The 64956-nt window shown below is 46.9% G+C and overlaps 2 protein-coding genes and 1 long non-coding RNA gene across 4 annotated transcripts; 2 read left to right on the top strand and 1 right to left on the bottom strand.

Moving 5' to 3' along the window:
• Window positions 1-4552: 4552 nt before the first annotated feature.
• On the top strand, window positions 4553-8590 carry LOC122373987 (NAD-dependent protein deacylase Sirt4-like). 2 transcript variants are annotated; one of them, XM_043352476.1, is made up of 3 exons: window positions 4553-4581; window positions 5917-6642; window positions 7376-8590. In XM_043352476.1, the coding sequence occupies exons 1-3, from the start codon at window positions 4564-4566 to the stop codon at window positions 7688-7690; spliced, it is 1059 nt and encodes a 352-aa protein (XP_043208411.1). In that variant the 5' UTR covers window positions 4553-4563; the 3' UTR covers window positions 7691-8590. The 2 variants fall into 2 exon arrangements, with proteins under 2 accessions (XP_043208411.1, XP_043208412.1); XM_043352477.1 differs by having other exon boundaries at window positions 4560-4592.
• A 7160-nt stretch (window positions 8591-15750) lies between these two features.
• On the bottom strand, window positions 15751-21990 carry LOC122373989. Its single transcript, XR_006255136.1, has 3 exons — window positions 21750-21990; window positions 20650-20782; window positions 15751-16423 (listed from the first exon to the last, which is right to left on the bottom strand). It is a non-coding gene; the product is annotated as an uncharacterized LOC122373989 (long non-coding RNA).
• Window positions 21991-24786: 2796 nt separating this feature from the next.
• Window positions 24787-29294, top strand: LOC122373990 (cytochrome c oxidase subunit 6A, mitochondrial-like). Its single transcript, XM_043352480.1, has 3 exons — window positions 24787-25028; window positions 28604-28746; window positions 29066-29294. Exons 1-3 carry the CDS (start codon window positions 24944-24946, stop codon window positions 29150-29152), a joined length of 315 nt encoding a protein of 104 aa, XP_043208415.1. The 5' UTR covers window positions 24787-24943; the 3' UTR covers window positions 29153-29294.
• Window positions 29295-64956: the final 35662 nt, after the last annotated feature.

The following is a 64956-nucleotide window of genomic DNA, read 5'->3' on the forward strand; positions in this document are numbered from 1 at the left end:
CAGTCAGGAGTCGAAAGTCGTCATTAGTGACTCGTGAATGCGACCGAGTTGCAGGCAGCTGGGAGTTAGGATAAGAGTGAATATTGTTACCGAGATACTGGAGACATGAATGCATCCAGGAGTCATAAGTTATAATATAAGTGTGACCGGTGGATGAGTCATGAGTATGATCGTGTTCAGTAGTCATTGTGAATGGACGGAGGGACATGGAAGTTGGGACTGGGGAGTAATGAATATGACCAGGTATCATGAGTCACGATTCGTGAATCGCGACTCGTGATTTATGGCTGTGGCCGGGACTCAGTCCTCGGAGTGACTGATGTGGCCGGGATTCAGAGCTCGGGAGCTCGGGGAGCCCTGAATGTGACTGACGCCGGGATCCCCGGACGACAGGCGGAGGGCACCCGGCCAACTGGGCCTAACGCGTAGACGGCAGATCTGAGTCGGCACGGCCCAAGGCCAACGCCATGGGGGCAGTGCGTGAGTGCGCCAACTCGCAACTTAGTAGTGGGACTGCCAAAACGCGACTGGTCGTGTGGCAACAGATGATCACTGGTGTGTCAAATATGTTCCAAATGCATAGCTCTTTCACAGAACCTTTCAAATGCATTAACCACAAAAGATTCAGCTTGATCTGGTCAAATGGCATTACCTCTTAGAATGGAAGATCTCTTTTTTCATAGATTCTTTTATGTGCCTTCAGGCTTGTTTCCTTGGCTCCACTCTGTTTATGAATGGGGCACTAATATTCCCCTCATATACTATGATGCTATTATGTTAAACAATGCATGAAACCAACACACCAGCAAATTTGCACAGTAGGTAGGTAATAGGTAGGTACTAGGTAGTAGGTAGTAGTTACCATGTAAGGATCCATTATTTCACACAGCATCTGCACCATCCAGGCACCCACATCAACAGCACTGGACACTGACACCAGTTGGGCAAACTGCAGGGAGGTAATCTAAATAAAGATTAATCAAAATTTAGATTATTTTATGCCCATATTTGGGCATTTGAGCAGCCCTTTGCAGAAACAGCTGTGTAGTGGCCCAGGAGTGACAGAATCACATCACTCTTTCACAAAGCAAAGTTGACATAACAAACTTCCTCTGAAACACCAAAACAGCTCTTAGAAAAATGTTGGGGTTCCTGAATTATGGTGGGAACATAATCTAAATTAAGATCAAAAAATCAGCCTCAATGGGGAAATAATCTATTGTTTGTTTGTTTATTGGGGCTTTATGTCGTCAGCTGACTAATCTGTATTTAGATTACACAATCAGCTGAATAATCTTAAATTAGATTACATTCAGCTGGCCTAATCTAAATTAAGATTATAATATTTAGCATCTGAGGGGATATAAACCCCAGTATTATGATACAACAATAAGAGACGCTGGAGTGCCACGTCGTGTGCAGGGAAATAGCCAGTCTAGCGCAGAAAAGAAAAATACAGCACATTACCAGGATTTCTGTAAGTATATTTAACTTATCTTAGAGAGTAAAACAACAGAAATTAGCAATAAATATTTGTTTTTTTAGGCTCAAAAGCCTTTTAAGGTATATAAGGCAGGGTGAATGTGGAATAACAACTTAATGTACAACCACCTGGCCTAATAATGATTTTGTCCCAGGTCGTTGCCAGCAGCACTTCCGTAATCACAGAGGTAACTCAGCTTTGGTCTCTCTTGGGACCTATCATGACCCTCAAAAATTATTGGAAGGGTAGGTACCTAGGTACCTTGTTTGATTCCCCAGCAGTGCCATATATTGCAGCCCTCTTGGGCACTGCCTTGGCCCCGGGCATGCAAATTTGAACAATTCATACGTACTGTTGAGTTTCGGGTTAAAATACCCATAAAACATTCAAAGCATTGCAACTATAAGTAAAAACTGCACCCCAAACTACACACATAGACTGACATTTCAAGAAAAATATTAACAATCTAAATACATGATTATATCTGGAAATATGACAGCATAATACAATGTTTACATTTTCAGGGAGGTGTCCGAGCAACTCATTTCTACTCACTCAGACAAAGGTATTTGATGAAATGGCACCAAAGATTCAGGATTTGTTTAATGATGTCTAAAGTTGTCAAAAATAACAAAAAATTGTCATGTCTTACAATATCTCGCAAAAAAACTAGGTTGAAATGACTGAGGGTAGAGCTGCGTCACTTTCGTATCAAACACACTCACCGGTTTTGTACGCTGATAGCGCGGCAACGCCACACTTCTACCTCACAAATTTAATTTTGTTGGGTGAATAGGATGTTACCATCATTTTGGTACCATTTAAGGACCATTCCATCGAAAAACACCGTCAGGAAAAAATTATTACCGAGGGGATACACCGCGCCACGGACATCGCTAGATCGCGGCCGTAAATCGCCGTAGCAAAATTGCAATAAATGCGTTGTATTTGGCAGATCTTTTCAGAGTGGGATTGAATAATTGAATATTTCTTATCTCAGATATGCCGAAAAAATATTCTGAACATTTAATGAGTACGATAAAACAGGAGTAAAAACAGATGAGTGCACTTGCCCATTCCTCGGTGACCTTGACTATTCATGTCCTAACTCCCAAAGTCCAATTTCAAATGTGCCGGTCCATTCGCAATCTGTAGAATCGAGTTTCGTCTGTACCTCAGCAAAAAATCTCACCGATATGAGCATTTCTTCGACCGATATGGAGGGTTTGAATGTGGACATGTCGGAAATATAATCTAAATATTGATTATCACTCCTTATATGGTCATCGCTCCGCCCATTTTCGTGACATCATAATCTGAAATTAGATTAAAGGGACCCTCCCACCTTAACATTAGATTTGAGTTGAGATAGCCAAAATGGGGTCCCTGGCTCACAATTACCGGTTTCGGCACTCACAACATCGAGAAATGCCTTAAATCGGAAATATTGAATTTCAAAATTGCAGCATTTTGACAGCAATGCTTAGGAATACCCCTCTGAATGTGTGACGTCAGCGCAAATATCTAACGATTTTGAAATGTTTGACTAAAACGGTTTGTAGCACGCGGTGATATATGCTATTTGCGCGCAACATCTGCCGCAAACGCCGCACTTCTAAAATAAAGTCGCTAGAAACAGCGGAGATCCCAAAAAAGTAAACAAAAGTAAAAGTCTAATATCTTGAAAACCGGTGAATATTTTTCGGTGAAATTTGGTAGATATTCGTTTTCGCTCTTCCTGAACCAAGCGACATCACTTTCATGCCAATTCATAAACTTTTTTGAAGGTGGGAGGGTCCCTTTAATCTTATTTTAGATTGCCTCCCTGCAGTTTGCCCGACTGACACTGGCTGAGTGCCTCTGCATGACAAGATCTTGCAAAAATTGCCCAAGATTGTTGTACTTTTAAGTCTGGTTTATCACTTATTCTGATACAGATATGATGTTTCATAATGGAAGGTAATGTCTCTCTTGAAAGTATCGCACATCAAGGTCAACTGAGGGCTGGCAAATACAAATCACTGAACCAGCTGACCTGGGGAATGGATGAGGATGTCAATTGGCTCGGTGCAAGCTCGGTGACTCAAATTTGGCAGCCCTTCCTCAATCAGGCTTGATTGATCTAGGGCACTAATGCCGGTTACTATCAAGAGACTACACATTGAATAAAAACACACCAGCATCACTGAATTGGAATAAGTGAATAAGTGATGTGGATGACAAATTTGAAGAAAAAAACTGAACTGTGGTGTGATGGGCCAGACTGCCACACAACAAACCAATGAAATAATTGACAGTTAAATCACCCAAATAATACTTAATTTTCATGTATTTCAATTACAAATAAAAAAAACAGGTACATATTAGTAGACTTTTCAGTAGACCTATATCAATAGACCCACCTGCAGAAGCAAACCAACTGATTGCAGATGATAACAATTAAATTGTATCAAGGCAAACCACACTGAAAAATGGATAAAATATATTTTGACAAGGCTTTGATGACATCACAAAACAAATGATTGATTGCCTTTTTCGTTTCTTAGGCCAGAAACAATTTAGCCAAATTTGGGCCAATATTTTCACAAAGCGTTGAAGGGTCAATTTTTAAGTACTTAGGACGCAAAAATTGTAAAACGAACTCATATTTGATTTCATGAACTAAATTCAATAAAATGTAAGGTTAGCAGTCTATGACATCATCGTAATGCATTTATTTTTATGTAGGATCAACATAAGGCAAACCTTGATATTTTCTAGCAGAAAATATTTGTGAAATGAAGGTTTATTTTACCCTGGAAAAGTTTCCCTAAAACAACAAGGAACAAATGCGAAGCTTTTAAGTTAAAAATATTATTTCCTGAAAGTTAAGAGTGAAGAAGACGAAGAATTGAAAAAATGAAAAAGAAAATTATAAATTGAGAGCGTTTTATCTTTTTTCACTATATTTTAGTTTGGCCATTTCTCTTTCTTACGAAAGTAATTTTGGGAGTTAGAGGATTTGGCAGTAGTGTTTCAAGATCTGACTGGCGCAGTAGCTTCAAAATAAATCCTCCATATTTTGTGTACACAAGTCGGTTATGCAAGCCCATGTCAATGTAACGGTTATATAAGTTTATATGGTTATTACTTATTAGTAAAAATCTGGGATAGATATTTTACATTTATCAATTGTCATTTGTCATATGAATGTTGATGCGTTCCGTCCTGACTTGACTCACGCTTCAGCAATAAGAACATCTAATTTTACGGGTCTTCGATGAAAAAAGCAGAGCTGCTTATGCTACAGCTAAGTAAAGAATACGGATGAAGAGTAACATGCGATTTAAGGCCTACTCGTACACTGATACTGAGCCAAAGCGGAAAGCCAGAACACTTCAATTTTCGAAATTTGGACATTTCCGTGACTTAAGTAGGTACCTTTCTATGGAAGGGTAGGATCATTTCCCTCTTTTTCGCTCTTTTAAAACTGAAGAAAAAAGAGGGATTTGAACAAGGGTAGGAATAGTCAAATATCCTTACATACGAAATTGGCAGTAATAGTATTGGTATATGAAAGCATTCCTCTTTGACGATGACAGAAAAGAGATGGAGCAGAACAAGGATGGACCATACCAGCTCTGGAGGCTGAGGAGAAAACTGGTGACAGAGGCGGATGATGAGGAAAGGGCTTAACCAACAACCTAAGCTTATCCTACTACATAATGCCCTCCCACCCAACCTGTGTTTATAGGGCTAGACCCGTGCAAAGGTGTCAGTGTGACCACGTCATCAGCATCAGCATCAGCATATCAATGTTTGACAGAAGTTGTAGGTATGTTTTGTAAATATTTAAGTCAGTATTCTTTTGAACTCTTTGCAAATTCATAGCTCTGTGATTCAGGCCCTCATTCAATCAGAGACAAATTATCAGACTTTTTGTGAATCAGAATCACTGTTCATTGGTGAAATATGAAACCATGCCATATGATTATTTAAATCAGTGTTAGCTGATCTAGAAATGTGAAAATTAATGCTGTCATGTCACTTGTCAGGCTTCTCCAAATTCTCTCTAAATCTTAAAAATGCTTTGAATATGAATTATGCTGTCTTATGCATGCAGTGCACCACACTAATGTCTCATAGTTTGTGTCACACAAACAGTATTTCAGTTGTCAAGCCATTGAACTTGAATTAGAATAACCTAACAAAAGCATTTATATCAGTCATGTAGTAACTAAGTGACTGAGCATTTCTGAAATCATTGACTAGGTATTATTCCCGGCCAGAACCCTATGTCTTACATAACTTTGCTACCTATATAAAGGAAAGCTGACAGAGGTGTCATCAGCCCAGGCTGTGATGTCAGAAATGAACTGTCACTTATGCAACATTTAAGCTCTCAAGGTGTTCTCGCCATCAGCTAATATGCCATGTTTGCCCTTGTTCTATAGGAGGGAAGAATAATGATGGCATGGAATAATTGTGGTATGATGTGTGCCAGTCTGAAAGGCATCCACTGGAGCACCAGAACTGGAAACTGCTTGAATATCCAGTTGCAGCATCTAAGAAACTACTGTGTCACATCTCTGCTCAGAAGGCATTCTGCTGCAACCAATGCTGCTGCAGCAGAAGCAATCACATTTGTACCGCGCCACCAGGACACCTCTACAACAGAGTTGGCGGAGTTTGAGCGTGTGCTGCGCCGCTTTCCGCGCCTAGCAGTGATCACAGGCGCCGGGATATCGACAGAGAGTGGCGTGCCCGATTACCGTTCCGCCGAGGTGGGGCTGTACGCGCGCCGCGGCCACCGACCCATCACCTACCAGGAGTTTGTCTCGTCGGAGCCGGTGCGGCGCCGCTACTGGGCGCGCAACTTCGCCGGCTGGCCGCGCTTCTCCTCCGTGCAGCCGAACGCCGCGCACCACGCTCTGGCCGAGTGGCAGCGGCGTGGCCGGTGCTCCTCCCTGGTCACGCAGAACGTGGACGGCCTGCACACGGCGGCGGCCGGCGGGGAGGTGACTGAGCTGCACGGCTCGTCACACCGGGTCCGCTGTCTGGGCTGCGACTTCACCCAGTCGCGCCATCAGCTGCAGCGGGTGCTGGAGCGCGCCAACCCCCAGTTCGCCGCCGAGGCGCCCGCCGCTCTCCGACCTGACGGTGACGTCGAACTGGACCAGGTGAGAATGTGGGACGTTGAACTAGACCAGGTGAGAATGTGGGACGTCGAACTAGACCGGGTGGGGATGCTGGACGTCGACCTAAGCCATGTAAGAATCTGGGATGTCGAACTGGACCAGATGAGAGTGTGAGACGTCGAACTAAGCCATGTGAGAATCTGGGACGTCGAAGTGAACCAGGTGAGAATCTGGGACGTCGAACTGAACAAGGTGAGAATCTGGGACGTCAAACTGGACCAGGTGAGAATGAGGGACTGGACCAGGTGAGAATGTGGGTCGTCTAACTGGACTGTGAATGAATGTGGGGCGTCGAACTGGACCAGGTGGGGATGTGAGATGTCGAACTGGACCGGGTGAGATTGTGGGAGGCTGGTCACTGGTCAGTGAGGTCGAACTGAGCCAGGTGAGTATGACTACATAGTCAGGCTGGGCCCGTTGTTAGTTTTAGCGGGACCGGATGGTGAGATATGGGATCGGAGTAATCGTGTAGAGCAACTAAAATCTACATTGTGTGAAGCCACTAGGCATTCTTGAGATATTTTGCGGAGATGATGAAAACGTGTTGGATCGATGGCATGTAAGAAAAGGTTTGAAAGTAATCAAACTCGTATGATATTCAAATGATAGCGTAATATGCCGTCATTTCTAATAACTTTTCTCTGACGAATCTGTCAGGCTAACCGGTGCGTCGATTGTGACTGACCCCTCCTTGATCCCCCCCCCGTGCCCACAGGACCAGGTGAGCCGGTTTGTCGTGCCGCCCTGCCCCGACTGCGGCGGACTCCTAATGCCCGACATCGTGTTCTTCGGTGACAGCGTGCCGCGGGCCCGTGTGGATTCAGTTCGTCAGGCGGTGGCTGACGCCGACGCGCTGCTGGTGGTCGGCTCGTCACTGCACGTCTACTCGGCATACCGACACGTGCTGCAGGCTGTCGAACTCGACAGGCCAGTGCTGATCCTCAATATTGGACCCACCAGGGGAGACAAGCACGCCTTTTATAAACTGGACGGCCGCGCTGGCCTGGTGCTGCCCCGGCTGCGTCTCTGACCGGGTGCGGTAATCGTGTGACGAGGGTTTAGTGTGGAGAACTGACTGTGACCCGACCATCGAAGTCTGCATGTGTGGTGCCTGCGACACAGTTTGTGACGTGTTGTGAGACACCGTGTGTCTTTTGTGAGGATTTGTTGGTGTATGGTTCGATCGGCCGATGTTTTCTTTTTCATTTTCCGATGAAAAGGTTCACCACCCGCTTTTGCTGGCCGTTGCAAGACCACTGTGCACGAGGAAAACTTGTACTATCTGAGCCGCCGGCTGGCGAGTAGAAGCCACTGTGGTTAGATGGTGTTAGACAAGGGACGGAATGTGTGGCCACCAGCGCCAAGATATCCGTATGTTTGGACAATGTTGGCTTTGATGACGAATTTCGATTAGTAGGCAGTGACATAAACAGGACACTTATGCCCATGGCGTTGTAAATGAGGACACCATTCTGTTAGTGCTAAACGGCGCTGGTGGTGGTTTTTATTGTTGTTTATATTTGAGAAGCGTACACGTTTTCGTTCTTTGTCATCTCACTTTACGTTTGTTTTTGCTTGCATGTGATAGATATTGAGAGAAAATGTGTTTTACGGGCTAGAGTAGGCACCATTCGTAAAGACCACGTTTTGGGTGGATTCTACCTCCTATTCATAAAGCCTACGTTGACTTGTGTGATACCATGTTATGTACAGGCTGCAGTGTCCCTAATGATGTAACTATTGATGTGCATGATGGTGATTGCCTAGAAATTTTAATCGTTGATATGAATGCTTAATGTCAAATGTGCAATATGCGCAATCCACGGTTGCCGAAATGTCATTGTTTAGGATGTTTTTATGTAAATTTGTGACTGATGAGTGATGAGTGCAAAATATGAATCCATGTCAATATAATAGGTACAACCTCGTAGTCGTGCGTCTTGTTCGACCGACGCTGGACGTCCAGTGTCGGTCCAGTCGGGTCGGGCTTTGAAGTGGATAAACAATTTGGCGAGCACTACTGTTGATGGCAGGGTGATTCAGTCATTGATGGCTCTTGTGCTAAGGCCGTCTTTCCGTGTCAGGGCATTCGCTGAGGGTTGTGCCAGTTTTCACTGGTGGCCTCTCGTTTGGTTGAAAGTGCTCTTGTTCAGGAACCGTACTGGCTCGACTGCCATCTCGCCGTGCAGCAGCTGGAAGACGGTGATCATATCGCCTAAGTGTCATCTGTAGTACAGGGAAGGGAGGCGGAGGAGGCGTAGTAGGTGGGGTACTGAAGATGTCTGATGTCGGTTAAATGACTTCATCGGAACCATATAGATTCTGGGTAATCTGGCGAGTCTAGTCTCTGTTGCCTGCGGGCTGGGCTTGTTCCAGTTTACTGTGGTCTCGCCTGGAATATTCTGCCAAAGGTTCCCATATTAAGCTCTCATTCTCAAGAAAAAGTCCGACCATGGTCTTGTATAGACGTATAGCAGGGAGAGGGTGGCATTCGATGGTAATGAAGCTGCAGCATCTGTTATGATTTCGCAACGGCAGTTGCTGTCCGCAGGCGTAACTTCGGGTAGATATTGATCAACATGACGACGCCGAGGTCCTTTTACTTTTTCAAGCCTTTCATGCCGTCAGTAACAGTGCTGCTCAGCAAGCTCAGACGATAGCAGGGGCTCCGCCACGGTTTTGGGATTGGGGGGGTCCGACTCAAAACACAAAACCTCGCTGGCGGATCCAGGGTGGGCATTTTGGGCGAATTCATCCTCCCCCGCCCTGCAGCTCCCGAAGATGATGAAAGCTTGCCGCTTTTCTAGAGCTCAAAGAAAACTTAGTATTTTTTTTTTCGGGATAATTTTGCTTTAAACTGAAAACCCAAGGTTCAATTTGCACAAGGAATCGAAAACCGAGAAGCGGAGCCCATTGACACCGACATGGCGGCCTCTCAAATCAACGTTTTTGAAGAATGGAGGCCACTGTTGCGCACTCCAAGGGCGGTGTAAGCCATCAGACAGAGCATTAGGCTCTCAGTGACTGGCATGCGCTTGGGAATTCAGGGACCTTCATAGGCGCTCAGATATCTACGTAGGCTCTTAGCAGTGGCGCACCCAAGGGGGGGCCTTGGGGCCCGCCCCCCCCCCCCCCGCTCGGTCATAATTAGGAGGCCCCCTGAGCACCGCTTAGGGTACTTTTACACTTGACTTTCCTGCCTAACCTACTATAATTCTGCACAAGATGCACTATCTGGGCAGAGGCCAGGAGGCCCCCTCTGGTAGGCGACCCTTGATGGGCAGGAGGCCCCTTCTGGATGTGAGGCACCTTCTCACAGGAGGCCCTATCTGGGCAGGAATCAAGAGGCCCCCTCTGGCAGGAGATCCTTCATGGGCAGGAGGCCCCCGAGGCTCCCTCTGCACAGGAGGCCCCCTCTGGTAAGCGACCCTTGATGGGCAGGAGGCCCCGTCTGGCAGGGGACCTTTTATGCACAGGAGGCCCCTTCTGGATTTGAGGCACCTCTCACAAGAGGCCCTATCTGGGCAGGAATCAAGAGGCCCCCTCTGGCAGGAGATCATTCATGAGCAGGAGGCCCCCGAGGCTCGCTCTTCACATGAGGCCCTTTCTGGACAGGAGCAGGAGGCCCCCTCTGGCAGGAAAGCCTTTATAGGCAGGAGGCCCCTCTGGCAGGACACCTTTTCTGCTTAGTAGGCCCCTTCTGCATGGGAGGCTCCCTTCTGCACAGATGGCCCTATCTGGGTGGGAGCCAGGAGGCCCCCTCTGGCAGGAAATCTTATACTGGGCAGGAGGCCCCCTCTGGCAGGAAATCTTATACTGGGCAGGAGGCCCAGAGGTTTCCTCTACTTAGGGGCCCTTTCTGGGCCGGAGTCAGGGGGCCCCTCTGGCCTCTTGCAGGAGACCCTTTCTGGGCAGGAGGCCCTCTCTGGATGGGAGTCTCTCTCTGCATAAGAGGACATATCTTGGCAGCAGTCAGGAGGCCCCCTCTGCACAAAATGTCCTATCTGGGTAGGAGCCAGGAGGCCCCCTCTGGCAGGAGATCCTATATGGGCAGGAGGCCCCGAGACTCCCTCTGCACAGGAGGCCCTTTGTGGGCAGGAGCCAGGAGGCCCCCTCTGGCAGGAGACCCTTTATGGGCAGGAGTCCCCTCTGGCAGAGGACCTTTTATGCTTAGGAGGCCCCTTCTGGATGGGACGCTCCCTTCTGCACAGAGGGCCCTATCTAGGCAGGAGCCAGGAGGCCCCATCTGGCAGGAGCTCCTTTATGGGCAGGAGACCCCGAGGCTTCCTCTGCACAGGGGCCCTTTCTGGGCAGGAGTCAGGAGGCCCCTCTGGCCTCTTGAACGAGACCCTTTATGCCCTCTCCTGATGGAAGGCTCCCTCTGCACAAGAGGCCCCTTCTGGCAGGACTCTCTCTGGATCCCCTCTGGAAGGAGACCGTCTCTGGGAAAGAGGCCATCTCTGGATAGGAGGCCCCTCTTCACAAGAGGTCCTATCCGGGCAGCGCCTCGCCCTGGCAGGGCATTTTTCATAACGCGGCCTGGCAGAGGGGGGGGGGTCGATGCGACCCCCCTCGCGATTGGATCCTATGGCACCTAGAAATACCAAATTTGGTAGGTAGGTGGCCCTCTTAAAATCCTCGTCCCTGTGCAAATTTGGTTGCTCTAGGTCAATATTTAGGGGTTTTTGGGAGGTATAATTGTAAAAAATTTGCTAAAACAGGTCAAAAGTTTTCGCTGATAACTTTTGATCTAATTAACCCGCGCCGGGCAGGTGCTCCGCGACTTCCGCGCCGGGCCGGGGGGGGTGTCTGAAAACCCCCCTTCTAACTCGGCTCCTGGGTCACGTAGCGACACGCGGTAAGCGGCATTCAAAAGAGCGTCCAAAATAAGTACGAAAACACTTCAGTCATTTTTTGGGTCAGGTCAAAGGTCAGGTTACCAGAGGTCACCAAAGGTAAAATGTTGGCTATTTCAACATTTTGGAAACTGCCAACGGCTAACTCGGGAACCGATAGAGCTACAGCGCCGCGGAAAAGCGCATTCGATAGCTCTTTTGACGCTCTTTCGCCAATATGTCCTCAGATTTGACCTCAGGTCAACGGTTTAGCCTCCAGAGGGCAAAAACTCCAAAAATAGCCGTTTTTTACGAACAGTGTTTTTCGGCAATAACTTCTGACTCAAAAAAGCCACGACATTACTTTTGCCAGAATCGTGTTCCTCTTGTCAAAACGCGTCGAATGAACTATAAGTTGACCTTGAAAAGTCAACTTAAAAATTTGACCTCAGGACCTGACCGGAAAAGGTCATGTTGCATATCAGTCGATCCGCATCGTCGAGCCGAACACATCTAAGGCGTTTTCATCGCTCTATCATGCCTCTATCAGAAGTTATTAGCAAAAAACTGTTAGATACTATTCGTGACCTGAGATGACCTCGGGGACATCTCAGAACGAGGGGTCACACTACGGGTCACAGGTGCAATTTTCGGGTTCAGTGTGTCCATTTTACCTACATCCCGATGTTTGAGAGTGTCTAGAATGGCGTTCGTGCAAAACAGACGCCTTTCAATTTTCTCCCATTGAATTATAATAGAGAGGCCGCAAAATTGACCTGACCTTAGGTCACCGATATCGAAATTCCGAGATACACGTTTAATAGGTTTTTATACACGCTTTTATAGGATACACGAGATACACTGTTACTCTCATCAATCGCTGAAAGTTTCAAGGCAATCGTGCGGTCGGTGTAGCCATGACGAACATTCTAATTTGTTTCTGACCTGACCTTGAGAGACCTGGGTCTGAAATTTTCACAGCATGTGCGGAAAAGATGCACGAACAGGTGTGTTAAAAACGGCGGCGCGGAGCTGCGAAAAGCCGCCGGGGGGGGGGTGTTCAAACACCCCCCGGCCCGGCGCGGGTTAAGATAGAGCAAAACAAAAGCACCAGTGAACTCAGCACGTCAAGGCGTGTCGAATGATATACTTTTTTTGTTTGCTTAAGTGTACTTAAAAGTGTAGGTATTAAAGTGTACTTAAGTGCACAACTTAAGTAAAACTTAAGTCTTAGGAATGGTTGAAATGCTTAATGTTGCATATCATTCGACTCAGCTGTTCAAGAGGAACAGAATGATACCATTTTGAAACCTGTTCTATTATGTGACAAGTTATCGGCACAAACGTCATTTGACCTGAGTTGACCTCATTTGACCTGAACCTTAGATAAGTACACCAAACAAAGAAACACCGAGTGACATTATGTTAAGTACTGTGGTATCAAAGAACAAAAGGGATACAACGAAGCGGACATCTCTATATTTTCCGAATAGGAGTTATTTGAATATTTTCCCATAGGCTTAACATTACGACGTAATGACCCCTAACTGACCTCAGGTCAGTGACATAAAAAACGAACTACATATTATACAGCTCGGTGAACTTAGCACATCCTGAAAGTTTGAAGGAAATCAGTCCAAAACTGTGCGTTGGACAGGTACATAAAAAATTAAATTTGACCATAACCTTGTACCCGTTTTTCTGACATGGTGGCCTGACCCAAGGTCGACCGGACCTGAAATTTGCAGATCACATGAAAAAAGGTTGCCCCATAGGTTGTGCCAAATTTAGCGGCGTTGCGCGCCGCCAATTTTACGCTATCTTTGAAAAACCTTAGGGGGGGTCGCATCGACCCCCTGCCAGGGTGAGGGTTAAGCTTTACTAATAACGCTAAGAACGTCACCAAACATACAGAGGCCGTCAAAAAGTAAGCCATTTGGAGGCCCCCTCGATAGAGAAAAGGCCCCCTGGCAAGCGGAACACGGAGGTCCCTTTGAGCCCGGGCCCCCTCCCCTGGAAAATCCTGGGTGCGCCCCTGGCTCTTAGGCCAGTGCCGGATCCTCCAAGGCCGTATTTAAGGAAAGCGCAGGGCTTTAGGAGTCGTTGAAGGGATTTGAAAGCCCTGCCCTCATACATATAGCAGTATGGAGTCCTTAGAGACTGACATTCAGTCTCTGTGATCAGAGAGTGACCTAGCTTGACCTGAAAATGGATATCAAAATGCTGCAATTGAATCAAAGGTCAGGTTATGCAGGGGATCCTGTAAGAGTTGTGATTTGTAGACGTATCTCTACCGACCTGCATTCAGAGTCCTGTGCAGATTATTGCAGATTACCTCAGAACGGTGTGAGGCTGCTTAGACTAGTACGGTGCTTGAAAGACCGGCTTAACCCCCTTCCCCCAACACTATCGGTTCACCTCACATGGAAAAAGGATTCTCAGATCGATTTGAAGCTCTTTTGGGGCGGGTATTGTGTCTATGGAGGTGTCCTGCAAGCTGGACCTCTCTCACGAAATTATAGCCGCGAATTCTAGCATGCTGAGCTAATCCTATAGCAATCTTAAACGCATTCATTTTAATAACAAAATGGTAGAATAATGACACTTCCGTACCTACATATAGGTCGGCGAGAGTTGAGTGCTTCGTGTGTCACATTTTAAGGGATCCCTACACTTCTAGATCTTAAATTCCTTAGCTTTGCGACTGCACTGAAAGAAAAGTACACCCAAAATTGGAATAATTTTACGGTGCCTAAATCTCCAACCCTAAGTGATCATTCTACTCCCCCGTGTAAACTGCTTTAACATGGGCGATTAGCGACTATTTTTACCACCGGGTGTTGTCAAATAACTCCCATGAGCTTAAAAATACACCCACTCTGGAGTAAAAGTACGGTGCCTAAAAGTCCAACCCTAAGGAATTATTTTACACCCCCGGTGTAGGGGAGTAAAGGCGAATAAAGCATGCGATTTACGAGAGTAATATTGCACTCCCAGTGTAATAATATCAAATCGGATTTCACCCCCTGCTTCTGAGTGTAAAAAAAGTAAATAGCATAAATACACCAGAGTAAAAAAAAGTTGAAGGAGTAAAAATAAATCACATTATAATTCACGTTGAAACAAAAACTCAAAAAGATAATTCTATGACTGAAAGGCTTGGAGTAAAATTACCCCGAGTTAAATATACGCTACTGTTTCAGTTTACCCTCTGGTGTATTTCTATGTCTAGGCTGCAATGTAATGGTATATCGTCTGCTTATACATACTTTGAACCAAAATTCATGATGAAGTCAAACGGATGGCATGCGATGACCATTTCGGATAGTATCGTGTAACCATGAGATGTCAGATACGCTATGGGCAGGATACGCATTGTGAACGCGCGGTACGAGGGATCCGAAATTATGTACAATAAATAAAACAGTGATGTCTGCCAGTCGGTGCAATAAAACGTGACTGCTAATAATGCAAATAGTAATTAAGAAATATCATGTTTAACACATATCATGTATTGATCATAGTTCAATCACAGTACAATCACTGGCTTCGATCTCGATGAGTTTGATTACGTTATATCACAGACACTTTGATCACAAACAAACCACCCAATCACTTTGTTCTATGTACATGGGGTTGCGCAGTGCGCACGTAAAATACCCGATTTGAAACTTGAATTGGCTAAGGGATAGTTAGCCCAGTTAGCTTCCAGCATAGTTAGCCAAATTGAATATTTTCATACAATGTGATACACGTTTGGGAAGACATTCTTCCAAGTTTTAGATAAATCCATTCACGTTCAGCTCAGTTGTGCTGTGCACCTCGACGTGACTCCTATCGTTTTTCAGTACTTTCTCGAGGCGCTCGCGGTACGCCAGCGCTGCTTTCTAGCGCATCTCGACGGTGATCTCTGCGAAGGCGGCTCTGAGCCGACCGTGTAACTTCGGAATGTTCGCCGTCTGCGTCAAGTATGCATACGACTTCACAGACCCCCACATGAAAAAATTCACGCGCGGGGTGAGGTTGGGCTTCGCCCAAACTGCCCTGGCCACCGCACTCGCCCAATTTGCCCTGGCCACTGCGCTAGCCCGACCTCACCCCGCGTGTGATTTTTTCATGTGGGGGTTTGTGAAGTCGTAGGCATACTTGACGCAGACAGCGAACATTCCGGAGTTACACGGTCGGCTCAGAGCCGCCTTCGCAGAGATCACCGTCGAGATGCGCTAGAAAGCAGCGCTGGCGTACCGCGAGCGCCTCGAGAAAGTACTGAAAAACGATAGTGGTCACGTTAAGGTGCACAACTCAGCTGAGCGTGAATGCATTTGTCTAAAACTTGGATGAATATCATCCCAAACGTGTATCTACGTATGTACATTGTGTGAAAATATCATCAAATTTGGTTAATAATCATGGAAGGTATTAAAGTTTCAATTCGGGGGTTTTCCGTGCGCCACCCTGTACTTTGTACTCTTGGCGCTTAAACATGAAAAACTTTGAAACATGAAACGCACGCAGACCACGCAGTATACAGTATACACTCTTCGTCTGTGGGTCTGTGCTAGATCTGAGCTGCCGACATGACAAGAGTGGCGTACCGCAATTGCCAGTACTCTCGCACGCGCATCTTGCACTCTACTCAGCCAGGGAGCACACTATCTTCTACGATGCTTTACTTAGTGAAATAGATGTTTAGGGCCTTCTTGTAGAGCACCTCGAAGAGGCACTTGCATGGTCAACAGAACGGAAGATAAAACACGGCATGAGTTGCAAGGATTGTGGCAACTTCACCGACCTTCGACTGTGGCAGCTCGAACTCGCTCTCTGAACGTTGAGGCGGGACGACTGAACACTCACGGAGCTCTGCTCGTTCTTCAGATCGTCCAGCGTCGCCCCGCGCCCGTAGGCGGGTAGCGCCACCAGTTCGTCACCTGTGAAGAGGAAAATAAATTAACAATGATTTCCCGACACAGCGGAGCCAGGAGAATAAACATTATTGTATGGTTACTCCCGTTGAAGCCTCAGCCCTTCGGGACCCGTCAGGAGCGCGGCTCGCTGCCCTTCCGTGGTGCAACTGAGTGAGATATAAATTGTCTGCATGTATTCACCGGTTCAGGATGCAATACGTAACATTACTTTTACTATTGAGTAAAGATACATCTCAGATATTTGTATACGGATAGAATCAAAATGATAAATCACATAAAGTTTTAATTATAATTACGCATCTTCAAGTCATGAATAAACATAGTGTACTAATTTCGCCGGGACCAGAGAAAGGCCACAATGCCAACGCTGGTAACTTGTCTGTAAAGAGGGACATAAAGTAACCAATGACCCCGCATTCCGCAACCACCGTTGACCGTTCCCCCATGTGCGTTATACGTAGGTAGGATGAGAAAGTAGGGGAGAGTGGGGCACATTCGTGCAAAAAATAGATAAATCCATATATCTTTTCTTTGGTTAGTGCAATGGCAAAATTGTTGATTATAGTATGGAAAGGAACTATTGCATGATATTTTTCCTCTTTAAAAGTTATCCTCTAAAATTATTGCTTCTATTAGAAAAAAATGACTTTTAGCTGAACGTTTGCACGAAACTGCCCCACCTATGGGGCACATTCGTGCAAGGGACGGGGCACTTCCGTGCATCCTGCAAGTGCAAAGTTCGAGAAATTACCGGGCATTACCAGAAATTTACCAAAGGAAATTGGCAGGGGGTCATTTCACTTGATTCCTTTCGACAAGAATGCATTGCACAACATATGTAGACAGAATGGGGTGGCCAACAAGAATGTGCCGGCCTCCGTGACCTCGCCAAGTTCGCGTGAACTACTCGTCACGACGTCGCAAGCAGCCGAGACTGAGTCAGGCGAGCGTCATTATAGTGAAACCTATTACAGATAAAGTCATAAATCGCAAAAACTAAAAAAATATGCACGAATGTGCCCCCAGGCAGTGCGTACACTAACCTGCCCCACAACGTTATTTGTAATATATTTCAAAACTTCTTGTTGAAAAAATGACACTTTTTCAACAAACAAGTTTGCAGCAGTTCCGTGAATAGAGTGAGCTTCTTCGCCCCCAATTTTGAAAAGCTGAACCCATTTCCGAGTCTGGATCACGAAAATGGATGATATGAGAAAAGTTTGGAAAGCTCACGAACATTACAAATTTTCCAGTTCCAGTTTGGTAAATTTTGACATTTTTCGATATGAAGGACGAGTGCGTTCGATCTATTGTGGTTCCGGACATCGCGTTTGTGTTCCTTCAATCGTGTGTCGAGTCACATTTTTCGATATGAAGGACGAGTGCGTTCGATCTATTGTGGTTCCGGACATCGCGTTTGTGTTCCTTCAGTCGTGTGTCGAGTCACAAACGCGATGTTCGGAACCACAATAGATCGAACGCACTCGTCCTTCATATCGAAAAATGTCAAAATTTACCAAACTGGAATAGTGCTCATGTCATTGAAAAAGGCATGTCAAAATCGGTGAGAAAAGCTCTGGAAGCAGCTCACATCTGTTTCCAAGATACAGTGAACGAAAAACCTGGATTCTTCACCTGGGCAAAAGCGGCTGCAATGTTGGCACTAGGAAAAAAATCTTAAACGATTTCTAAACGAAAGGTGATTGGCGAACTTTGAAAGACTCTGAGAAAAGGCGAGCGAATTAAACGTTCCGACATTGACATTGTGACCTGTAGGTACATTCATTATATAATTTAATTTTCAGCATATCAAAAGAACGCGACAAGAACAATAGCGTGATGAATGCCGTTCTCGGTTGAATCAAAGAATGCATTTCGAAACCTGTGCCCGATGTGTCGACTTCAAACGATTTATACCGATTGTTTTTGATACTGTGTTTTTAATTTAACCCTCGCCCGCACATGCCATTTTCCCATCCTAGAACGCACATGGGGGGTGGTTGCCACCCCCCCCCCCCGCGCCATTTCGTTCCTGTTGGAGATAGAGCTTAGCGGTAAAGACCAAAAAGATTCTTTGGGAAGAGACGAATCCAACGATACCCAGTTTTACCTTCTCAGGTCAGTCATTGACCTTCCAGGTCAGGTCAAACTAAAAAATGTTGCTGTTTTGGGTCACCGTTGGATATCAAGTGCGCTGCTTATCAAATGCCGATGACGATGGTGTTTTCTGGTGCCAAGCCAGCTAAAACCTCTTTGTCACACTACCCGACCAGAATTTTGCTGCTGAGGTCATTTCAGGTCAAGTTAGGTCAAGGTCAATTATATGTGTTTGTATGTCTGTGTGTGTCTGTGTGTATACTGATGTGTGCACCGATTGTTTTTGGGTCCATATTACATGAAATCATGATCTGAGAAGCTTTTACCAAAAATGCAGTCAAAAAAATTCACAAAAAGTAAATTCCGCTTGCCTAAAACGCAATTATCTTAGATGACCTAGGTTGACCTTGACCCTGACCTTGACCCCTGTACATCGTCGAACAACATGTTCCATGATAGGTGGGAGGTAATACTGGCAAAAAAGGCCGAAATCAGGGTGTCAAAAGCTCACAAGGCCCATGGCAAACGCAAGATGTTGAGAATTAGCCATTTGGGTCATGACATGACCTGAAAACAAGGTCATATCTCCGAAACCAAAAGTCACAGAAACTTCAAATTTTCAGTGGACATCAAGAAAGGATAGAGGAGCAGCCATACGAAAAATCAGCCCTCTACCTCTAAAAATGTTGAGTGCAGAGCAGAAAGACTACCTGGGGGGGTGGCAACCACACCCCCCCCCCCCCCCCATGTGCGGGCGAGGGTTAATTAATCACTAGTATCCACTGACGAAGGCACCCTGTGGCCGAAACGTCTGGTTTTAGGAATTTGACTTGTGTTGCCATCGATCGTGAATAAAACTCAATGATTATTTACAATAGACCTTATAGCTGTGGCTACCAGAAATCAAAGCCCACAGTTGTATAAACAGTCAACAGATATTCGTCGGTCCTCGGACATTCTGAGAAAAATCATCGATCAGATTGGCGCATGCCTTGCGGTCCGAGGAGCTATCAGCACAGATTACAAATTGGACGGGGGGGGGCGCGTAGATTGGCCTGCTACATCTGAAAATGTAAAAAAAAAAAATAGCGCCCTCTCACGATCACAATACCATAACCCGCGCACCGACGGGGGTCTGCGCCAACTTCGTACCGACGGGGGGGGGGGGCGGATGACTGCCCCCCCCCCTGAGATCTCGAGAACGAAGCAAGATAGCGACAAGAGGTAAGCGGCAAGGGATACGCACGGACAAGGTCTACAATTTTTACTAAGGTCATTTTCAGGTCAGGTCAAAGATGACGTCACAGGGGTCAAAAAAGTCAAAATAGCGGCGCTAGGTATAGAGAGAGTTTTTCTCGAATAACTTTCGAACTAGTCAATATAGGAACAAACTAAGGGCAGCATCGTGATCCTCTCGTCAATCCGCATCGAATGATATATATGTTGACCTCAAAAGGTCAAGGTCAAAGGTTGACCTCAGGTCACGTGAGCTCGAGGTCATCATGCATATCATTCGATGCGCCTTGACGAGCTGAGCACAATGAGACCATCCGCGCGGCTGTATCTTGTTCCTGTACGGAGTTATTGTCAAAAAACCGCTGGTGACCTTTGATGACGTCACATGACCTTACAGCTGCCCAACTGCAAAACAGACCTCAAGGTAGTGAAGGTTGATCGTATATGAGGTCATGTATGGTTTATGGGGCCATTCCGACCCGTTTTAGTGGTAAAAACAGGGAGTTGATTTTTCCCCCATTGACTAATAATGGGGAGGTCGAGAAATTGACCTTGACCTTAGGTCATCGATATCAAAATTATGAGATAAAAAAATTGTAGCTACTAATGACCTTATAACATCCTGCGACTTTCAAAGGCCTCCGACATCTACTGTAGCTCTGGCACGGTGACAAAATTGCAAAAAAGTGACTTGAGGCTGGGTCATTCAAAGTGACCTGGTGACCTGACCTTAAAAAAAGTTAGGAGGTTCAAACTTGCACACCATGTGTAAAATTGATGAGAGAATAGTCGTACCAAATTTCGCGTTCCCGCTATTTGCGAAAAACCTCAGGGGGGGGGGGGGGGGGGCAGAATCCGCCCCCCGTCGGTGCGCGTGATAAGTGATCGAAACTCACCGTCGGTGATTGGCGTATCAGGGAGGACGTTGGCCGCATACTGCTCACACACTTGCTGGATGTTCGTAACTTTTTCCTTTAGCTCTTCTGGCTCCTCACGAGTCCCCATAATCAGGGTCAGATCGTGCCACAACTGAAATGGAAGGAAAACAAATATTAGGCAAATATAGAGCGTGCAATCACCAGTAGCGTCGCTAAAATGGGATCTTATAGGAGCCGGGAAACTCTGGTGTCGCATCGAACGAGCTCAGGTGACCACCTGCTGAGCATGATTTTAACTTAATTCCTGTGTGGCTGGCTCCTACCTACAAAAGGCCTCCGATCTAGAGGGCATCATCTCTTTTGAGGAGTCAGAGGGCCGAGGGGCCCTAGTGGTCACTGGTCAGACACAGATACCATCGGCTATTCACAGGAGGCCCCAGGTGGTAAGAAAGACCCCAGCTGTCAGCGAAAAATAGAAGGAAAACTATTTATATCACATTTTTTGGCTGTAAATTGATAATGGTCAGTCTGACCAGCAAGTCACTTTCACTGTGACCAAAAATGGGTTAAAGGGACTATCCCACCTTCTAAAATGTTGTTAAAACCAGTTAAATTGTGCCCGACTTTATAGATTGGATGACCAGGAACACGGTTCTGGCATTTATTTTTCATTAAACATCTTAGGCTTCCCATATTCCAAACACAAACTTTCAAATATGTGACGTCACAGCCCAAAATTACCTCCTTCCCCAGGCCACATTACTGTCATAAATCTGATTCTTTTTACTCTGTAGGCACCACAACAAAGTTCAGACCAAGTTTTAAGCGATTTTTCAACGAACAAACCCATTTAAATCAGAATGACTAAACGAGGTGACGTCACACTAACGGTCGCTCTATGTTGAAGATAGGGCCTTGTACAAGCCCATTTTCAAATGAAGGGAACGAATTTCTTCAACACCAAGAGGTCGCGGGGGTTGCAACCTTAGATACCTAGATAGTGGTTTCTGAACCTCGCCGCAAACTTGGCTATCTCAACTCAAACCCCATGTTAAAGGTGGAATAGTCCCTTTAATATAAGGCAATATCCTGGCCAAAAGATACATTTTAAGTCTTACCTTTGTTGTTCACTGCTTGCCGCGGTCTTGGTCGTCCAGTAGACACTGCACGCTTCACCTGCACGCCACCCCACGCTTCACCATGTATCCATCCAGTTCAAAGTTTCGACACAAACGGTAAAATGGCGGTACAAAATGGCGGTATAAATTGGCCACGTGGAACACCATAGTAAAATAACGCCCCGAGCTGTAAAAATACAACACTGAAGACTGAAATAACCATGTAGCATAAAACCACACCTAAAAATCCCTCGCTTATCAAGTCCACAGTGTAAATTTACTCCATTTAGGTTTTGCGATAATCAGCTGAACCACGCAAGTGTAAATTTATGCTACCAACTAGCCATTTCCCAGCCAGCAATTTTGCTCCGGGCCCAAGCAGGCTCAAGTGCGGATTGCCCGAGATTTTAAGTCGGGCTAAAGTCGGCTAGGGCTTGGGCTTAAGTCGGCGTATGACACAAAAACGCCGACTAAAGCCCATGCTCTGCCGGAGGTATGCCCGCTCTGCGAGCTCCGGACAGCCGTAGCTTAGCCCTAGTTGAGCGACGATTGGCGTTAGCCCGATTTAAGCCTGAGCAGTGAATCCATTTATATAATGGAGATTACTCTGGGCCCGAGCGGGCTGAACTCCGGCAAGCCCACTCTGTGTGCCCTGTCTATCCCGACTTAAGCCATAGAAGTGAATGGGGTTTATACATTGCAAATTGCTGTGGCTTTGCTCGGGTTCGGCTCGAGTGACGGCTCCTGTTTTCTCAAGTCTCGACTTGACTTCATCTTGATTTTGCTTCACACTGGATCAAGTAGCAAGGAGCAGCCAATGCACTTTCAGCAGGTTGTGCGGTTACAATGCATATTCAAAATTGTTACGGTCACTCATATGCTCTGTTAACCGGTCATCGAGCATTGCGAAAGGAAAGTAGTGGTTGACTTTGATTGAATTATATTTCAAACGACTACAGACACGTCAAATGAAACACAAATGTATGAAACAGTGGACTGCAAACTGCAGCAATAATATGGCATAAGTCATGAAAAAGCGCCATCAAAACTATAAAACAATCACAAGGCCCGCTAGCCTCCCTACCCGTTCATAATACTTAGTTGAACACCCAACCGAAAGCATAAAGTAAGGACAGCAAGTACATAATCGCTCATAAGACATAAAGCAATTAGCAAACAATCGTTTATAAGGAACTTCATTCTGGTGAATGAGAGCTTTGTAGGCGTCTGGCTCCTCCACACACACACACACATCTGCAGTAGGTAGATGGTCGGTCAGCTTTCGGCGCAGTTTCCGTATATGTAGGTATACCTACTTAATTATAAGCAGGCAGTAATTCCGCTAAACCACTTGGCGAGGGCGACTGCGGCGTCCACCCGGTCCTGGTTTGTATAACTATTCTTTTTTTTTTGGAACCATTTGCTCTGATGGTACGTACCTGAAAAAGAGATTAATTGGTTTAATTTACATTGCATAGGCTTTAAAAATAACTTATTGTTGCATTAATACTGTAAAAGCACTTCTCATTGATCCGTATAAAATGCTCATTCGATTTTCAAGGCGGACAGAGAATGAGCGTGCTCGGTGATAAGTAGATAAATATTTGTGTTTTGCATTTCATTTTCCTGGTTCAGAAGTGCTGGTATTTCACAAAGATATAAAGGCACGGAATGCGGCTTTTCTGAGTGAGGGTATAAGTCGCCAGGCTGAACAGCTATTCAGCTTCATGTTTGATGACGTAAAACTCAGTCAAAATCATGACGTTTACATACGATCAAACGCACCATTCAATACACTTACCTACCGTAAAACTCCATGCCAGTCCACTTGATAAGAGCAGTGCAGAGCACTATCCCTTCTTCGCGCTGTCACACGTGCCCAAACATCAACCACCAAATGCCCCAACACCGGTGTGTCGTTTCGTCGCACAGCGCGCAGACTGTCACAAACGCTGCACATGATTGGCGCAGAACTGCGCATGCGCGAACAGCCGAACAAGTATGGCTAAGCTCCGGCTTTACTCCAGTTAGCCGAAGGACACAGCCAGCTTAATCAGCCCGCGCTCCGCCCAAGTTAAGCCTGTTTTGGATGCGTGGGCAGATGTCGGGCTGAGCTACTGCTATCCGCACGTGGGCATAGCTGCGGCATGCCCCAGCTTAGCCCTAGTAAAAAATACATTGGTTTTGATCAAAGTGGGCAAACCCAAGCTAAGCCCAGGCTGCCCGATGTTTGCCACAGTTCAGCCCAAGCGAATTGCTGGCTGGGTTATTATCCGCATGGGATTAAAAATGCACTTGGGTAATAATTTTACTACCAATAAGCTGAGGTGTAAAAAACATAAGAACTTGAAATTACACCATAGTTGCAAGAAAACCCTAAAGTACTGGATGGATTACACCTAAGTTGAGTAAAAAATGCACCTAGTCATCTTTTAACTCTGAATTTTCGGCTAAGGGTGGTACAAATAGTCTGGAAAGTGGTGTTAAGTGGTTACAAATATCACCCAAAAATACCACCAAGGTGTACTTTTCTTTCAGTGTGTCAACACTGCACATTCTAAATTATTCAACACATTCTGTGAATGATTTAGTCATTCTTACGCGAAAACAAGCTTATAGGTATTCGGAATATTGGGGGGTACTGTACCCCCCAGGTAAATTATTGAGGGGGTCCGGACCCCCGCGTACCCCCCTGTGGCGGAGCCCCTGGACGATAGATCCTGTTTTTAGGGTCCAGGGTTTTAGTTTCGTATGCCGAGATGCATCACTGCAATGAAAGACGCTGAAAAAGATAAAATTCTCTCTTCTTTGGATCAATATTGGTTAAAATTTCGTCATTCAACAATTATATATATCAATAATCAAAATAATAGCCATTTTTGAGCTTAAATGACATGCCGAATCAACGTGTGAGTCAGCGTGATTTATTTTAGTAGCCCTGTTCTTTTTATTTTAATTTCAAGTAATGTAGATTTAGAAAACATCATTATTCATTTATGTGAGCCACTTCACATGATTTATTTCAATTTTTAGTAATGCAAAATGCTTCCATCTTATTGCTACAAACTGCTGAAGAAAATAAATTGAAGAAAATATCAGCTGATTGTTACTTCAGTAGCGACATCTACCGTGCTTTCCTCTGTTGGTCATTTCGCCGCAGTGTCCGTGTCCGTGGCTTTCATTTTAATTTTAAAATGGCATCCATTCACAGAATTATCTCACGGGGCCTGCAAACTTCTGCGAGGCGGCTTGGAGCCGAAGCCCACGAAAATCATGAAGGTACGTGACATCCGCGTGGAAATGACAAGTGAGATTGCTTCGCGTCAAGCGCTCCAATCTCAATCTGAATCACAAATAAATTCTGATAAAATTGTGATAAAAGCTGAATAAATTGTCGCCAGGCATTCGATATTCTTGCTTCATGTTGTCCGGATGGATCTTTTTACCCTAGTGGGTGTCACTTTTTTACTTAAATTGGTGAAAGGATGTGACGTGACGTAGAGCGTTTGTGTCTGCGATGTAGGTAATTAGGTAGGTAGCTTTCAAATGCTACTGAATGATAAAAGACATCATTTGGAATGGTTTCTAAACATTCCACCTCAGAATATCCATAAAAAACACAAAAATACTTATGAAACACACTCTCCTCCCGCCGTCTTGGTTTTCTTCAAGGCCGTATTATTATAGCAGGCGTCTCAGGTGCTGCCACCTTTTTTGAAAAGCCCCCAGACTCGTCAATTCTTGAGATATTCACCCTAATTTTGCTTATAGAAGTCTTCATCAAATAGTAGGTATTACAGAACAAAGCATAAGCACTAGCCTGATCTAACCTTACCTTTAACCTACTAACCTAAAACCTATAATGGACAAACCTACAAGTTACAACCTCCAAACCTACAACCTACCAACCTACAACCTACAAACCTAAAACCTACAACTTAAAAACCCACAAATGTGCAGCCTACTGCAAAACGTGTGCAAATATCTCAAGAACTGGTATGAGAACAAGAACTGGTCTCAAGAATCGATATGAGAAGTCATAAAGGACTTCTCATATTGTGAAATATAAAATGCCAAACTGTGCTCCTCCTACATATAAACCTACTGTCGTTTCATTGACTGAATAAAATGCTAGTATGTTGAATATATGTGGGGTGTTATAAAATGGTATGCTATGTTAGGGCCATTCAAGTTGCTGTGGATCTCTGCCCCCTTTGGAAGAATGAATAGGGCTGCTGATTTGGGGCAGGACTCTGGGTTATGGCTGCCCCAACCACTTAAAGGTAGTGTGCCAGCTTTCTTGGACCGTATGGAGTTAATGGCCCAGATAAGGAGAACCGGATTTTTAGAACTTATCCATACCTTCAAAACTCATGGAAACGTCTTAAATTCTTCAAATTTTGAGTACCCCAGTGCGAAATTCGCCCCGACGGGTTGTCGGTCGTACCCCAACCACATTTCACACCACTATGAACAATAAATGCACACACTGAAATCGCTATTACCGATATGCTCATCCAATCAAGTTTCGATAAACCCGTTCATCATCATCTCCTGCGGTTTCGAACACGCCTGTTAGGTGGCTTCTGATGCTCGTCGAGGTCGGAATTTCCAAATACGCGTGGTGCGTCGGGCCGCGCGCGCTCTGACTTCGGCCAAGAAAAATGCGTCAGCTGATCATTGTCATTTCTGCCACTTGCGTGTGGTGAAATGGGGTCATAACTTATAAGACGGCTTTTTCATATCAATTATTTTACATAAAATCATATTTCAAACCATAAATAATGTTCGACAGCCAAATAAAACAAACAATACCAATACGGGCTTACAGTTTAAGGCTCGACATTGTGTTGTCTACGATTAGACAGCTGATAACTCATTCCCGTACGTCGTATGGTCGTAACACTATAATGACCTTTGCTTATTGTCACAAGTGCGCCGCATTCGCGATTGTTGCCCGACGCCTGTTTGCAGGTGAGCCCACTACAGTTGTTATACATATCTAAAAACCGATAAACTTTTAGGCGAAAAAGGCACTATTCCAGGCCCATTTTTGATTTTTTTTGCGATATTAGGTAAAAACAGAAGCTTCTTATCCTAGGAAAAATAAAATGGGAAATCTTTCAAAGGTGGCACACTACCTTTAACTCAGCTTACATTCATGATTCTCAGACAGGATCCTTATGAAGAAGGTTCTATGCTGAACTTCTGTGCTGGCTTAGCAATGTCCATGAAAATGGTGCAGATTTCTAGCCTAGTTGCTATGGGATGGTGCAGATTTGTCACCCTGGCTGTCACAGCTCATTGAATTTGTTGTCATGCTTTTTAATGTTGATATTGACCTGTCTGATCAGGAACTTTTGGGTTGTCACTTGGCAGAACATAGAAGTTAAAGTGGGCTCATATTTGTGATAAGTAGGTATGTGTAATGGACCTGTCTTGAGGTGTGACACAACTGTTGATACAATCTTCAGTATGTGTTCACTGTGTGAGCCAAGGATGTGAAGCTTGAGTCCTTGTCTGTCTGATGCTTACTTAGGCACGAAATATTGGTCCCAGATAATAAAAACTCAATGCATGATGTTGGTACCACCCCTGACGATTTTTCGTGATTGCTTGGAATGTCTCTCCTCTACCGAACCATGGCCCAGTTGGCATAGGTAGATAGCATCGGACTGCTGGAACGTTGTTGTCTAAATCCTACCGTTTATCGGGAATCATGCGATCAAAGTTTTTACAGAGCAACAAGCTTGCTTAGCTCGGTATCCCTTTTCGGTGAGGATCTGACTCCTCTGGTTATGACTAGGCTCGGTCCCTCTTCAATAATGCAAGCTTTGCATGTGCTTATTACCACTAACCCCTGGATCACAGTCTCCTTCTCACTATTTTCTTTGGGAATGGTGTAGCGGCCAGTCAAGCTACATTTAGTCTTGACTTCTTTGCCTCTTCTTATGACAATTTCCTAACTTGCCAAGTATTGTATTTAGCTTTGTTTTTGTTTGCTTTCCTTTTTCTTAGCAGGGAGTGTCGCGACTTGCATCATATTTTTGTCTTGGGAGGTGTAACGTAAGGTTCTGTTGTCGCGTGGGTCAGTGGGTGGACACTCCTGGTCGTCTGATCATGGGCGGCGGCTTAGAAAAAAGTTCAAACGCTAGAGTAGTGCCCGCACAACCGGCCCGCTTGGCGTGAGCTCCGGTTCTGTCAGTCTGAGTTAATATGGCCGCCGATGACCACCGCAGTCCGGGCGCCCTAAAACCCCAAATAATTCTTACCATCATCATCGAATTAATTCGAGCTGCATTTTTTAATCCAGTTGCGAGTGGCACTGGCGATTCTTTGGTACCTACTTCTTCTAATGGACGGCCGGGGAGGTGTCGCCGCCCGCACCGGTCTCTGCACTCTATGGAGTGCCACTATGGAGTGTCATTTTGCTGTGTTTGCTCCCTGTCATCATCCAACTCTCTTCTACCCGCCCAAGAGATAACGAGAGCTGCTGACCGGCAAACAATAACGACAGGGTGCTCTTCCCTGGCCTGCTGCTGACAGGTTTAACGTCAGATCATCTTTGACCGGGCAGAGGCTTTTTGCTGAAAGCGTGAAGTGCTCTTGAAACCACTTCAGCGATTTCCCGTACGATATTACGAAGAGATTCGTGCTACAGCTCTTGTAGATTCTTTGTGTCTTTATGTCCGTGCGGTGCTTGTTCGTATCCGCCACTTGCGTTTTGTTCATTGTTCATGTTCATTATCCCCTTTGGTTTCGTGTTCCGTATCTGTCTCGCTGATGTATTCGTTGTCCTCGTCTACTCCTGTTTGGGTCCGTGTTCTGACCGCCTCACCTCCCTGCTCCCGCAGCCGGTGTCGCACTGTGGAAGCGACTGTCGTTCCTGGTAGCCCTGCCGGCCGTCGGACTGTGCATGGCCAACGCCTACCTGTCGCACCACCATCACGAGCGTCCCGAGTTTGTCGCCTACGAACACCTCCGGCTGAGGACCAAGGTGAGTGCAGGACCGGCTGGGCAATCTACGGGGAGATGAGGCTTCTCCTTCAGCGTGCTTCAAACTCTGGCCATTGGTAAGGGCAGAAAGGGTGACTTTTGAGGGTTATGGAAATGCCGCTATTGAGAGAAGTGGAAGGTATGCTTTCTTGAGTTGATGTCGCTTGGAATTACGGATTAATACTGAATCGTCGCCGTTATGCAGTGTGTGATAGATCCGCGTGCCTGGTGTGTCTTCTGTGTCTTCTCATGTACAACCGTTAGTCTCCATTTGTGTGAAGATCACTGACTGTGGCCTCGGGCCGGCGCTCTGTCCACAGAAGTTCCCGTGGGGAGATGGCAACCACTCTCTGTTCCACAACAGCCACGTGAACGCCCTGCCGGACGGTTACGAGGAGGACCACTAGGTGGCAGGTCGGTCGCCGGCTGTCGCTTCAATGCGTGTGTGTATGTGAACATCGCTAGCAGAACTGAGACGAAGGAAGACTATGGTGTCTGAAGGGGCGCCTATGCTGATCGGGTAACAGGCAAATACATTTACCGATACTAGAGCTGTTTGTCGAGAACGTCTGAGATTTTGAAGAGGACTGCTGGTAAGATGCCGACTGGGAGGGATGCTTGGTCGGGCTGGGCAGTGGTCTGGTTTAGGAACGATCATTAAACTAATAGGTTACCGACTTGGCTATTGATAATCGAAGCAATTATGACTGACACTCGAAATGTTGCGGATCGCGAGCAACTGTACGTCAGTAAGCAATCATTACCAGCAGTACAATGTTTAGCCTCTTTGAAGTTCATGTGTAGATTGTGTCGCTGACACTTCTGATAGCAGTTGGCATGAGGTGCTACAGATGGCGTGGCTGTTCTGTCGTCTGTGTTCTATAATGTCACATGACGCAATGATGGCGAAACTGACGGTTATTGGCACCTGCCCAATGGCGGTGGAATTCGTGCCAGTGACGTCAGAGGGAATCAGTCGGGATATTTTGGAGGGAGTCAGAATGGGAAGGTCAAAGGGGCTTGATGCCCACATCTCCTCTGTGAGAGCTGCCGACATCTGGGGACTGACTGGATTGGGCTGTGGTAACCTAATTTACTGGTAATTACTAATCACGCATTTTGTTCAGACGCTTACAAGTTAGGTACATGTTTTATGCTACCTTCATGAGCTGATCTGTTTTCAAAGTCAATGGAAACAATGCGTCGAATGTGTGAAACCGGTGAAGATAAGCCGTGTGTCGTGATCCCACCCGCTTTGGAATCTGATGAATCTAAACCCAATCGCAGCAAAACCAGCTGGTGAGCCATTTACTGAGATGGTTTGAACTTTTTTCAATCGGTTTAGCAGCTCTATCGCTGTAATCGCTAGACATACTCGTACGGTACGGATGTGTAAAAACACTCCAGACAATCCTGGGTGCGAGGCCTGAATGCGAGCCGATCGCTGGATCTATGAGCTTGAACATGCCAGCGTTGAAAGACACAGCGCAGTTTCCTGTTAAGCCAACCTTTTTCAGTTTGCGCTTTCCCCGAATGGCCCATTCCACGCACTTCGTTCTGTGATCAGAGAAGTCTGCTTATATTCCTGCCGCTAGATGTGGTTAGGTGAAACGCCTCACTAGGTATGCTGTACCGGGATGCTTGGGGCGCTCATGGTCGCACTAAGTGCTAGTTATATTCTCGCCGCTAGATGGCTGTAGTACAAACGCCTGGCTGGGTATGCTGTGCTGGAGCACACAGACCGCGCGGTGCTCGCGGCAACGGTCACGGTCCACAGGCTGAACGTTGGACGCTTGAGCCTCGCGGCTACGCGCCCTTACCCAACAACAATAACAACATCCACAGGCTCACCCTACCAGCTGTGTGTTATGCAGTGTGGCGGTGTGCCTTTGGGGTCATTTCTGTGAAAATTTCTAGTGGGGTTGATTTTTTGTCCCAATCAGCCAGGTGTCTGTGAGGTTAACCCGACGATGCTAAGGGCATGGACAAGGAATATTGGACGCTTCCGGGGGCGTGAATCTACAGCGCGGATAAAGGATTGGGGAGGCATACACAGCATTTTCTCCAGCAACATTTCCGACTCGTAATGAGTTTTACCTGTTGCCAACATAATAAATTAATGCTAACGAGCTAAAAAGGTGTCGGATATTGCTTCACTAAGTGACGAAATGAGACGGAGGCTACGGCCTACAAACAGCTTTATTAAAGGGACACTCCCACCTTAACATTAGTTTTGAGTTGAGATAGCCAAATTGGTGGCCATGGCCTGCAAATCCCGGTTTGGGCACTCACAACATCGGAAAATGCTTTAATTCGAAGATATGGAATTTCAAACTTGCAGTTTTCGGATTCTAAGGGGCTAATGCATTGGAATGCCCCCTTAGAATTTGTGACGTCAGCGGAGATCTAACGATTTTTAAATCTTAGACTAAAACCATCGTTAACACGTGGTGGTATACGCTGCTTTGCGCGCAACGTCTGCCGCACTTTAAGGCTGCCAAATTATTGCTTCCAAATAAAGTCGCTAGTAACAGGGGAGATCCCAAAAAGTAAACAAAAGTAAAAGCCTAATATCTTGAAAACCAGTGAATATTTTTCGGTGAAATTTGGTAGATATTCGTTTTCGCTCTTTCTGAACCAAGGGACATCACTTTCATGCCAATTCATTAACTTTTTTGAAGGTGGGAGGGTCCCTTTAACGCATGTCTTGAAACACCGGTTGCCGCATGTGACAAGGGGTCTTCTTTGCATCGGATAGAGTGATTAGGTGATTAAGCCGCGATCAATGACAACGTTGCGACAACAGTATTCAATATCTTAATAGAAGTCGCCGCCGGCACGGTCTACTGAGTGCGTGCAGGCCGTCTGTGTGACGTCACAGAGTCTGTGGACTCTCCCCTCTACCTCTCTCCCTCCACTGCCTCTCTCTACAACGGCGGTAGATACTCAAACTGACCAGCTGGACAGTAGACACTAGACACCGTCACCGACCCTCGCACCTTACACCCTCACCCCATGTCCGACAGCGCAACGGGCAAATATAGGCCTCACGGGAACACCACGACCATGCCACTCGTGAAGCTTTTATTTCTGTACACATCGAGCCCACCTGGGTGGCAAAGAACAGCTGCAATTAATATATCGACCGCGGCCGAGTCGCCTGACACGAAAGCGGTGTGATCGTGATGCGCCCGGGGCCAGCGGTGCATTGTTAACCACTTAAAGTTTGCGCTGAGGGCCGCGTTTCTTGTAAATCGTGTCCTCGTGTAGGGGTGCGACGTCATCCAAATGCCAATGCAACTATGAAAACATTTCGATTCCTCTGACGGCCTGACAGAAAGTATTTATATTTTATAACGGTGTGGACCACTGTACAGTGTACATACATATATAAATGCACTTGGGCCTTATCCACTAACGCTAAACTTAAAGGGACTATCCCACCTTTATATTAGGTTTGAGTTGAGATAGCCAAGTTTGCGGCGAGGTCCAGAAACCACTATCTATCTTGGTTGCAACCCCCGCGGCCTCGTGGTGTTGAAGAAATTCGTTCCCTTCATTTGAAAATGAGCCTTGCGCAAGGCCCAATCTCTTAACCATTAACGGTAATCTGATGACGTCATTTGCCTTTTGAACGCCTGTTCAAGTGAAGTATCACTTGATTTACGAATAAGCCAATCAGAGACACTTTTGTTATTGCATGAGCCGAGTCATATTTGAGAGCAAATACCTATATTTGCTGCCAAATTTCCCCCACACTGACATGAAATAAATCCTTCATTACGTCACAGATCCGATCTAAATGACGTCACGATGAAATATAAAAGTCGCAATATCTCAAAAAGTATACGATGAAAACGCGTAAAAACTTGCAGAATTCGTCACAATATCATGAGTAACATTTCCGAATCCTAAACGGGACTTTTTTGAAGGTGGGATAGTCCCTTTAAAGGGACCCTCCCACCTTAACATTAGATTTGAGTTGAGATAGCCAAAATGGGGTCCCTGGCTCACAATTACCGGTTTCGGCACTCACAACATCGAGAAATGCCTTAAATCGGAAATATTGAATTTCAAAATTGCAGCATTTTGATTCAGAGGGGCTAATGCTTAGGAATACCCCTCTGAATGTGTGACGTCAGCGCAAATATCTAACGATTTTTAAATGTTTGACTAAAACGTTTTGTAGCACGCGGTGGTATATGCTATTTGCGCGCAACATCTGCCGCAAACGCCGCACTTCTAAAATAAAGTCGCTAGTAACAGTGGAGATCCCAAAAAAGTAAACAAAAGTAAAAGTCTAATATATTGAAAACCGGTGAATATTTTTCGGTGAAATTTGGTAGATATTCGTTTTCGCTCTTTCTGAACCGAGCGACATCACTTTCATGCCAATTCATAAACTTTTTTGAAGGTGGGAGGGTCCCTTTAAGTGAGTGCATATTACTTTTGTCTTGCATAGACAACTTTTACCACACCATAGCTACAGATAGATGACTGTCAGTGTTCAGTGTCCATGTTCTATGAGATGATCCTGTGGCAATGAATAAATATCGGTGACATTAGATGCCTAGACAATTCCCGGCGCCAGTTTTCGTCCTTCCCGCTGGGTGGCTGCTGAGCACTCGCCGGCTCGCGGGCTCGTGCGGTGGGGCTCTGCGGTGGGTCGGTGGAGGGACAGGTGGTCGGGTCGTCGCACCTCACACCACAGCTGGTGTCACTGAACCGGGCGGAAGGGAGGGTCGCGGGGCGGGAGCGTCGCCGGACCGTGGATAGGACAGCGCTGGGTGGTAGATAAGGAGAATGCTGCAGAGCTTGGGCCAGGGCCTCGTCTAACATGTTAACTGGGGGGGGCAATTGCCTCCCCAGTCGAGCGGATTGCCCCCCCAGTGGCCAACGTTTGCCCCCCCCCCCCAGTCAAAACGTGAACTTCTCACAAAATTACCTTCTCTGCAATGCGTTTTTGTTAGGAGTCTTATACGGATTTAACGAGAAACGTTAAATTATTTGTTCAAAAACTGTTCATGCTCCATAACTACGGGAAAAGCCAGAGTTTTGTGATTACGAGCGAGCGAGCGCAGCGAGCGAAGTGAGTCTTTTCAATATAACGGAAAAATCTCAGTATGAGCGGCCCGGCCCGGCCCGGCCCGGCCCGGCCCGGCCCGGCCCGGCCCGGCCCGGCCTGTAACGCTTTTGAGAGGCTTATATCTCAGCAACCGCTGGACCGATTGGGCTGCGGTCTTTTTTGTTGGGTAGCCCCATCCCTTCTACCCCGTAATTGACTACTTTTGATACATCTCAGTGACCGTCGTGGCACGTGCCACGTGAAAAGTCAAGGGTGTTCAAGCTGTTTTGCAAAAGTAGTGATTTTGAGAGGCTCATATCTCAGCAGCCGCTTGGGCGATTGACTTGCGGTAATTTTTGTAGGGTAGCAGCATCCCTTCTACCCAAAATAGGATACTCTCGATGTATGTGGGTCACCCCCAGTGCACGTGCAAAATACAACAATAAGAGGTGCCAAATTTGTTCCCATTTCAGTAACTCGGTAATTACTGGGGCGATTTCGCTAAAACTTGGCATACAGGTAGGCACCCACCAGGCAATGCATCCCCATGTGTTGCGGTTAGGGTGCTACTGCACGTGCGCACGTGCAGGGGGCGTTTCCAGATCTCGAGAACGGCTGGGCCGATTGCGCTCAAATTTGGTACACGGTTGGGGACCAGTTAGTAGGGTGCCGTGCAAAAGTCATTTTGGATCCCGTTTGCACGTGCGCACGTGCAGAATGCCGCTTCCAGATCTCAGGAACGGCTGGACCGATTGCGTTCAAATTTGGCACACCGCTAGCGACCGGTTAGAAGGGTGCTTTGCACAAGCCCGATGGAAGCACCCTCTCGCCCTTCCGCACGTGCAGGGCTCACTATCTCGCTCGCTCGTTCTTCGCCCAAAAGGCGTTTTACTGGTTTATAGACCTGAGTACTCACTGTGATTCTGTGATTTTGCTACTGTGATTCAAGTAGCAAATTGTCAATTGGCAGCTGCCAGTGACCCAACTCGTGTTTGTGCCCCGCCCCCCCCCCCCCCCCTCCCACTCAATCAAACGCCCACGGCCCAACACGGATAAATATGTTTAGCACTGTCTGGTGGGGCAATGTGAGGGGGTAACACATTAATCTTAACTCTCGCCCGTATTAGTGTTTTTCCAGCCGCGAACGTATAGGGGGGGGGGGCGTTGGACCTTGCCCCTTGCCGTTTCGCCCCTGATCGAGCTAGAGCTTCGCGGAGAAAACCACCGTGTTGCCCGTCACGAGAGGAAGCCGATGATGCCTCATTTTAAGGCCTTAGTCTTCGGTCTAAAGTCGGGAAAATCGCGGGACCTGTTACAACGTGGTAAAGGGTGGCTGCTATGTTTTTTCGGGGTGCTGATCACGAATATCATGTTAGTTAATTATCACAGATAATGTCTTCATGCATTTAGGCCAGGTCGGGTCAGGTCAGGTCAAGTCAACCAGTAAGGGTTTTGCCGGGTATTCGTAGTAGGTGGCAACCGCCTCTGGCTCCGACAGCTTCGCAACATGTTACGAAGGCACCAAAACTACTTCGTAAATGTTCAAATGGTTGCTAAATTCGAATTCAGCTCCAAAAACTGGCCTAGAATCATGTAAAACTCGAAAAAGTGAACCGAAGTCATCAAAAGCCAATGACCTGACCTGACCTCGCGGTGACCTTGACGCCTACCCTAATGCATGGGAGCAATATCATATTCCATGTTTGAACGCTTGAAACCACGAAAAGACTGCAAACGCGCGGCTAATGCGAGCCGACATACGCCGAATCGCGATTGCGGCCAAATATGGTCTCGAAAAGAAGTCACAGGTCAAAGGTCATTACGGTCAGGGTCATGACATTTTCAGAGTAGGTGTAAAATTGACTAACGCGAGGGTACTGAATGTGTCGTCGCGGTCAGCCGCTTTTACGTGAGTTATTCGTGAAAAACCGGGGGGGGGGTCCGTTCGAACCCCCCCCCCCCTATACGAGCATGGCTCTTTTTTGTTTTTTTTTTTGTTTTTTTTTTGTTAAAAAAAATAATGGTCTCAGGGCTGTGACGAAAAACAAGTGGCCTAAATCCGGTGAGAAAACAGGATTTGGGGGTACCCTAGGTTTGGGTCCTTCAGTCTCTGCCCCCCCAGTGAAAATTCCTTAGACGAGGCCCTGGCTTGGGCCCAGGCGGAATGTTATGGAATAAAGCCAAAAGCCTGAAAAAAAGATCGTACTATCAGCACCCAATAAACAGATCAAAGCTACCCAATAGCTTCGCTTTCTCATCAAGAGAGCTATTGGCACACAACAATGCATTGTTTGATGTTTCTTTCCCAAGGAACAATGCTTGCTGCCTGGCCTGTTATCAATAATATGACCTTTCCCGAAACCGGCTCGTTAATGGTCGATAGTAGGTATAAGCACTAAGCAGGCACTTTTTTAACACGGAGCACCGCGCCTGCCTCTGTGGTCCGGCTAGGTGTCAGTGCCACTGCCTTATCATTACGGTCGCCGGTCGGCCATGCCATGGCGGTCGACCACAGAGCGCCAACCGATCTCTGTGGTCGCCGCGCCGGCCCACATTTAATTTGGTGGCGCTTATTTGCTCGGCTCTCGGCCGGCGGGCCGATTCATTAAAGCATGTACACAGGGCCGAGATAGCGGCGATAAAAGGCCCACCCGAGATTAGGCCGACCGGACGCTGGTGGTGCCGCCGCGGGCCGCGCCGCGCCGGTACTGGGTGTGGGTACAAACGGAGAGCGAGACGCTCTTTTGGTTATATGTCGTGGCAGAGATGCTCTGGATCTTTAGGACCCAAAGGGTGTATTTTCGACATATTTATATGTGTTATTACGGACGGATCCATATCCTGGGCGTAGTCATAAACGTAGTGGGGATCGAGCAGTGGATGCATGTCGCGATGCGACCCGACCGCGGTGGTCGAGATGATATTTTGGAGAGTGGACAATTCCGATGGGACGTTAGGTCTCCGGCGAGGAACAAAACATAAATGTTAGGCAGAGACGGTGTTATCATCATCATCATCATCAATTTATTACAACATCCTTGAAGGACAAACACATATACATGTACACATACACATACACACCTATACCTACATACACTACGAGTACGATCAGTTTTTCAGCCGACGGGGCCTATGAATGGCCTTGATTGAGAGCATCGCATGTCAACAGTCTGATGAGGCTCCAGGCACAGGCATCGTTCTGGGCCATCAGCCATCGTAGTGAGTCGGTTAAGCCACAGGGGACAGTAGGACATGTTACCCACTCGGGCGATACGTGGCCGCCAGCGATCCTGACGATGCTACCAAGGCTTCCATCACACAAGGCGAGCACATGGTTTACAATCGAGCCAGTATGTCTCGTAGAACTTGTGTTCAGAAAAATTCGCGCTAATGCACTAAACAAAACGTCACGGAGACGATGGTCCCCATCAAAAGCATCCCTGAGGGCAGCAAATTGCGAGCGGCGCAACAGTGCCTGAACATTGGGGATGTTAAGTGCTTTCATCAGCGCTGAGTGATGAGCACTTCGCGGTAGTCTTAACGCTGCCTTAAGCGCAGTTGCCTGCCACCGTTCTAAGCGTTCGATGTCCGCGGAACTCAAAAGGGAAATAGAGCAGCCATAGAGCATGGTTGGGGACACAATCGCACGCCAGAGAAAGGCTTTGTCTGCCCCCGGTAGAAACGGACTGAACATGCCAGCTGGGGACAGACCGAAAAATGCGCCTCTGCCCCTACGGATTCGTTCGGCTACCTGGTTGGCGCCCTGTAACTGCGAGCTCAGTTGGACTCCCAGGTGCTCTGTCTTTGGTTGGTATCGGAGAGTTTGCCCACACAGATGCCAGCGGGGTATTTGCGTAATGAGCTCTGCGCCGAAAATGAAGCTGTGACTTTTTGTCATGTTAGGCGAATTGTGCACAAAATCTATCCTCCACTTGCTCGCGAATCTAGTAACAACATTCAGCATGCCTTGCAAATCACTCGTGTTACCGGACATCAGAAGAATATCGTCAGCGTATGCCACTACTGGGATATGGTGACCGAACAGGATGGGGCCGAGGCGAGAGTCATCAAGCTCCTGAATCAGTGGCATGAAGAACATGTTTGTTAAAGGAAAGGGGCCACCTTCGTGAAATATGAAGATATCGTTGTTTTTCATTTTGACATTATTATTTTTCATTTTCTTTTTAAAACTGGTGCCAGAAGTGCACAATTCGCGAAAAAGTATTTAAAACTATTTAACATATTGGTACTATGTTGATACTCTCTACGGCACCTACTGTATGATGGCATAGCGATGACGTCACACTCAAGCCAATCAGCGTTCAGAAGACAGACTCGTCGGATTGTGTCAGATAAGCTGATTGGTTAAAGCTGAGCTGGTTGGAGCTGATTGGTAAAAAACCAAAGCCTCGCCGCGGGTGGCTGTATTGTCGGATAAGAACGCATTCCTTGGATAAGAACGCATTCCTGGCGTATTTTCTTTTAAAATTGCCGATATCTACGAATGGAGGCCGAAATCGGCCGTAAGGAGGTAGACAGAGAGGTTTTCGGACACGGGCTACAAGATGGCTATCTCAGTTTCAATCCCCATGTTAAAGGTGGCCCTTTTCCTTTAAGCATGGTGACAAGAGAGCTCCCTGTCTTACCCCACGACGAATTGCGAAAGCATCTGACCACGCTCCAGCAAAGCGCACTCGGGAAGTTAAATGAGCGTACCATTTAGTCAAGAGGGCCCAGCTTCTCTTAGGTAAGTGTTCGTGTGCACGGAGCAGAACAGCTGAGTGCCAGAGCCGGTCGAAGCACTTCCGAGCGTCTAAATTGGCCACAAACAATGGAACCCTATGCGACAGGAAATGCTGCGCTGTCTCATGAATAAGGATAGAAGCCTCCCGTGTGCCCCTGGGACCAAGAAAGCCAAATTGCAGCCCTGAAGGTCTAAATGATTTGCTGATATCATCCAGCAAAATAAGCTCTAACAGCTTCGATAATGTACCTACTAATGAGATTGGTCGGTAGTTATCGGCGCAATTGGAATCCAGTCCCCTTTTCTTCATGATTGGCACCACCGCACTGTACGTGAAGCTATCAGGGACTCGCATCTCGGTTAAGCAGGCCGTCAGTAAGCCGGCAATGACCTCATGCAGTATCCGAGAGGAGCCGTGAAGCAGGAGCTCGACAGTGATTCCGTCAAGACCAGGGGCAGCGTTGCGGTTCAACTTGGAAACGAGGCCATCAACTTCATTAGCTGAGACGACTCTGGCGGGCCCCGGGTTCGCCTGGGCCTGGGCCAACAAGCCTGCTACTCGCTCACGCACTTCCTCTTGCTCTGTGGATAGTTTATCGCCATCCCTGTAGATACGGCGGAAATGTAGTTCAAAATCACTCGCGGTGAGCGACGAACAAGAAGCGCGTGAGCCTCGCCGAGCTAGATCAACGCGTCGCCAAAATGACTGAACGTTTTTATTTCGGCGCAGAATTGGCAAAAAGTGGGCGTAGGAATCTACTTGGGATTTGGCTGCGTCGGAGCGAGCCCGTCTGTAAGCCCTTCGAGAGGCCCGGAAACAGTTGTGTAAAGCTGTATTCCGGGGCTGACCGGCATCGTTCCACAATTTATGTTATCTTCTTGTTTATGTTATCTTCTTGCCTGCATTTTGGTCAGTGAGCCGACCCAGCCCGGTACGGCGCTGTACATCCAAGTGACTGGGGGTGGTCCTCTGTCACACTCTTATCGAGATAGATCGATTAGTTCTAGGGTTGTATAGAGGCTCTCATGTGCACCTCGAGATTGCCGTGAGCACTGGACACCGGACATTTACGTCAGCCTGTCAGTTGCTAGGCAGCGTATTCTAGCTAATTTAGGGCTTGTTGTAGGTATCTGGGCCTCAATCTGCACATTTTTGAAACTGCTAACTGCTGTCGCATCATCCATCTAAGCCACTCATGAAGAGGCGTTTGTCCAAAGATCGTCTGTGCCATTCCAGCACCGGAGTAATTATTGTACCCACACGCATCAGCAGGTTTAACACGATATTTCTATTTTTCACAATGACGCTCCCGGCTCCCGTGATGTGTGAATAGTGTTTGCTTGGCCTTTGCGCTGACACATCGTGTAATTTAAGCTATTGACAGATTCCACCCCCTCTTCTCGGTTCTTAGTTCGAAGCGTCATCGTTTGCGGGTTGCAGCCGTCATGTCTCGTCTTCATTCCTCAGGTAGCACTTCGATGTCCATTTTGCCAACCCCGTTTCTCAGTTCGAGGTGCTTTCCGCCTGGACTTGCAGGTTTAGTTATTGGCAGAGCCCACCTCACCGTTTCTCAGTTCTCAGTCCGATGAAGCTTCCGTCGTGACCACCGCCGTTCTCCAATCGCCGCCGGCCATCCCTTTGCCAGGATTAACCTGGATACTGCGCCGGCCCTCGCTAAGCCTTAATATGGTTAATGGAAAGTGGCCGGGCGTCCGACAAAGATCTGGCCGCGGGCGGGGGGTCGAAGGGGGTGGCGTCGGTAGAGCCGCCGCGGCCGGTGACGTGACCGGCGTCACTGATGGCCACATCAGTCGGGGCACGCTGCGGCAGGCCCGGCCGCGGCGGCGGCCCACGGTGTCCAGTAATGCCCCCGGGAACACGCGGCGTTTGGCTTCAGCAACCCTTTGGACACGCGGCTAACCATGAATTATGGCTCTGCTAAATTCTACCATCTGTCAGCATTTTGACGCCTTTGAATGTTACGAGGCGCCAGCGCCGCTTCCCTGGACTGTGTGCTAAATGCATACGTTCACAGGCCGGTCATGTATTTTGCAATTCAATGCAACGGTCACGGAATGTAAGACAGAATTCGTAAGGCTTGTATCGTTCAGGGAAGCTTGTAAGGTCCGCGACACATTTCTCTGTTTGAACGGTTCTGGATAGCAGACAAACGTCGGGTTTGTGCCAGCTACGGGCTCCGGACTGGGAAAGGTAGGCTGTCCCGCAGTACACGCGTGCTGTGCGGCGCAGTCTAACTCCGTCACCGCCGGCTACGTTACCGGCATATAGCGAGATGGACAGAAGACGGCGAACGCTAGCCAATGAGCCCTGAAAACGTCAGCATTTTGTGAAGAGCGCAACACAGTGGACGGTGGGGAGGCTAGCACGATGAATGGCTTGTGGTAGTCAGTGAACGGTGGATGGTGATTGGTGAGAGACAGGCGTTGGACGGAGGACGGTGAACAGAAAACATGGGGTGGTGGTGATGTCGGTGCCGGTGGGCGGTGAGCTGTAGGCAGCGGCCTGTAGTCAGTGGGTGGTGGGCAGTGGGTTGTAGTCAGCGGACAGACGGTTGATAGTCAGTGGGCAGTGGACCGCGATCTCTTTAGTCAGCGGACAGACGGGGGATAGTCAGTGGGGTGGACCATGGCCTGTAGTTAGTGAACGGGAGTCAGCAGACTGACATGGTGTAGTCAGTGCCCGTGAGCAGTATCCCGCAGCCAGTGGGCGGTGGACCGTGTCCTATAGTCAGCGGACAGACTGGGGATAGTCCGTAGGTGGTGGACCATGGTCTGTAGCCCCAGTGGGCGGTCCGGCGGTCCGCCGCGCCGCTGCGGCGCCGCTCGGACGCTGCGCGGTCCAGTCGAGTTAGCCGGCGCGTCCGTCGTGCCGACATCGGCCGGCCAGCCGGCGACACCGGTCATTTGTCGCCGCTCCGCCCACCGTTGCCATGACAACTGCACGTAGCCCGGCACTGAGCGCCGCCAATGATGAGGATATAGCGCGCCGCTGCAGAGCCGCCGGGCCAGAGTAGGGTCAGTCCGCCGGGCGTGACGGAGTCGGTCATCCTCTGGTTGGGAGGGAGCCGGTCATCCTGTTGCTGTTGGGAACCGCTCCCCCTGGAGCCGTGGAAGTCGGCCATCTTTCCGTGAGACATTTGGTCGTCATCTGGTCATGGTCCTTCATGGGTTCATGGGATCAAATTAGTATTTCATTTAGAAGTAGGAAGCCTGACCTACTAGGTTCATGGGAAGCCCCTTAAACTCGCCTAAGTGCTCCTCCAGCTGCAGGTAACCCAGCTGGAAGTGAGCTGAGCTCATGTTAACGTCAAGAAACATGTTTGTGATGCTATCTTTTTTATGGATCCTTGGATGAGGGAGGCGGCCTCTTTGAAATCACTTTGAACTGAAATATGTAATTGAGCTAGATCATAGGCAAGGTCTTATGCAGGCTGCAGTAGAGTAGCCAGAGAACGGCAAAACTTATCATGCTGACGTCTATTGGCAATTCATCTCTTAGAAAGCTTACATCTAGTCCTCTGATAAACTGTTGTAGAGCGTAGCAGACAGGTTTGAGAGTAAATATGCCATCGTTCAGAGTTAACAGAAGTCGACTCACTTAAGACTTACCCCGCCGACAATATTCCGTGCAAATAACTGTGAGCGGCGCTGCTTTCAGCGCGCGCGGTAATCGCTGGCGGCTGCGGCACTCGACTGAGAGCCGGTTAACTAGGCTGGCTCACTGGACAATGAGTTGGGCCCGCAGGATTGAGCGCCTCATCAGCTGCCGGCTCTGGGGAGCCCATTGAAATGAGACCGGACGAATAGCGACAGCGCCACTCCCCCGGCGCCACAAACTTCGCGTCCGGTGGGAAAATTGGCGAAATTCCAACTAATGGGCTTGTCAGCTTCCTGGGCAGCACCGAGCGGCATGCGGGACCGACTTTGTTTAGTTTCAACTTCGGCACCAGAGTTGAGAGAGTTACCGTGCCGAAACTCGGCGGAGACGGTCGCCTTCCGAAAAATTTCCGCTCAGGCGAGACTTGAAATGCTGTGGTGGAGAACAATGGCGTCTTCGCGGTGCCGGCGACATTGTGGTTGGGTGTGCCCTCGGCTCACTCCGGGCTCCGGTCTAACGCGGATTGACTGAGCTGGTGGTGGTTACTCCTGATACTTCAGATCAGTCAAAAGATCTGTCTTTTCATAAATGTTTCTGTGCGCCGTGAGATCTAAGAATCATCGTTGGATACCTTCGAACTAAGGTATAGTCATAGTCAGCCCACGGGAACGCTCAAATCGTCAGTCCAAGGATATTCATGAAGACCGCAGTGGATGTTCGTCCGTCCAGGGGTCTCCGGAGGGAGCATGGAGGATGTTTCAGAGCGCCAGAGATGGCCCACTGGTTCTAAGTAGACCGTTGAGGTCCGTCGGTCCGGTGTCGGTCGGTCCGGGTGTGTTTTAGTGAACCAAAGACCGTACCTTCCTCAGTCCGGCGGACGCCAGCTCTGGTGGACCGTGCAGAGTTCGTTGGCCGCGGAGGCGCGTCTCCAGCACGCGGCTGACGAAGCACGAGAGCGGGCTCTGTCTAGTGCTCACCCACCGTGCGCCGATCGTTCACGGATGAGCGGACCGGCGCACTATGGTTGGAAACGGCCTCACGGATGGCCGTGGGCAATTTCGGAATATATGTATATTTGGGGTGTCATTCTGTTGGAAATTGATGAAATGTTTTGAATTGGGCAGCAAAAATTATTTAGTTGCGCATTTAGTCTCCATTATTGTACGTGGAATCGGGAGTTCCTGATAGTGACTTTTTTGGTGCGCCGTCAAAGGTTTAAACAACCGCGCTGTTGATAGCATGTGGAGTACCTCCATGACGTTGTAAAACTGGATTATTATATATCAAAATAATCCTTGTTATGTTGGCTATCGAGTGGAGTGACTCTTTTTCCCATGCGTGTTCAAAATCAGGAACGGCATTGCATTCTGTTTGCAGTGTCACCACAGCAATATTTGCAAAATTACGTTTATGTTTCATTTGACATACAAAAAGTTCTCCATCGACCTCCATTGAGCTTTTTGGCAGAATAAATCTCTGTTCAATTCTGCGTTAGGGGAACGTAAAAGCAGACTGCGCACTTGTGCGCAAAATCGTCCATGAAGCTTCATCTCCCGAGGCGTACCTACCCGTCGCTTCGTTAGCACCAGGTCGGCTCGTCAGTCTTGCAATCGCTTATCCTTATAAATGATGGTAAGAAGCAGGGTTGCGGAGTCGTGGTGGCGCCAAATCCGACTCCGACTACGACTCCGACTCCTGACTCGTTGCCATGACTCCGGCCGACTCTGTCTCCGACTCCGGACCCCTGCCAGTGTTTCGGAGTCGTGATGGAGCTGTTCCGATTCGGACCGACTCCGACTTCCACTGCGGGCTCCTGACCGACCCCGACTCCGACTCCGACTCCTGGCTCGTTGCCACGACTCTGGGCGACTCTGACTCCGACTCTGACTTCGACTCCGCACCCCTCGTAAGAAGTAACTGCTCACCCCTGCACCTGGAGTATGGATATCGTGCAAACGTGTATGGATATCCTGGAGTATGGATATGGATATCCACCGACAGAGCAGACATACAGACATGCTGTAAACGCCATTACACTGCCAATACCATGGCAAATCAAATGGCTATCTATGGTTTTTGATCATCGTTCTACATTTTCCAAAATCTTGAACTGAATGTTGGCAATTTCTCGTGACTACTTCACGACCATGACGCATGCATTTCTGAAATTGATCTTTTTTTCAACCAGCCAGGTACTCGTATGATAAAATGAATGTCACCATCGTGTTCTACGCCCAAAAGTACCCATAAAACATGTGTCATGCATGGGCTGCGAATAGGTACCAGTTTTAATTTTCGGGGTTATGTGCTTACCTGATTGACCTGACTTTGACCCTGGCCAGTGGCCTATGTTTGACTGACCCCTACATTGATCTGACACTCTTTTAGCACTTATATGAAGGGTTGTGACAGTTGTGACAGTTGTGACAGATTGTTTAGGACCAACTGATGACTGAATTTATTTAGGACCAACTGATGACGATATAATCGAAACGCGAAACGCGAGGCACCGATTGCGAGGTTCTAAAGTCCATGCTACTGAAAGCCCGATTTCAAGTGTTTGACCTGACTTTGACCCGACCTGTGACCTCGAAATTCAGCTTTAAAGTATTCATGTGAATCGTCTCGTCGCGTTCTTCTTTCGTTTGCCGCGCCTCGTGCGTTTCGCTGCGCCTATTTGTTCGCGAGTTATCGGCTGGGGGCGTTGAACGCCCCCCCCCCCCCGGCAAACGGCGGATGGGGAAATACCCCAGCAACTGCCGGGTTAATCTGACGCATGTTTTGTCATTTGATCGCGCGTCATTTTATTTCTTACTTTTTTGCCCAATCTAAAAAAAAATCATAAATACTCTTTCTCCAAATTTTTGACCCTTTATGACCAATAGTAAGACACTGTGCGTCACTACGTTGATATTTCTCGCGCTAAAGCATAACAACAATATCCATTCAGTAATAGCAGTATTCAAAACATGTTCAAAATGCCTCGCGATATCGATAACATAACGAAAGACATAGGCGACTTATAACATACTTGCAATGATGACGTCACACATGCGTGACGTGACGTGACCTCGTCATTTCTGAGTTACTGTATGATGCACGAAAGAGACTGGTATACCTATGCAAAGTTTCATCGCAGTCGGTCTACGCATTAACAAGTTATGGGCAAAACATTTTTTCGCGTTGACCCCCGGCCATCCGTGAGGCCGTTTCCAACCATAGTGCGGCGCCGGGCCGGAACGGTAGCCGGAACGGTGGCGGACCTGTCTCTACGGACCGAAACGGTAACTAGAACGGTGGCAGACACAGTGTCACCGCTCAGAACCGGGATGGTGAACGCAACAACGGTGGACCTGGTCTCTTTGGAACGGAACGGTGGTGGATCTGGTATTTGTGGGCCGAAACGTTGGCCCGAACGGTGGTGGACCCACGGTGTCTACAGACAGGGACCGTGGCAGATCCGGTATCTGTGGGCTGGAACAGTGACGCACCTGGTTTGGGTGCTGGAACAAAGCTTTTAAGCGTGCAAATCGTGTCTCAGCACCTACATGGTATATTAGCCGTTTTCACGACAGCCATCTGGTACACATTTGGTGCACATTTGGTGCAGATTGGGTGCAGATTTGGTCAAATTAGGTTCAGTGTGTCTCTGGGTTGCACTATTTGCTTATATGCCTGCTTTGTCATGTTATCAGAGAGTATCATCGATTAAAACACTGAAATGAATTCATAAAATAAAGATATTTGCTGTGAAAGAGATTAGGTGCAGATTTGGTCAAATTAGGTGCACTCGCCGGATAGCCCGTCGTGAAAACGGCTTTTCTCCGTTCTCAGTCCAGCTCGCAGCGCATTGAGCTGCAAGTTGGGAGCGAAAAATATGCCATGGATTCCATTGAGAGGTGCTGAGACGCGATTTGCACCCTTGGAAGCTGTGTTCTAGCCTTTAAGGGGCCCTGTCCACTCCGCATGCCCGTTCAAACTAAAGCAAACTGAAATGATTTCCTTGGATCTGGTGCGCTATGATTCAGCTATGTCACATGTTTTCGCTTGCACTGCCATGGTCATAAAGCAGTACGCCGACTGCCCAGTGTTCGCCTAGTCCGTTGCACAGGCTTCAACAACAAATCAGTGGTGTTTAGAAAGCACACTTAAAACATTGCTGAAAACGGGCCTGTGTTCATCACATTTTGTCAAACAGCTTTCATGCTAGTGAGTGTTGCTATAAGCTCCTTATTCTGTTATTATTCAATTTCATTGTGCTAGATTCATTTCCCTAAGAAATGATTTAATGAAATGCAGATTCCTAGCCAGTCCGCCAGCAGGTATTTTGCCATAACTTAGGCGAATAGGTCGTTTAACAACTTCTTAGATTCTAAGGTACCTACCATTCAATAGGCTTATAAGATATTCAGTAGGCACGACTGAATAGTTTGCTGCATTTGTGCGCGTTGTGCAATGCACGAGTCATTGAGAAGGCTATTGAAATGCACCGTAACACAAGGAATAACATGAGTTTAATCAGTTTGTTCATCTTTCAAGTTTTTGACCTATGTTTTATTTTGATTTCATAGTTATGCATGAATAGGTAATGCAGTGACGGTATGCATGAAATATTTAGCAGAAAATGTGTATTGTCAAGTATCATTGCTACTGCAAAAATTGGCAGTTAGGTATATAATATGGATAATAGTAAATTTCCATGTATTAAAAATATAGATAAAATCTTTTCATTCAAGATTTTATTATTAGAATTAAAATATAAAAAGTCCTTAATAACGCCGATGATTTCCTTTGCTCCTGCCTTTGTTGAGGATGGGCAAGAGATAGCCTGGCATCTTATGTATTGGCGTACAACGTATATCTGCGTTGAATACATCTGTTTGGCTGAAATAATTCGCATAATTTTTTACTAAACGTAATTGCGTTCGACATCCATCAGGCATGCCAATTACCAAAAACATGATTCTGTTTCGAAATACAGCTGTTTTCTATTTCGAACTACAGTGGCATTTCGAGTGACATAAATGCCCATTGATTTCCAGCTGTCGTACGAGCCGTCACTCTGCTCCTTCAGCTGTTCATACACTGATGACAGGTCCCTGATGTCGATCTGATCCATGCCGCACGCGCCAGGGGCGGTCTCAGACGTTGACCCCGGGGCAGCACGTGTTCACTCGTGGTCGGCCGCCGCGCCGGAGCGCGGTAATCCAGCGAGCGGCGGCGGCGGCGGCGGCGGCGCGCCCGGCCGCCCACCGGGCTTTGGCCGGCCGTCTCGGCGGGCCGCGGCGCGCTGTTTCAGGCCCATCGCGTCCGACAGCTCGAGTCGGCTCCATTCGGAGCAATCACGGCGCACCAACGCTGGCCGTCCATCTGCCTCACTAAGCGTCTTCCATTCGGCTGAGCAGAGCCATTTGAAGGAAATCGCGACAATCATTTGCAGTGGAGCAAATATGTTCAAATATCTGAAAATAAGTGGTACGTGAAGTTTGCCCCGACGGGAAATTTATTGGCCCGTCGGTAAATTAGATGGCCGAAGCCGTGCTTGATTCACTATTATTTTTGTGCAAACCGGGACATGTGAACGTATATGACAAGAGGGTGCTCAGAGATATCAACATGCTTTGAAAATAAGCGACATATTCAACATGAAATTTCATACTAGAACCTGTCGTGTATTTTTGATGCAATAGTGTCCTATGATCTATTTTTTAAGTAAAATTCAAAACCATCACGCTAGGATACGAGGAAACATCATGCATGGCGAATAATCAGCATGACTACTCATTTTCATACAGCTTATCCAAGCACATCCATGCACTGTCTTTCCTACCGCCACGGTATTAACTAAAGCGTAGGTATAAGGTACCTACGACTTACGAGGTACCTTACCTACGGTACCTCGTATGTAAGAAATGAACAACCTTTCCAAAAAACGTACGCAATGCTGGTAAAAAAACACATTTTAATAAAAACACGTTTAAGAAAAAAATATTTCTGAGATAGCTCAAAACCAGCAAAAAATGGAAAGTTTCGATCGGATATTTCTATATTTACGCTGTTTTCTACATGCCAGGGCAAATAATGCATTAAATGCAGTAATACTTCGGGAATTTTATGAATAGCCCTTATGTGACCTATGGGACTACCTCCCTATCATCACCCAGCATACCGACACGCACACTGCCGCTACTGGCTATTTCCACTGTGCTGGTGAAAACTGACTGGCTGGTATAGGTCATGTGGTAATGGAAGTTTTATTTCCCCGGTGACCATGCAGTAGGACAAAGGGGAAGCATTATGTGTCTGCCAAAAATAAGTGCAATTGTAATATAGATAATTTGTAGCTTCACGGGGTACGGTTTGATTCCACGATCCGTGATTCCACTTAAGTGCAGGTATAGACACCGTGCCGCGTAAAAATCCCTAATTGGCAGTGCCTGCCCTTTGAGTTTTCAGACTATGTGTGCCCACATTTATGCACACTTTATTTTGTTCTTATATCCACATTGCATGACAGCGACCTGCCATTAAAACTGTGGGATATTTCACACGATATCGAATGATTTTGTAACTGAATTAGAATCTAACAGCCATTGGGGAATGGCCCTGATGCCCCTCCCCGGCCAGCCTTCCTTGCGACCGTTACATTGGTCAAAATGGTCTCTCGTATCGTCCGTCCTCTGCTCAGCCTGCCGATGAATCCACGGAGCTGTCTTTGTGGGCCGTCTGACGGCCTTCGTGAACAGTCCTTTGAAGGCTGTCTGGTGGGCCCCTATAGGGCCGCCCCTTGGAGGTAGACTGGCGACTGGCGAGTCTCCCAGGATGTCCTTTGGATACCGTCTGTTGAACCCGGGGCCATCCTTTGAAGGACAAATGATGATCCTCAATTTGCAGATTTTACCGTGCAGCCGCTGAAGAAGCCAAGGCAATGAGCTAGCAAAGGACGTAGATCATTGGAAGTTACAGTTTGTGATTTATTTATGCATATATATCATTTGTCTTGACTGTATGTTATTAACCCGCGCCCTGATGGGGTCTGCCGAGCAACGCGGTCTGATAGGGGGGGGCATTTTGGCCCCCCCCCCTAAGATCTCGAGAACCACGCAGCATAGCGACAAGCGGTAAACGGCGTTGGATAGCCTTAACAGGGAACTACCTTGTGACCCAATTTCATTGACCTCGGTCAAACCGATGACGTCACAGGTCAGGTCAAAGATCGAATTTTCACCGTTTACAGGCATTTCAAGAAATGCGTTGTAAAATCGAGTAAAATGCATTTCGTTGAAAATCATCGATGGAGAAATGTTCTTCAAATACATATTTTGCTATTTGAGGTCACTGATACCAGGTCAGGTCACAGAGGTCAGGTCACTGGGGGGGTCACAATATGAAAGTGTCGTGTGATACATGTTTTATGGTCCATTTTACATGACAAATGCGATTATGTGGGTCAGACAGACTTTTGGACCAGCTTAGGTCACGTTTTGGTCAAGGTCAAGCCAAGGTCAGGTCAAGGTCAGGTCAAATTAGGTCAAATTTCAAAGTTGATATTTTTGCATAAAATGGGTATCGATTCGATGCAGCTCGTCACGGGGAGTTCAATGGTGGTCTTCGTTTTGCGCTACGAGGTCCAGAATTGCTAAAAATTGAGCTCAAAAATTTGACGTCATCAATTTTTAACAGTTTTTTCGCTATAACTTGGCCAAAAAAAGAGGTATCGATCTGAAATTTGGTATGTATATCGAAGAGCGCAGGGACTATCACATATATTCCGGGTTTGTCGAAATGCGAAATGTTTTTGGATTTTTTTTAGTTTTTCTAAAAACATTATTTTTTTTGATTTTTGGGGGTCAAAATCTCAAAATTTCGAAAATCCGAGACAGCAGTTTTGTAGCGCCGTTTTTTTCTACACAACCACATAAAGAACTTTAAAATTGCGTGGTAACTGTGGAATTGGTGAGCTTTTCAAGATGTCATGTTTTTTGCTCATTTTTACTCGAACATGACCTCAGTTTGACCTCAATAACTCCTGACCTGAGGTGACCTGTGACTTGAAATTTTGTGTGAAGGTGTCAAATTGATTTTCGGTAAGGTAGCCAAAATTTGGCGGCACTGCGTTTTCACGCTATTTAAGAAAAACCACAGGGGGGGCCAAAATGCCCCCCCCATCAGGGCGCGGGTAACTTAACACGCGCAGTGGAAGGGTTGCGAGTACTACGCCCAGTGGAAGGGGGGGGGCGGATGTCGCCCCCCCTAAGATCTCAGCTCCCACTGGAGCTAGAAAAACGAAATTTGGAGGGTAGCTGGGGGCCATGAGGAACTCTGTTGTGTGTGAATTTCATGACCCTAGGTCAATATCTTCAAGGTCAAATGAGGTCAAATGTGGTCAAATCTGCAATATTAGCGACTTTTTTGCGTTTACACGCCGATAACTCAAAAAGTTACCGGCCGATTTTTTTTAAATTTTTCACTATACGAAAGAACAAACATTTGTGAGTATTTATGGTGAATTTCTAGATAATCCAACAATAAATATGGCAGTTAGAAGCCTGCTAGGGGTAAGATGTCGCCGGCTGAAGCGGCATCGGCCGACGCGGGAAACGCGGCAATCACAATTTTGTGTTTACACACTCATAACTCAAGTTGTTACCGGCCGATTTTCAAAATTCTTTGACCATATGATTGCCTGTACATTTCTCAGTCTTCTCACCGAATTTGACGCGAATCTAATATAATCAGCGGTAAGGAGCGCGATGTAAAGACGGATACGTCACGCCCCGGCACAGTCTGCAATTCAGGCGGCGCGTAACGGCTAGCGCCGGCCGCCGCGCCGCGGCGCCGCCGCGGCGGCAGGATGTTTGACTTTACACCGCTATTACTAGAAAAGTTGTGAACCGATTTTCTTACTTCTTGCACGAGAAGATCCGCAATTCAATTCTGGACAGGTAGCCGAAATTTCACATTGATATTATGCTTGCGACGCGAGTTATTGGCGAAAAACAGGAGGGGTGGGCGAAATCCGCCCCCCTTCCACTGCGCGTGTTAATTAACACGCGCAGTGGAAGGGGGGGCGGATTTCGCCCACCCCTCCTGTTTTTCGCTTATAACTCGCGCCGCAAGCATAATATCAATGTGAAATTTCGGCTACCTGTCCAGAATTGAATTGCGGATCTTCTCGTGCAAGAACTAAGAGAATCGGTTCACAACTTTTCTAGTAATAGCGGTGTAAAGTCAAACATCCTGTCGCCGCGGCGGCGCGGCGGCGCGGCGGCCGGCGCTAGCCGTTACGCGCCGCCTGAATTGTAGACTGTGCCGGGGCGGGACGGTTCCGTCTTTACATCGCGCCCCTTACCGCTGATTACATTAGATTCGCGTCAAATTCGGTGAGAAGACTGAGAAATGTACAGGCAATCATATGGTCAAAGAATTTTGAAAATCGGCCGGTAACAACTTGAGTTATGAGTGTGTAAACACAAAATTGTGATTGCCGCGTTTCCCGCGTCGGCCGATGCCGCTTCAGCCGGCGACATCTTACCCTTCTAAGGCTTCTAACTGCCATAGTTATTGTTGGATTATCTAGAAATTCACCATACATACTCACAAATGTTTGGTCTTTCGTATAGTGAAAGATGTAAAAAAATCGGCCGGTAACTTTTTGAGTTATCGGCGTGTAAACGCAAAAAAGTCGCTAATATGGCAGATTTGACCACATTTGACCTCATTTGACCTTGAAGATATTGACCTAGGGTCATGAAATTCACACCACACAACAGAGGTCCCTATGGCCCCCACCTACCCTCCAAATTTCGTCTTTCTAGCTCCAGTGGGAGCTGAGATCTTAAGGGGGGGGCGACATCCGCCCCCCCTTCCACTGGGCGTAGTACTCGCAACCTTTCCACTGCGCGTGTTAAGACGATGATTGCAAAATTAAAGGGACACTCCCACCTTAACATTAGTTTTGAGTTGAGATAGCCAAATTGGTGGCCATGGCCTGCAAATACCGGTTTGGGCACTCACAACATCGACAAATGCTTTAATTCGGAGATATGGAATTTCAAACTTGCAGTTTTCGGATTCTAAGGGGCTAGTGCATTGGTATGCCCCCTTAGAATTTGTGACGTCAGCGGAGATCTAACGATTTTTAAATCTTTTACTAAAACGTTTGGTAGCACGCGGTGGTATATGCTGCTTTGCGCGCAACAAATGCCGCACTTTCAAATAAAGTCGCTAGGAACAGCGGAGATCCCAAAAAGTAAACAAAAGTAAAAGTCTAATATCTTGAAAACCGGTGAATATTTTTCGATGAAATTTGGTAGATATTCGTTTTCGCTCTTTCTGAACCGAGCGACATCACTTTCGTGCCAATTCATTAACTTTTTTGAAGGTGGGAGGGTCCCTTTAATAGAATATGCGCATGCATTAAAAAGCATGGTATTGCACACAAAAAAAAATACAAACTATACAAACTCTTGTGTAAATTCATCGGCATGTTTTATAGATTCAAACCGTAACTCAGGTCAAGCATTTCAACTTTGTAGATATTGTTGAATTTTCATTAGATTTGTTCAGTTCATTTACGGTTGCTTAGGTATAGTTTCTCTCTTTCACAAGCCTTGCCTAATGCCTGTGATATAAAGTCGTCAGCTCACAACACTTTTACCTTTGTCAGCCTGATCCATTATCACCTGCCCACAAAAATTCCAAACACTTTTAAATTTCTTTGACGAGCTTTCAGTAAAGTCTTAGTTAAAATAACTTCGGGTATAGGGGGACTATCATCATCCTGGCACTTACATACGACTCGTACTCGAACTTACTCGTTACTCGTAAGATTCTTAGAAGTTGTCCGCTACGGCATAAATGAAACTTAAAATATCAAACATGATCAAAAGATTACTGTCGGTCTTTACTAGGGGCTTATCGAAGGCATGAGCCGCTGACCACTGCAAGTGCGTGTATCCTGGATGGGAGCAGGTAGCCCGTAGCAGGCATTCAATTAGGTTAATGCAGACACAGTTGGGGATCATACCCCATAAGACTTTTGCTTATATGGTAGTTAATCTTTCACCGTGGCCAGCCACACCATGCGAGATCTATGCAGTGTCCAAAAGACTAGCAGCTGGCTCCACGTCGCTTCACTGTGCTGCGATGTATCAGGCGATTTTGCGTGTGCGTCAAAACATAGGACCATGATGAAATGATTCTTTCATAATGATTAGTTACCTTGTCTTATTATTTGCAAATTCAAACCTCATACGCGAACAAAATAGGGTAAAGACTATCTATAATTACATAAAGCGTTGGAAAGTGAATAAGATGGAACTAGTTAGATGTATGATGAACCCTCGCCGGCACAGGCCATTTTGAGTCCCTCGACGGCACAAGGGGGGGTTGGTACGACCCCCCCTCGCGTTTGGCCCCTGATCGAGCTAGAGCTTCGCGGAAAAAAACGAGCGTGTTGCCCGTCACGAGAGGAAGCCGATGATACCCAATTTTAAGGTCCTAGGTCATCGGGTGACCTTCCAGGTCAGGTCAATGACCCGAAAACCGGGAAAATCGGGACCTGTTAGAAAGTCGTAAAGTGTGGCTGCTATGTGGTTTCCCGGAGTGCTGATCACGAATATCGTGTTAGTTTTGATCATAGATGATGTCTTTAAGCATTTAGACCAGGTCGGGTCAGGTCAGGTCAGGTCAACCGGTAGGGGTTGTGACGGGTATTCGTAATACGTGTCAACCGCCTCGGACAGCTTCGTAACATGTTACGAAGGCACCAAAACTACTTTGTAAATGTTCAAATGGTTGCTAAATTCGAATTCAGCTCCAAAAACTAGCCTAGAAACATGTAAAACTCGAAAAAGTGAACCGAGGTCACCCGAGGTCACCAAAGGTTAATGACCTGACCTGACCTTCAGGTGACCTTGACACCCACCCTAATGCATGGGAGCAACATCAAATCACATGTTTGAACGTTTGAAACCACGAAAAGCTTGCAAACGCGCGCGGCTAATGCGAGCCGACATGCGCCGAACCACGATTTCGACCAAACATGGTCACAGAAAAGAGGTCACAGGTCAAAGGTCATTGGGGTCAGGGTCATGAAATTTTCAGGGTAGGTGTAAAATTGATCAATGCGAGGGTACTGAAAGTTTCGTCGCGATCGGCCGCTATTTACGCGAGTTATTTGCGAAGAACCTTAGGGGGGGTTGCATCAACCCCCCCCCCCCTGTGCCGGCGAGGGTTAACAGACATGTGAGCATGTCATCTTTAAGCATCTTAACTATTGAGCTCATTGTGTCAATCATGTGAAAGGGGATGCGTGCAGGAAATGTCTCTATTATAACCATCTTACCGCAATCGTATTTCAGCGCCAGTGCTACTAAATACTAACCATCAGTAATTAAGCTACTTGGTGCAACTGATCACATGGTTATTGTGGCTTATAACAGATCGTCATATCCTACACCAAGTCATTAGTGTAACCTATTATACGTGTAAGTGCTATGCGGTCAGGTATAAGGATTAAAATGCGTCCATGGGGGCTCGAGGGTGGAGAGCAGCATGTCTTTTGGCCCGTGTAGATGCGAGTAAGCAAGCCAGCACTCCAACCGTGCTGCATGCGAACGCGATGGGCGTTTCGTCAAAGTAAAGAAGTTATTTTTTTTCAGCATGATTATTCATAAACAAGCCCTTTACAGAACCAACCATCGGAGGGGATTTTAGCTTCAATGCTCCTAAGTGGCATTGAATGCTCCTCATGCATCATATGATAGTGGTAATTGGTGAAGAAGAAGTCGTTTTCACCGTTGTGTACCTATACGGTTATGTAAGCAACACAAGTACATTGACCAGTACGTTCAGAAATGACCAGCCGACACCGAGTGCCAAGTGGAATCAGTCCCTCCTGAACAGCGAACACACGTTCGCGTCCGACGGTTACGGAGATGGAAAACTTTAGCGACCACTGTCTCACGCGCGCGGCCATACTGTGCTCCTTTTTATGTTATTTTCATTCATATTGCATTTCATTCACGTGAGCTGCAGCCATGCAGCAGCAACCACATCGCTGATACACATGTGCTTTTTCAGAATGCATAGTTTATCATTTGTTTCGACGTTCACACGTATAAATTTATTTACACTCATTTTAACGATGCAAATACAGAGACAGGAGTTGAAATTCATTTCACAATTCAAACCGCCGGTTTCCACGGAGGCTGATGAATGATGATACATCGCCGGTGGCGGTCTCCGTCTGGGTACTGCGTGTCTTCTCGATCTGATCCCGCGGCAGCCTTGGTTTGGCGACAAAAGGGACGCGACGACGGTCTGGTAGACAGACTCGATAGCTACGTGTATTCTTAAGCAATAACATCTCAATTATAAGTGTTTCTTACCCGAGAATACACGGAGCATATTCAGAGTCAAGTTGAGGCTTCTTCCAGGCTGTACCGCAGGATTGCTGGCTAGTACGATGGTAATGCATTAGTTTTTCTGATGATGGAGGTCTTGGACGGTCTTAAGTGCTTTGGGCTCCAGGGACCACCACCATTTCCCTACACACACGAGGTACAGGGCCAAGTGCCAGCATCACTTCACATACCGGGCCAAAACCATTTAACACCATTCCACATATCTACCTACATGACTGTTTTTTTTTTACTGCTTTGCAAATTTGCAAATATGCAACATAAACGACAAGCACAATATAGGTTAGCATTCGCTGACAATCGCCCACACGGGTGCATGAAACTATTCTGGTGCAGAATATCAACTCTGAAATTATTAATACGATCTTGTCTTATAAATAATTTCATAGCAGCGCTAACAAACAAGCGGTTGCAACTGATGTTGCAACTGATGTAATCGCGTCATGGTGAGCCCAGCGACCGCCTTCTGCTAGCGAGGACACAGACACATTGCAAGTATGTTGTAATGAGCTTGTATGCGTCATAAGACTGCTCGATAAAACTGCTGACCTTATGAGTGACTCTTCCAGCCCACTGTCCAGAGAACTTCAGCTTTCTACCAACGCCAATCGCCACGCAGAGATATCTACATGTTGCGAGAAATGTCACATCAATATATCGCGTCACGACAATCTGCAATGCCTATCACGGTGCCTGATGCCACTACCGGCAGGCGGCACTGGTGACGGCTGTTCGTAGTTGTGTGCCTCCTCCCCGTCCCGGGAGCTCTGTGTGATTGCCTGCAGAGGGGCCCTAGCAGGTGGTAACGGTCACTTTGCATGAGCTACGGCAGGGCGTTTCAGCTAGCTGGCACCCGGTGGCATCGTATGTCTTAATTCCGGCTTTCACCCGGCGTGGTGGCGACTGGCGAGGAAGAAATCTAGGAGGTGTGAGACGGCGCATTTTTCCAGTCTGCTCACTGAAAAATGTATTTTAGGTACGCCTTGAAAGAAGACTATATCCAGAAATGTTCTATTGGCACATGATATTCTTAGCTTCAATTATGAGCAATGCTAAATTTTCAGTACTTAGTGTTGCAGTGCGGTACGTGAGGTAGCAGTTATAACTTATAAGTCGTTATCATCATGCATAGTTCGTTGAAGAATCTATAAACTGACCTTGAGAGGGAGACGGATATTTGATACTTGGCGTCCGTTTTTAATTGTCCCCCAGCATTAGAGCTCAAATGGTAGATTTCAGTCAAGAACATCCAATCAGCCCGGCCTGTACTTTAAGCAAACTGGCCGGTCTAAGAGCCTATTCTCTACAGCGTGGTTAATGAATGTTCTCATTATGAGCACTGGACGACGCAGCCGGGTCACCACACTGAAACGAGGTCGAGGGGGAGTGTTGGGGGGGGGGGGGGGCAGTTACATATGTGGGTCAGGGAAGGAAGTCATTGGACTGTGACAAAAACAGCCGGTATGGTCTTTATTTTTATGACAATCGTACCTACTTTGGGATATGAAAACACCATGTTGTGATTGTGGGTCCGTATTCCATGACAATAGCCATCGCATTGTCTGTGTGCCCCCGGTCAGCATAGTCTTTGACCTCAGAGTAGTCAACAAATCTCTATGACTATATTATGTCTACGACACCTGCGGCCGTCTGGGTTCGAACTCTGATAATCCCACTCTCGGCACCTCTGTATCACTGGCGTCTCCTCACACCGAGCGTTTTCTCAGTCTCTCGGTCACAGTCTGTCCCTCAATGGATGGATATCGCGGCGTTGGCGCGATGAAAGAGGCCACTCCGCTGCTGACGCCCGTCTCTAAGCGCGCCTTTGAGTGAGTGAGCTCGTGACGCCACGTATTTATACCCAGCCACCTCGTCACGACAGAGAGAGAGGAGAGAGAGAGAGAGAGAGAGAGAGAGAGAGAGAGAGAGAGAGAGAGAGAGAGAGAGAGAGAGAGAGAGAGAGAGAGAGAGAGAGAGAGAGAGAGAGAGTGACGCTGGCGACTGTCATTGTGCGCGACTTGTTACTGCCGGCTGTCATTTTACAGGGAGCATAAATGCCGGCGCTCTTATGTACCGAAGAAAAGCATGTGTATGCACATGCATAAATAGGCTGCTATTTAGGTTGTTATAACCAAAAAGCTGTTGCTAATCATATTTTCTAGCACTGCCAATGCATTGATAATTCCGTTACCTACGACAGTAAAAAGCGTGACGTTTATTCCCGTACACGCAGTGACATCGACTGTCGGATTTCGTCATCACTCCACCGTTCGGTACAGCGGTCTCACGGGACAGACAGCGACACTGATGACGCACACATGGTCACAGCTGGCTGGTAACAAGCAGACAGTGCCCCGGTATGCCGACTCTCTCTCTCTCTCTCTCTCTCTCTCTCTCTCTCTCTCTCTCTCTCTCTCTCTCTCTCTCTCTCATCCCTCTCTGTCCGCAACATGCTAGTGGCGACGAAGTCCACGGCATGATATCTGGCCTTGGTCATGGCATGGCAGAGAGGCATGACGGGTGTAAAAAGCTTGAAATACGAGCCAAGAATTTAAGTATTACAATAATTACAATACTATGCGATGAGTCATAATTTCATACTTATCACACGGTTTATGCCATGATATAGTGTGCTTATAGAAAGTCACATGACATGTAAAACATCGATTAAGTCTTCTTTAGGAACTTGGAAGCTCAGCCACGCTGTGCGCAGCTCCTTATTCAGTCGGCCCTCCATTCCCCGCCCTGTGGCTGCGCCGGTCGAGGCAGATGCCAGTGTCGCCACTATCAGCCACACCAGACCACCAGGCGGGGGTGGGGGAGGGGGGAAACGTTCCGGCGTTCCAGCGCGGCGGTTTGGTCTGAGAAGCCAGTGAAAACGTCGTGGGGCTTCTGAAGACTTGAGAGGACCGAACAGAACTAGCCAGGAAAGCTGAGAAACAATCATTTGGAAAAACACTAAGCATAAGCGTTAGTGGTAACTGGTAAGTCAAATGGCCTATGGACGGACGTCAGTCGGGGAACTTACATCTCCTTCCATCTCTCAGAAATGCATATCTATGTATCTCCATTGTGTCCCTTTATATTGTCAGAATCTCCAATCCTTTCCCTCCACTACTCTCTTCCTTCTAGTGAGTTCCTCCAACACCTTAACAGTCCCCTTCCCTCCCTCCATCCCTGGTCATCGCCTCCCTCCCATGTCTCTAAGCTCTTGGACATCATCTCCCTCCTGTACCCCACTCCTGGACACCACCTCCCTTCCGTCCCCCCACTCCTGGACACCATCTCCCTCCTGTACCCCATTCCTGGACACTATCTTCCTCCTGCCCCCCCCCCCCCACTCCTGGACATCCCACGTCCGTCCTCTGCCCGGACCGCAGCCACCGCGCCCGTCCAGGCCGCGGCAATAAATTGGCACCGATCCATCTCTCAAGTGACGCCGGTAATCATATTCGCCAGTAATTACTCGCTTATGGCGGCTATGTATCCCGGACAGCCGACGTAATGGCCTCAATAACGCTCTGATGATCTGCCAGTAATTTGACGGCGGCCGATCACGGGCCGGGGAGGGGGGGGGGGGCGCCCCCGGTAGTACGTGGCTGGTCAATGGGGGGGGGGGAGCCAGGAGGAATCGATGGTGCAGAAACACGCGGTGGTATGTCATATGCATGGAATGTGTGCGTTGACAAGCAAGCGTGCGAGCCATGTTTGATGATGCCGCCTGTAAATGACATTCTGGCAAACATAAATTGGCTCTATTTTTCATAAAGCGGAGGTGTTAAGTGGCTCTTGCAGTGCAGTCGCCTAAAAAAAAATCGCAATTTTCATCCATGGTAAGGGTGTTTTAAATCCTTTGGCACTCAGAAGATGAGATATTGTAGCAATGACGCCCATGCTTTTGTAAGAACCAGGTAGCAGCCAGTCATCGAAAAGCAAATTGAAATTATCGTGAAATTGATATCAATTTCCCAATTAGCACCAATATTCCACTTGATAGCGAGCACAGCCACACATACGCGCAGACCAGGATAGACATTCAGCGGTGATGGCACACCTCCCGGCGCCGTAAGTGCCCCAGCCACCGCGATGTCGGCGGCTCCCCTCAGTTATTTAATGCAGTCCATAAACACACGTATTTATAGCGCATTTTATGAGCCGTAAAGCCGTTATTATTGGGCGATTCAACCGAAAACAACTGCCGACCGGCTGACGACTTAAGGGGGCCATACGTCGCCGAACGCACCGCACGATTTCTCGCTGAATATTTATGTAGGCATTTCTGATAGCGTGTCGAAATTGAAGACCCCGCCGCCGGGGGTCGGTGGGTGCACACAAGAATGTTCGTTTTATACATAGGGATATCTGATGACTGACAACTGTACAACTATAAAATATAAGCATTATTCATTCTGGCTGGACATGTTCGCACTGGCGGCTGCAAATTTATGTATATCGTATCAATTACGCATCAATTACGTGTGCGTGAAGCTGTCCGCTGGCTGCTAATGCTCAGGTCGAGTGGCCCTCCTGCATAATCGTTCGGTATTGGCGGCGATTCCAGTGCCCTGGGAACCAATGGCAGGCCGGCGGTCAGGGAGCGGCCATAAAGGTCGCCGCCGGCCGTGCGGCGGGCGATAAACGCCACTTGGGTTTGCTACGTGAGCCGGCTCGGTGACCGGCGAATAATTCGGCCCGCTGAACGAGCGGCACGTGCTGAAGGTGGGTCAGGGTGGGACGGGAAGGACTGGACAGAATCCAAATTATTTACAGGATATCTTTGTGTATGTACAACATACAAATCCGTTATTGTTGCGTTATTAGAAGGATGAAGAATAACCTGTTGCTCATTTCTATCAGAAAAAGACAAATAAACCAACTTGAGAATTGTAGAAAAGTGTTGCACTATATTGAATGAAACAACTCCAAGCAGTTGTTAGCGAGAGCACAACAGTGAGCAATCGCTCATTCTTACATTAAATTACAAGTGATCTCGATAGTCTCTTACGTCACGCCGTATATCCAATAACCTTATTATTACGTCTCCCCCAAATGCGTATAACTGTGTTTATGCCGTAAGACCAGTTTTATCCGATTCACTCCCAAGGCTTGTAAGACGAGCCAAATTGCATCCACATTCTACAGCTTTATAGCTTTGATCGCGATTGTCTTGGCATTTTAGAGCCAGCCACTGAAGATACTGGGAGCCCGGCTGTGCCGCTGTGCCCGTACCCACCCTACTCAGGTGTGTCTGTCGTCTCCTGTTCCCGTCCCCACACCGCCCCCTGACAAACGCCTCGTCGGCTGGTCGTTGGCTCTCACCAAGAGCAGTCGGTGCCGTGCCTTATTGAAAAATGGACGGCAGTTGATGGGAAACGAGAAGGAAGGGCTGACAGCTGAGTAAACTGGCCAACAAAGGGTGCGATGAAGGTGAAAATGACGCAATAAAAAAATTTGGAATAGGCGCAAGAAATGGTGACACTGAGAGGTATCTAACCACAGTTTTGCCTTGAATAGTTATGCGCTTCAATGCCATTCCTCCATTTTTCACGGAAGTTCAGCCTTTTTATTGCAGGATTATGACTGTTAAGGGAAACAACTGTGCAACTGCCCTCTTGTTCCTTGTTGGAGCGAAATTTCAGCCTCATCTTGCGTGCACTAAATGCGGTACCCACCGCGTCTGTCCGCGTTGTCACCATGGCCAGCTGTCGTTGTGTCTCAGGGTGATCTGCCTTCTAAGACGTGACGCTACGTGGCTCATGGCTGTCAATTGTCCAGTGTCCGAAGTTCCCTGCAACAAACAGATCAGTTCAGGTAAGACTATCAATCGTCTGAGTCAAATAGCCACCAGTCTAAGTCAGGCTGCTGCTGTTCAAGGTCAGGTATCAGGCAAGATGATAGCCGACATAGGGCAGAACACTGACGTATCAGTTTAGATAGTAACAGTTGCAGCCAGCTCAGGTCATCGCCGCTCTGGTCCAATTCAAAATATAACAAAAAATATTGGACGCCATTTAATTGCGTCCCAGAAAAGCTATTTCTGGCACCTAAAAGCTGACTCGCCCCAAAATTGGTCCTCAGCACCTATTTGGTGGATACCAGCACCAATCATGGAAAATGACCTTAATTAGCTGTTTCTGGCACCTATTCATCGGTACGCCTTACTCTTTTTTCTGAATATGGCACCTAAATGCTGAGCGTAGCACCAATCTAGCAGAAAAATGAACTACTGGCTGGTAGAATCATGTTGGTCTGGTATAATGACCCCTGGAGTCTAGTCTAAAGGTTGCCAGTGCAGCTACACTCTAAGACAGCCCCGTAGAGATCTCAGCATTGTATATGACGTTTAAGTAAGCAAATAATATTGATTTGTTTGAAAAAACAATGTCATTTAAATATCTAAAAGCATTTATTTGTAATGCTTAAAGGGAAACATTTTTGTGAGTAATTGTCTCGATTTTGACCATTAAAACGGGTATTGTATTTTTTGACGTCATCAAATAGCTCCAAAAAAGAAATGTAGGTAATGTTTTCATTCCGTTCAAGGCCGCTGAAGAAACGCGGGATCTTGCGTGGGACATTGTCCGTTGCAAGGCCCTATATACCGTCCGTTGTTTGCCGCGCAGAGTTGTGCCGTGGTTGTGCCTTTTTCATCCGTTTCTTACTTATGTCATTTGTGTGCACGAAGCTTTGATTTTGTTTTTGGTTATTGTGTGGCCGGTCAGTCAAACGCCCCTGTAGAAACCGGATGCTGCGTTTGATCGAGATGGAGTCAGACGATGATTGCAGAAAGCTAATAATATTGAAAAGAGGGCCGGTTGCGTGGCATGTCTGTTCAGAGTAGAGCACTTCATGGGCCGGATAAATCCGTTATCCACGGATAAATCCGTGGACCGGATAGGATTGGATCCCAAATTTGGAAAAATAGAACGGATCTGGGCGGGCCGGATTTGAGAATTGAATGTTGAACACGGATCGGAACGGATAAAATTGTAGCATTCAATATTCATGTTAAGAATTAGGTAACTTAACTTGTTAGGCACTGCAGCAGAAGTATTAATTGATTTACATGAGATTTATAAGCATACCTTTGTGAGCCATGATAGTCTGTAAGGTATATGGCAGCACCAACCAAATTTTTAAATATAGATGGTCACAACATAAAATCTGCAGACTCAGCCATGTTCCTAACCGAGGAAGCAAGAACAACCGCCATGGCATCATATCCACCATGGCTCGCTGGTTCCTGAATAAGATACGAATCATGTAAAAAAATGTGTTAATAACTCACTTGTCCTGAGAACAGTCCCCATATAATATGTATAAAAACGATAATGCGTTCTCGAATTTTTCAATCTTCCAGACAGCAACAAACACTGCGCAAGGTTAGAAACACATGCGCAATAACAGATGCTTTTACACAGCTGAATAAAACGCTGCAAAAAAAGTTTTAAACTTGGCGCAATGCCTCGTGGATGATTTTTTTAGAAATAAAAACGATCCAAGACGATATTAAATTCTGATGTTATCAACATTTTCAGTGTAAATGACGCCAAAAAATATTTTCTGATCAGAAATTCAACTTAAAGGGTAAACGAATCAATATTACGTCATCAGCTCGCCTATTTCATAAAGAGAGAGCGGATCTTAAAAAATCAATCCTTGCTTGCTTTTTTGCGCCACTATCGTCAATTTTGTCTGTGTATTGTGTTGTGTCGTCTTGTTGATGCGACAAAATGCCGTTTAACTTATCTTCCTTTCATTTAGGACCAAAGTCAGGCTCAAGGCTATTTAATACCTACCTTTTCAGCTGGGTTTTCAGTGTCAAATTCTTTGTAGAGTGTGTCAGACCACATTCCAAGGCTAGTTTCCAAACAATGTGTTTTGAGGTGTTTTGATTCTGCCTTTTCCCATATAGAATGTTGCCAATGTCATGAAACTTTATTTATTCATTGTATTATACTTATTATTACCTACCATTTGACTTACTAATTGATTGTGGTTTTGCTATATGAATAAGTACTCTTCCTTTTATAGACCACAGTAGATTCTTAACAATTCTAATATAGCCAACCTTGTGAAATGCTGAGGTCCATGTCAATGTGTTACCCCTATCCTTAGCAATGCAGCTTTTACCACAAAATGTATTTTGCAGTGGCTAAGATTGCTGTTATTACAATTTGATAGCTTCCTAGTTCCTAGTGTCCAACGTTTGGATCTTATGGCGATATGCTGATAGTCTCACAACCGGTTTGTAATGAAACGGATTATTATGGATATTTTTTGGATGTATGGCTGAGATACGGGCCATGGGCGGGCCGGATTTTGAAATTTAAAGAAACACGGATAATGGGCGGATCTGGATATGACTTGCCGGATATGGGCCGGGCCGGATCCTGAAAAGCCTATCCGTGAAGTGCTCTAGTTCAGAGTTGACATTTTGCTTTACTCCAGTTTATGACCTGAGAGCCTGGCTGGAAGTGACGGATCCAAACTTTTCACGTTAAAATGGCTGAGGGTGCAATAATCTCTAGTCTCTACATAGCGGGCTGGTATAGGAGCGTCTTGCTATGCTGCACCATAGCTGGCTAGTGATTCTCTTTTGGCTAGAAATGGCATTAATCATTATCTCCACTGGCGAAAATGGCACTTGACATCACCGAATGCAACGTTCATGTTTGTTAGGATACATAAAATCAGGAAGATTACGCGAATTAGGTAGGCAAACGTGGAATAAAATAGGTGCTGGAAGTTTTGGTTTTGGTGCTGAATCAGCAAACAGCAAATACGGAGTTCAACTAGACGATCTGGCAACTTTAGGCTGTGTGGAAGCAATTAGGTGCCAGATTCAGATATTAGGGTCGAATAAGCATTTTGGGGCTGATCAGCAATTAGGTGCCAGAAACAGCTTTTTAGGGACCAGAAACAAATATTCCCCAAAAATATTTTAAGCTGAAGTCAGGCCATTCCTAGTCAAGTCGGAGCATAGCAGATCCAAATCAAATTGTCACAGGTCCAAGTCAGGCATCCACCGGTCCCAGTCAGGCAGTCGTCGCTGCGATCAATATTTGTACCAGATCGCAGTCCCCCTCCCCGGTGAAGCGCCAGCTGCCGGCCATCAATATTTATGGTATGGGCGCCTCACTCCCATATGTATAATATTGGATAGAAATGCGCCACTTGACTGGGTGCCGCTGGGAGCCGGGCGGTTACAGGGTCTGCTTAGGTCGGAGCGTTGTGGGCCGGGGTCAGGAAGGGTGCTAAAAGAGGTCAGGTCAGAGAGAGGTCAGAATAAGGGAAGCTCAGGTAAGAGAAAAGTCAGGACAGAAAGATGTTAGAAAGAGAGGATCAGACAACAA

The sequence above is a fragment of the Amphibalanus amphitrite genome, unplaced genomic scaffold (assembly GCF_019059575.1).
Source record: "Amphibalanus amphitrite isolate SeventyFive unplaced genomic scaffold, NRLGWU_Aamphi_draft 001583F_arrow, whole genome shotgun sequence".
Classification (NCBI taxonomy): Eukaryota; Metazoa; Arthropoda; class Thecostraca; order Balanomorpha; family Balanidae; genus Amphibalanus; species Amphibalanus amphitrite.

Bases quoted from the DNA above. Each gene is read 5' to 3' on its own strand.
- LOC122373987 (XM_043352476.1), top strand. The intron at 6,643-7,375 runs GTGAGAATGTGG...CCGTGCCCACAG, and splicing joins GTGACGTCGAACTGGACCAG to GACCAGGTGAGCCGGTTTGT.
- LOC122373990 (XM_043352480.1), top strand. From the start codon at position 24,944: ATGGCATCCATTCACAGAATTATCTCACGGGGCCTGCAAACTTCTGCG. The intron at 25,029-28,603 runs GTACGTGACATC...CTGCTCCCGCAG, and splicing joins AGCCCACGAAAATCATGAAG to CCGGTGTCGCACTGTGGAAG. The intron at 28,747-29,065 runs GTGAGTGCAGGA...CTCTGTCCACAG, and splicing joins ACCTCCGGCTGAGGACCAAG to AAGTTCCCGTGGGGAGATGG.